This window comes from Lycium barbarum, chromosome 10 (assembly GCF_019175385.1).
Source record: "Lycium barbarum isolate Lr01 chromosome 10, ASM1917538v2, whole genome shotgun sequence".
In the NCBI taxonomy this organism is placed as follows: Eukaryota; Viridiplantae; Streptophyta; class Magnoliopsida; order Solanales; family Solanaceae; genus Lycium; species Lycium barbarum.
The window spans coordinates 108,798,212-108,870,300 of NC_083346.1; the positions used below are offsets into that span (position 1 = coordinate 108,798,212).

The 72,089-nt window shown below is 35.0% G+C and overlaps 3 protein-coding genes and 4 long non-coding RNA genes across 10 annotated transcripts in view; 5 read left to right on the top strand and 2 right to left on the bottom strand.

Annotated features, from left to right (window-relative positions):
* The window catches only part of LOC132614479 (kirola-like), a 5,041-nt gene extending 2,614 nt beyond the window's left edge, over positions 1-2,427 (top strand). The window contains exon 2 of the mRNA XM_060328939.1: positions 1,950-2,427. Within this exon, the coding sequence (XP_060184922.1) occupies positions 1,950-2,203 (254 nt within the window). The 3' untranslated portion in view covers positions 2,204-2,427. The remainder of the gene's footprint in view (positions 1-1,949) is intronic.
* Positions 2,428-22,156: 19,729 nt separating this feature from the next.
* On the top strand, positions 22,157-22,879 carry LOC132613289 (uncharacterized). The gene has a single exon (XM_060327312.1). It carries the CDS (start codon positions 22,157-22,159, stop codon positions 22,877-22,879), a length of 723 nt encoding a protein of 240 aa, XP_060183295.1.
* A 623-nt stretch (positions 22,880-23,502) lies between these two features.
* Positions 23,503-23,945, top strand: LOC132615170 (uncharacterized). The gene is made up of 2 exons (XR_009572600.1): positions 23,503-23,610; positions 23,692-23,945. It is a non-coding gene; the product is annotated as an uncharacterized LOC132615170 (long non-coding RNA).
* Positions 23,946-24,079: 134 nt separating this feature from the next.
* Positions 24,080-24,772, bottom strand: LOC132615171 (uncharacterized). Its single transcript, XR_009572601.1, has 2 exons — positions 24,505-24,772; positions 24,080-24,421 (listed from the first exon to the last, which is right to left on the bottom strand). It is a non-coding gene; the product is annotated as an uncharacterized LOC132615171 (long non-coding RNA).
* A 10,107-nt stretch (positions 24,773-34,879) lies between these two features.
* LOC132615975 (uncharacterized) lies at positions 34,880-38,147 on the bottom strand. 4 transcript variants are annotated; one of them, XR_009572919.1, is made up of 4 exons: positions 37,920-38,147; positions 37,054-37,363; positions 35,996-36,521; positions 34,880-35,882 (listed from the first exon to the last, which is right to left on the bottom strand). It is a non-coding gene; the product is annotated as an uncharacterized LOC132615975 (long non-coding RNA). The 4 variants fall into 4 exon arrangements; XR_009572918.1 differs by having other exon boundaries at positions 34,880-35,910; XR_009572917.1 differs by having other exon boundaries at positions 34,880-36,261; positions 36,370-36,521; positions 37,920-38,144.
* A 20,430-nt stretch (positions 38,148-58,577) lies between these two features.
* On the top strand, positions 58,578-61,977 carry LOC132615767 (uncharacterized). The gene is made up of 3 exons (XR_009572824.1): positions 58,578-59,396; positions 60,813-60,887; positions 61,682-61,977. It is a non-coding gene; the product is annotated as an uncharacterized LOC132615767 (long non-coding RNA).
* Positions 61,978-71,267: 9,290 nt separating this feature from the next.
* Positions 71,268-72,089, top strand: part of LOC132614421 (kirola-like) — a 1,827-nt gene continuing 1,005 nt past the window's right edge. Inside the window, exon 1 of the mRNA XM_060328875.1 lies at positions 71,268-71,507. Within this exon, the coding sequence (XP_060184858.1) occupies positions 71,321-71,507 (187 nt within the window). The 5' untranslated portion in view covers positions 71,268-71,320. The remainder of the gene's footprint in view (positions 71,508-72,089) is intronic.

Consider the following 72,089-nt stretch of genomic DNA (forward strand, 5'->3'; position numbering starts at 1 on the left):
GAAAATGATTTGAAAATGAGTAATTAATGTGAAGGGTAAAATTAATAATAAGAAGAAAAACTTCTTTCTCTTGATATGTTAACTTGGACAAGTAAAAGTGAACGGAGAGAGTGACTTTTATCCCCGTTTTCTTATTTGTCAATACTTTAAACGTGAAGAGAGGACGAACAATAGCAATGTAATTTGTACCAAAAGTTATATAAATTGTACACTTTAACCAATGACTTTTTTATCCCACTTGGACATACGTCGTAGTATGGAGTATTTATTCTCTTCTCATGTATACACGTATGCACTTCAATTTTAATTCTCCTACACATATTTATTCCCTCCGTGCACTTTTACTTGTCCACTTTCGACTTTTCACGTTCTTTAAAATTAATAAATGAAATATATATTTTATCATAATATCCGTATTTATTGGTGTATAGCCTCATGAATAGCCTTAAAAAATGATTTGAAAATGAGTAATTGATGTGAAGGGTGAAATAAGAAGAAGAAAAATTTCTTTCTCTTATCCTCGTTTTCCTTCTTTGTCAATACTTTTCTTATTTTGCTCTCCTTTATATTCTCTGATTATTGTTTCTTTACATTTATAAAATTTATTACTTTATATTTTCATTTAGGAATTAAAATTTGGTGATTTCCGATAGAACATATATCTTTCTAATTGGTATTTCTTTGTAACAATTCTTTTTATCTATAATTGTTAATATAAAAAATTATAATGTAACTAATTTACCCCTTATTAACATTTTTTTAAATTAATTTAATAAAAATATTTTATTAGTTTTGCTTTTAAAAAATCAATATACAACAATGGTTCTTATGTTTAGACCTGAACAGTTAGTTAATTGCGATGATATTAACCTATCGGTATACATATAAGATATTAAAGAACTTAAAAGAAAATATCTAGAATCAAAAATTAATTTTCCCTCATGTTCTTACTAGTTTTCTTTTTCACATCGATGAACAACTTTCATTGTCATGACAATGAGAAAAAAATCCGACTCTTTCCATCTCAAAGGCTTAATTCCATCATATGTTTTTAATTTTAAAACTTCATTTTTTAATTATAACTAAAATTATAGTACGTAAAATACATTTGTATATGTTGCTATATAATAACAATTAGAATGTTATTAAAAGTTATTTACAAAATACAAACCTTAAAGACTGGTTGATTAAAGTGAATAAATATGTTTGCACGGGCATATTTTGCTAGTATTTAAAATTCTGTTTTGGTAGACAAATATCACATCATCAACCTCAACAGTTGTAAATAGTGAAATGAATATATAAATCATATAAAATATATTTTTGCACCCACCCCCACCCCACCCCAACCCACAACCACTCCGACCCCCACCCAACTCCTACCTAAACCAGCCCCACCCCCACTCCCACGCAACCTTCCCACACTTCATCACATATTCATATATTGTTTGTCTAGATTATATATAAAATGTTGTTTGAACAATATTTTCTGTTTATTTACTAAACACCAAAACATAAGTAATAAATTCACTTATTTTCCAGGAAAACATTTTCGTACTAAACACACCCTAAAGGGGGAAAATAACTTCTCTCATTTGTGGGCGAATCTTACCTTTTAACTTCATATTACTTGGTCCAAAGGTTGATGCACTTTACAGTTTCAACGGGTTCAATTGAATCCTTTAATACAAATTTTGTTAATTTTTTAATTTCACACACGCACACACACATTTTATCTTTGAGATTTTTAAATATAAATCTATTTAGGAAAAAATATAGAAACCCCAGCTTCATATAATTTTTGAAGAAAATGAAATTGAAAATCAAAGCAAATTCAAAATAAATGAGATGAAAATATGTTATTGTGAATGTTTATATCTTTTATGCGTGATTGGAAAGCTGAACTAGCCTAGTAATGTCTCTTGTATTCTTAACTTTATTGGCTGTAGATGGAAAAGATAAGACTTGTAAGCAAGTGATTGAAGCCGTCGATCCTCAGACGAAAACAATCACTTGGAAAGTGATTGGAGGGGATCTGTTAGAGTTGTACAATTCTTTCACTATTATCACATCCTGTAACCATCAATGGACTACATGGACATTTGTGTACGAGAAGAAAACTGAAGACATACCCGAGCCTCTCGTCCTCTTGGGTTTTCTCCTTCATGTGACCAAAGATATAGAAGGTCACCTTCTCAAGTAATAGAAGATCGATGCTATCCAATAAACGCAGATATATATGTATGTTTACACAAATATATATGTGTTTGTTTGTGTGGTGACTAATCGACGATATGGCTAAATGGTTCTGCCTAGCGTGTGAAATAAATAACGTTGTTTTTTAATAATACATTATATGTGCCCCTTCCTTAAATGGATGTATTTTCCAATGGTACCAATATATATAAGACATTATGGATTTTTCAAGTTTGAAGTTTACCTTTAACAAAACAAAATAATTATCCGTGTGCTATTCTCAATTTCTCATTCTTTTCTATTTTTTTGGTTTTTGTTTTTGGGGTTTCACTAGTGATAACATGGGGTCTAACATTTAGTAAATTCGATTTGCATTAGCCGAGAAAACAATGTCTTATGTTATCCATTTCCATCACCATTTTTTGAAAATCAAAATTTTTACTATTGATGTTTGTGATTTCTGAGACTCAAAATTTACTTATGTTACCTTTCTTGTAAAATCGTTAATTTGTATTGTTTAAAAAGGAAACGAAAAATAGAAGGAGACATTATTGGAAATACATTTATTTTCGATAAGCAACTAAGTCGGAAAACCGTCTAAAAACAAAGAATAACGACAACTTACAGGAGAATAACGACAAATTACAGGAGGGAAAGAGACCATCTAAACACGCGCATTGCAAGAATTTCATTAGCAAACAATCAAATCTTCCAACTAGTAGAGGCGAATCATAGTAGTTAAGTTGATTGACTACTTAAACTTTCATCTTGTTTGTGAGGGTTCAATTCCATACCTTGTAATCCGTTTCCCCATTTCCCTTACCCCTACCCCAATTTAGAATTTTTTTTTTTAAAGAAAACTTCCTACTAGTAATTTTCGAAGTCTAGTTAACACAGACGTCCAAAGAAAATTCCGGTAGCTTACTATGAGATTTGAATTTCTAGGATAATACCATGGAATTTTCGATAGGCATCTGAAGAATTTATTTCCATCCATCGAGTACATAATCTAGGAATTTTTGGATAGTTCTTCGATATTTTCGGTAGTTGAAATCTCTTAGCGTCCCGTCACCAATAAATGAGTGATTTGGGCAAGTGAGAAGTAGTCACTCGATCAATAAAAATGGTGAGTGGCCTAGTGGAGTATTATCCACATGGCACTAATAAAGGGGGAGTGCACAAGCGGAGGTAAAATTTTTAGTTTGTGTTATAAAATATATGAGTATATGTATGTCCATTCTATATTGCAATTATATATGAGTATATGTATGTCCATCTTATATTACATGGAGTGTAAGAAGTTTTTCTCCTATAAATAGGAGAGTGTTTTATTCTATTATGAACACACCAAAACAAGAAGTGAGATATAAAGTTTCTCTCCTTTCTCTAAAGTTTTTCTTCTTTGCAATTATTTAGTTTCATAATACGTTATCAACACGAGTCTCTAATATCATTTCGGTTCTTCTAAGTTGAGTTTCACTCCTTAGTCTGTTTTCACTATGTCGAATTTGTCAAAGCTTGAGTTCGTGACACTTGATATCTCTCGAAAAAATTACCTCTCATGGGTGCTAGATACTAAGATTCACCTACACGCTAAAGGTCTTGGTGCTACTATTACTCAGGGTAATGCAGCATCGAGTCAGAACAAAGCAAAGACTATGATTTTCCTTCGTCATCATCTGGATGAAGGATTGAAGGTTGAATATCTGATGGTGAAAATTCCACTTGAATTGTGGACTGTTTAAAGGAAAGATATGACCACCTTAAGGTAGCGGTATTGCCAAGGGCTCGTTATGAGTGGATTTAGTTACGGTTATAGGATTTTAAAACTGTATGTGATTATAACTCTGCTATATACAAAATTACTTCCCAATTGAAATTATGTGGGGAATATGTAAAAGTTGAGGATATGTTGGAAAAGACTCTGACGACTTTTCATGCCTCAAACTTGGTATTACAACAACAATACCGTGAAAGGGGATTTAAAAATCATGCTGATTTGATCTCATGCCTCCTTGTGGTTGAGTAACATAATGCCCTTTTATTGAAAAATCATGAAGCCCGCCCCTGGAACTGCTCTATTCCCGGAAGCGAACGTGGTAGCAACAAATGACCAGTCTCAAAGAAGACAAAATAATAATCGGGGCCATAATAATGCGCGTGCGTGTGGCAAGGGCAAGGGATGATATAATAATCGTCGTGGTGGTGGTCATCATAAAAGAGAGAACAATATGGGTTCTCAAAACAATCCTTCAAGAGATAATTGCCATCGTTGTAGTATGAAAGGCCACTGGAAAAATGAATGTCGGGCGCCTGAGCATTTTTCTAGGCTTTATCAAAATTCCTTCAAAAGAAAGGCAAATAGAGATGGCGGCTCTTCTGCTAATGCCCAAGTGGAGTCACACTTGACTCTAAATAATGATAAGGCTAAAGCTAATTTGGCCTTGAAAGATGATGATTTTGATCCCCTTTATGATATCACTCATATGGAACTGAAGACTTCTTTGGAGATCAAAATTGAGATTTGATCATTTTACTGGGGAAATTAATTATGTTGTTATTTTTATGAGTTTTTAATTATCGAGTTTTTAATTATCAAGTTCTTCCTTATGTTGTTTTATTTTTAAGAAGTACTTAAATTTTCTGTTGTTAGTTTCCATGTTTCTTATGACGTAGTTTACTTTTATGAAGATAAATAAAATTTCTCAATCTTCAATGGGATCAAAGATGAGTAACGGAGATATGTGCCTTCTGGATAGTGCTACAACTCACACTATACTAAGAGAAAAGAAATATTTCTCTCATTCGGTTATGAAAAAAGCCTATGTTAATACAATATCTGGTAGTACAAAACTAATTGAGGGCTCTGGAAGAGCGGCCTTATTACTACCTAGAGGAACAATATTGGCCATTAATAATGAACTATATTGTAGTAAGTCTCAAAGAAACTTGTTAAGTTTTCAAGGTTATTCGCCAAAATGACTATCATGTTGAGACTGATAATAAAGGAAAGGTTGAATACCTTTATATATTGCTACAATAAAAGCAGGGAAAAAGTTTGTCACGACCTAGTTCTGCCTAAGTCGTGCGAGCACTTACCTTCACACCTAGGTAAGCGAACCCTCAACCCAACAAGGAATAAATAAATGAAACTAAGCAACGGAATGGAATAATTACGTAAGTCTCATATATATATATAAGAGCATAGTGCGGAATAATAACAATACCGCCAGGGTCTGATCTGCGTAATACAAGAGCATTTAAAGAAAGAGAAATAATACAATCCGGAATACTAATACATAAGTGTTTATGTCTCTGGATAAAATTGGACAGAAAGATAGGAAGTCTTCAAGGCGGCGAACGGCCATGCTCACCCTGGAAACTCAAGAATAGAGCTGAAGTGACTATCAGCCACACGTCACAGAAGTGGATCCGACCTGATACTCTGCATTTATAAAAGAATGCAGCAAGTGCAGGTCAGTACAAACAACAGTATTGGTAGGCATTATCAGCCGACTAAGCATAGTTAACACAATTCAGATAATAAACCAAATAAGCAAATAAACCAACAAGTACATGACAATACAATTAATTCCAAATGTCTATCATCACCTACGTAAAGCATCTAATACCCAAAATGTGCCAAATTTGTATATATATCCGATCCAATCCATGTCACAATACAACACCAAACATCTCAATCATGTCATAATGCAATGCAATGCAATGATGGTATGCATGCAATGCAATGCCATGCAAATGAGGTGTACACATGTACTCCAGCAAGAAAAATCGACGTCTCGGTAGCACAACCCAGCATGACTCGTGAAGTCTAAGTGCCATCCATCCCGGATCTTTGCCCAACAGACAGATGGGACCCCGAATCTTTGCCCACAGGGGGTTCTCACCGGCACCACCCTGGGGGACCTGCGGAGTCCATGCACTAACAACGATTCCGAAAATCTCATCGGATATCGGCCATGCAATCCATAATTCCGGGATGAACATCGAACATCGGACTCTCACGTCACTCAAGTAAAAGAGATCTCTCAAATATCAATTTCACTCAATCAATGATTCCGGGATGAACATCGGATATCGAACTCTAACGTCACTTAAGTAAAACTAAGCCCAGCTCATCAAGTGTTTCATCAATGTCATCAATATCTCAACAATGTATCATGAAGATGAGAGTACGTGTAATGTATGAATCACATCAATAATCATGCTCAATATCACAAATACCGACAGTGGGTATACCAATAATATAACCGAATCACAAGTACCAACAGTGGGTACGACAACAATATATCCAAGTACAAATACCAACAGTGGTATGCCAACTATATTATAATCAAGACGATAAACAGAATCCAATATCTATCAACAACTCGCATTGTCAAGCCAACACAGTAAAACAGTCAAACAGAACACAACGGGGTAGCTAGTCCCAGCACACAATAGGGTCCAACCTAAGGCAATATCCAACCCTAATTCATACCCGAAGGTATACATGCTGTCTCCAACAATATAATCTAAATATGTGCTTCGCTATACGAAGTCTCACCAAGGGTAAGCCATAACCTACCTGGATGGCCGAACCGCAGCACCAATAACTCACTTCTTTGCCTTGCCTTTCCGCTGAACCTCAGAACCAAAGTAGTTTAAGCATAATCGAATTCTAGATTAGAAATCTTGAAGAATGATACTAATATTGCTACTATTCAAATTAGGGCAATTCTAGCACTAGAAATTGGGGAAACGTGCCTACAAGGGAAAAATGGGAAATTCGGAAGCAAAATGCCAAATTAAGTACTAGGTGATCATAACCCAACCACTAATTACTGATTTAACTCAAAGATTAGCCTAATTTCTTATTTCAAGCAAAACCCCCAAATTGGGTATAAACCCTAATTCTTTGATTCCGAAATTCAACGCTAAAAGTGGAAGATATATGATTAATAAGCTTAGATTTATCAAAATCTAACATAAACATCATCAATTACGTCATACATGAGCCTAAGGAAAAGTTCATCAAGACCCTCATTCAAATTCCATCACTAAGGGATTATTAAAGGGAATGGAGAAATCTAAGATGATTGTCATTAAGGAAGAGTAAAAGATTAGGCAAGATTTACCACCAAGAATGTCTCCCAAATATCTCCAAGAACTGTTCCCCAAAGCTCTTATTTTTAAATGGGGAATAATGAAGGTCTAAGAGCTTATTTAAATCATATTTAATGAGACACCTGGCCTTTCACCGCCGCGACGGTAGCAGGGCTGCTACAGCGCCTTCAAGACCGCCTTGGCAGGATGGCCAGCAATACACATGGCCGCCCCAGCGGCCAACACACCGTAACAATGGTGCCGCTAGGATGACACTGGTGCCGCTATTCCTGGTACCAGGTACCAGAATCCCCCGATTTTTTTTCTTACTTTTCAATCGAAATCCCGAGTCATTCCCGATGCCATCTGCTCACAAACCATGCACACAAACCCACATAAAAATATGCTACGAACGCGCTCGTGGCCTCGGATTCCAATGGAGGCCTCGTTGACCAAGTCAACTCCCGATGCCTTAATTTCAATTCCCAACCCGAGTCCCGAAATGCATTCGGGTGCATTAGGAACCTATCCAATTATATCCCCTAGTTCTAAATGACCATTCAGACCTCTCAGAATCAACGAAATTCCAAAAAAGGTTCGTTTACCCAAAAGTCAATTTTGGGTCAATCATTTTTCACCTTATGCCTATATTTTACAAAAGTTGCCTGGATCTGGTCTAGACACCTCGAGAAGTATGCCAACAGTCCCCTCGGGTCAAAAGTGAACTAATCAATGCTCGGGAATGGGCGAAAATGTCGAAAAGATTATAATGAGGTCGTTACAAAGTTTGTGCATAGAAAACTATCTGCACTTTCTTCAGGGTTGTATCATACAAGTATTTGTGTTGTTAAAACACATGCCATAGTGAACAAAAATTTACTGATTCTAATGATTTTATCATTTGGCATGATGGGCTGGGCCATCCTGGTTCTAATATGATACGCCAAATAATTGAGAATTCAAATGGCCATACTTTGAAGAACCAAAAGATTCTTCAATCAAGGAAATTCTCTTGTGCTGCTTGTTCTTAAGGAAAATTGGTTATTAAACCGTCAGCAGCAAAGGTTGGGATTGAATCCCCTGCATTTCTGAAACATGTACAGGGTGATATATATGGGCCAATTCATCCTCCATGTCGACCATTTAACTATTATATGGTCTTGATAGATGCATCTACAAGATGGTCACATGTGTGCTTATTATCAACTTGTATTATGGTTTTTGCGAGATTGTTGACTCAAATAATAACGTTAAGAGACAATTTCCAGATTATGCAATAAAGATAGTTCGTCTTAATAATGCTGGTGAGTTTACATCTCAGGCTTGTAATCATTATTGTATGGCCACTGGAATAACAATTGAATATCCGGTTGCTAGATGCATTTACTAACCTTTCAAGGGTTGCTAAATCTCATATTCCAGCTGCAAATGCTCAAGTTTGAGTTGATGTCCCGGTAGGACAAATGGTTAATGGAAATGAGTCTAGGCCACGTTTGAAACGTGGTAGACCAATCGGTTCCAAGGATAAAAATCCTTGAAAAATAAAAGGAGTAAATGATCATAATATAGAGGTAATTACTCAAGAAGAGCCCCGAGACATAACAAATAATAAGGCCACAAAGGAGGTCCAAGTACCTGAAAATATTGAAAATGAAGAGATCTCAATAAGTTATGTCGCGACGGGAAAAGGTTGGAACCAAAATGATGTTGTGGTCGATAATATTTTTGCTTATAACGTTGCTCTTGAAATAATGCAACAAAATGAGGATATTGAGCTAAAATCTGTTGATGAATGTAGACAGAAAAATGATTGGCCAAAATGGAAGGATGCAATTCAAGCAGAATTGGCTTCACTTGAAAAACGTGAAGTTTTCAGATCAGTAGTCCGAACAATTGAAAATGTCAAGCCAGTGGGGGTACAAATGGGTGTTTGTGCGAAAACAAAATAAAAAAGGTGAAGTCATAAGATATAAAGCACGACTTGTGGCACAAGGGTTTTCGCAAAGGCCTGACATTGATTATGGGGAGACATATTCTCCCGTGGTGGATGCAATTACCTTCAGTTATTTTATAAATCTGGCAGTTCATGAAAAACTTGATATGCATCTGATGGATGTTGTCATGACTTATTTATATGGCTCACTAGACAACGATATTTTTGTGAAAATCACTGAAGGATTCAAAACTGCCTGAAGCATATAAAAATTCTCGGGAAGCTTGTTCAATAAAGCTTCATAAATATTTATATGGATTAAAACAATTAGGGCGCATGTGGTATAATCGCCTGAGTGAATACCTATTAAAAGAAGGATACAAAAATGATCCAATCTGCCCTTGTGTCTGTATGAAAAGTCTGGATCAGAATTTGTCATAATAGCTGTATATGTTGATGATTTGAACATCATTGGAACTCCTGAAGAGCTTCCAAAGGCAATAGAGTGTTTGAAAAAGGAATTTGAAATGAAGGATCTCAGAAAGACAAAATTTTGTCTTGGTCTACAGGTAGAACATTTTACTATTGGAATATTTTTCCATCAATCAACATATCCTGAAATGCCATATCTTAGTGCAATTGGGACATTAATATATCTTGTCAATAATTCTAGACCAGATATAGCTTTTTTTGTAAGCTTATTAGCAAGATTTAGTTCTTCCCAACGAGAAGACACAGGAACGGTGTTAAGCATATATTCAGATACCTCAAAGGAACCATTGGCATGAGATTGTTTTATTCAAATGAGTCCAACTCACAACTAATTGGTTATGCAGATGCAGAATATTTGTCTAAGGTCGATCCCAGATAGGTTTTTTATTTACATTTGGAGGTACAACCATGTCATGGAGTTCAACGAAAAAAACTATGGTTGCTACTTCTTCAAATCATGTAGAGATAATAGCCATTCATGAAGCAAGTCATGAATGTGTTTGGTTGAGGTCAATAACTCAACACATCTAGAAGACAAGTGATCTTACTTTTGAAGGGGATATTCCAACAACATTTTACAAAGACAATGCTGCATGCATAGCTCAACTAAGAGGAGGATATATTAAAGGAGACAGAACAAAACACATTTCACCAAAATTCTTTTTTACTCGTGATCTTCAAAAGAAGGGTGAAATAGATGTTCAACAAGTTCGCTGAAGTGATAATTTAGCAGATATGTTCACTAAGGCATTGCCAGCTTCAACATTTAAGAAGCTGATATACAAGATTGGAATGCATCGTCTCCGAGACATTAAGTGATGTTTTCATCAGGGGGAGGATAATACATGTTGTACTCTTTTTTCCCTTAGCCGAGGTTTTGTACCATTGGGTTTTCCTCGCAAGGTTTTCAATGAGGCAGATATTAATGCGTATTCCCGGATATGTGTACTATTTTTCCTTCACTAGGATTTTTCCCATGTGGTTTTTCCTAGTAAGGTTTTAACGAGGCATATTATCTGTTAATGGACATCCAAACGAGAGTGTTATAAAATATATGAGTATATGTATGTCCATTCTATATTTTAAATATATATGAGTATATGTATGTCCACCTTATATTACATGGAGTGCAAGAATTTTTTCTCCTATAAATAGGAGAGTGTTTTCTTCTATTATGAACACACCAAAACAAGAAGTGAAATATAAAGTTTTTCTCCTTTCTCTAAAGCTTTCTTCTTTGCAATTATTTAGTTTTATAACAATTTGTAGATTTTGGATTGCAATTTCTTTTTATTTTTTGGCACGGATTGTCCTTCTTTTGGGGTGTTCAATTTTTGCCCCTCAAATTATTGGTCTTTAATTTTTGCCCATCGCTTAAAAAGGTGCCTGAAAATATCCCGAGGTTCTGGGTTCGAACCCCTGCTCAGTCAAAAAAATAAATAATTTCTCAAGGCAATACTTTTGCAAAAAGTATGCCTTATGCGGCAGACTTTACCTTAAGGCATAACTAAAAGTTTGCCGGAGACTTTGCCTTAAGGCATAACTAAATGTTTGCCTTATAAGGCAAAGTCTGTCGTCTCCCACAGACTTTTAGTTATGCCTTAAGGCAACGTGGGCAATTAGCAGAATTGCCCTTCTTTTGGGGTGGTCTTTAACTTTTGCCCCTCAAATTGGTGGTCTTTAATTTTTTTTCCCTTCGCCTAAAGCCCATGGGTTCCGGGTTCGAACCCCCACTCAGTCAAAAAAATTTAAAAAATTCGCAAGGCAGAGTTTGGATTTCACTCTGCCCCGTCCGGCAGACTTTTAGTTACGCTTAACTAAAAGTCTGCCGGAGGGGGCAGACTTTGCCTTGAGGCATAATTTTTACTTTTTTTTACTTTTCAAGGCATAAGTTCCACCTTATGAGGCATACTTTTAGTTATGTCTTAACTTAAAGTGTGCCCCATAAGACATAACTAAAAGTATGTCCCATAAGGCGGAACTTTTCCTTAAGGCATAACTAAAAGTTTGCCTTATAAGGCAAAGTCTATGCCTTAAGGAAAAGTGCTGCCTTATGGGACATACTTTTGATTATGCCTTAACTAAAAGTATGCCCCATAAGGCATAACTAAACTATGCCTTAAGGAAAAGTTTTGCCTTATGGGGTAGACTTTTTGTTATGCCAGATCCGGCATAACTTTAGTTTTTCCTTAAGGCGTGTATGCTGGATCCGGCATACACGCCCCCCAGCCTCGCCTTGCGAAATTATTTTTTTATTTCATGTCTGAGCGGGGGTTCAAACTCAGAACCTCAGGTATTCACCCACCTTTTCAAGCGAAGGACAAAACTTTAAGACCATAAATATGAGGGGCAAATTTTAAAGACCACAGCTATGAGGGGAAAAATTTAAAGACCACCCGAAAAGAAGGGCGATCCGCGCAAAAATATGAGGCAAAGTCTGCCGTCTCCGGCAGACTATTATGGCATAACTAAAAGTTTGTCTTACAAAACAAAGTCTGTCGTCTCCCGCATAGGTTCTATGTAACTTCGCGCGAGTAGGCATAGGTTCATAGAAACTTATGCCTTGCAAAATTGTTATTATTTTTTACTCTACTGGGTTTCGAACCCAGAACCTCGGGGTATTTTTGGCCACCATATTGCGAAAGGGTCATCAAGTAGTCGTTGTAGAGACTCCATTTAGCTAAAGCATCCACGACTTGATTTGCTTCTCTATAGCAATGTCAAACTTCAAAATGTAAGTTTGTAGCAAAATCTTGGATCTGTTTTATGCACTCCTCCATCTGCCAAGGCACATTGAAGTTGCCTTTCATCATTTCTACCACAATTTGTGAATCACACTCTAGGATAATATTGTCATGACCATTACGAATGGCCCAATCCATACCAATTAAGGCAGCTTTGGCTTCAAACATATTGCTAGAGTAATGACCAAAAGACTATGCAAATTCCGTAATAAGATTACTTATGTGATTTGTACAAATGCCACCAATACCAGATTGACCAGATGAAGTTTTGCTCCCATCGGTGTTGATTTTGATCCAATTCTCGGGAGATTCATACCATTTAACTACAATACACTCAATCTTGGGGCGGAGCAACATGATCTGATGACATATATCCTGCCAACTGTCTTCCATTGCAAATCACAATTGGCCTTAGAAATCACCCATCTCAGATGAGAAAGAATTTGATAATGAATTCCTTTCACATGGCATTTTTTCCCATATATAACTGAGCATCTGGATTTCCATATTCCCCAACATATGACCACAGGAGTGATCCGAAGAATAGTCTGATGCAAAGAGTTCTTAGGCTTAATACCCCACCATCTTTGAATCATGCATCTAATAGGAATATCCTCCCAAGTAATACCCAAAGGACTACCAAAGAAATTCCAAGTAATTTCAGCAATTTGTCCACCATTAAAGGTGTGATGAAGAGTATCTCTATGATAATTAATACAACAGAAACACCTAGTGTCAAAATCCAGTTTAAATTTAGCATGGATGATCTCATCAAAGGGCAACTTTCTTTTCAAAATTCTCCACATCAAAAAGGACATTTTAATGGGCAGCTAATACCGTATGTTCTTACAAAGAATAGAGGACTGACTCTCTTTTGCGTTTGATTCTTTTCCAAGCACTAGATGTGGAAACATTCCAGCGCTATTCAACATCCCAATAGGATAATCACGAACGTTCTGATTTCCAATTTGAATGCCTTGGATATGTTCAGCAAGATATTCAAGCAACTGCAATTGATCGATCTCCCATCTACAATGCAAAATACGATCACTAACCAGTTGATCATAATTGATATCCTGTCTATGTATAGTTTGAGCAACAACTCCCATTTCGAACCTATTATCCCACCATAAATTACAATTGACCCTGTTGATCTTCCATAGAAGTTGATCTTCAACTAAGTCTCTTATTTAATTAAATGTCTCCAAGAAAGAGATTGAGAGGGCTGGATAGTGATAGCTACCAGGTGAATAGAGCAGTATTTGGCCATTAGAAAAGCATCCCATAAGGAATTGCAAGTTCTAAATCTCCACCATCTCTTCATTGCTAAACTTTTACTAACATCAAGGATTCTTCTAAATCCCAAACCTCCTTCTTCCTTAGGGTAGCACAAGTTATCCCAAGAGCTCCAATGATATTTTTGTTTCCCTCATTAGATCCCAAAATAATCTAGCCATGTAGTTTTTAAGATCATAAAGAATATCCTTAGGAGGTTCTAAGGCAGATAAAAGATAGATAGATTGAGATTGTACAACATGTTTAATCAAAGTGGCCCTGCCCTCTATCGAGATTGTACAACTTCAGTTGCATCCTTGATCCTCTAAATAAAATATCTCTTAAGGTTGTTTGCAATGTTTTCATATTTTTCTATTGAATCTGGAGTCCTTCGAAAAAGTTCTATGAGGTTTGTACCTGATATAACTGTCTTCCTATCGTCATTCTATGAAATATCAAGATTTTTTTTTTTTTTTTTATAATTTGAGTTTTTCCGTCATTTTATAACTTTTTGTCAGAGCATGTATGGATGTTATGGAAGTTTACAATTTTCTTTTACTTTTGGAAGTTAAAAAGCTTGTCCTTCAAGTGCTTTAATATAAACTAAATAATTAAATGTGAACCCACATAAAGTTTGATCCTACAACTTGAGTTTTCTGGAGTTCTCAATGCCACTTCTTCATTTTGGTTGCTTTATCCCCGATTGACTAATTCAACTGTAAATTTACATCGGTCATGTAGTGAAAGACTTTTGTTGATATCATGATATGCATGCCTTTTTTTAATACTTTATTTTTGTCGGGAAAATTTTCTTATATAGTTCTTGGACATCATTTTGGAGATTCAGATTAACTTTATAATCTAGGATTATATTTGTAAATGTTTATTCTACTTCAATTCGGAAAAGATTACAACAACAACATACTCAGTATAATCCTACGAGTGGGGTCTGCGGAGGGTAAGATGTACACATAACTTACCTCAACCTTTATGGGGGTAGAGAGGCTATTTCTGATAGACCCTCGGCTCAAAAGAAACAAAGTCAATGCAGGATTGCAAGAGAATTAAGACAACAATATTTTGAAAATTAAGAAATAAAAATATTTTCTATTTTATTATGTGAAGAATTTTACCGTTATCTAATTGAAAATCAATGATGGGGTTGTCACACCCCTTTTTTTCCGCCCCGCGCTATAAACGCACAAAGGTTTTTAATTATTAGTGGGTTTTTGCAACTGAAGTGACGGTTTAGAAAAGAGATTATTTTATTTTATAGAGTCGCAACTTAGAATTGAGTTTTGATGTTCCAGATCACCTTATGAATCCTTAATCAAAAGAAAATGACTCTTTTATTATGGTTCGCAAAAAATAGAAGACCAGGTAAGAAATCTTGTTGACCAGGGAGAAGGTGTTAGGCATTTCCGAGTCCCGTGGTTCCAGTACGGTCACTTTATCGACTTATGCTTAGCTTAAACCAATTTTGGATATATTATATTCCCAAGTCTTGATTTGCCCGTACTTTTTATTGTTGAACTTTTATTAGTCTTAATCCGGATGTGTAACCGCATTCCAGATCTTTTAAGGGTCTCAAAATAAGATGCGTAACCGCATTCTTAATCGAAACAAGATTAATTATTAAACGAGATTGGCCAAGGTGTGTAACTGCATCCTTGAGTTGTTTAAAACGTCTCGAAATAAGATGCGTAACCTCATTCCTAATCGAAACAAACATTTTAAAACGTGTCTAAAGCTCGTTTAGCGTTAAAAACAATTATTTGTCTCTAAAATCTGAAACTTATTATTATTTGGTTAAACTTTCAATCTTTTAACAGCGGGTTTTGAAATGTGTTTGCAACCATCTTGCCCCTCACAATTGATTTTTTTCGCTATTTTCTTTTATACTTGACAACGATATTTGAAATAATTAGTCTCGCGTTTCGCTCATCTCGCACTAGTTATTAGTTAGGCCTTAAACATTTATCTAGGCCAAAGAAACTATCGTCATAACCCCGAAGAGTTCAATAAAAATGAATAATTCAACCCCACATTTGTTTTGGGCTGGATTCATATTGACAATGAGCAATCAGATCACGTTATTAACTGAACACATCCAAGATGCATTTTTGACCTTTTGATTATGAAAATAAACTACCTTGTCAATTAAAAACGTAAAAATATATCAAAAACCATTTCACTAAAAACGTCCAATTAAACAAGAAGCCAAATAGCTAGTAAATAGGAATGGTCAAACTACTATATTTTCCTTACTTAATTGAAGCAAGGTCAGTTACCTTAGTAGCTTAAAACTTAGTATTTCAACAAAAGGTTAACAAGTAGTTGAGACAACAAACAAAGCAAAATACTCAGAAGGAAAAAGAAGACATTTGATGAGATAACAATTGAAATGGAAAAGATTGCACCTTTAAGATAGAAACCTCCTTGCTTTTATTAAAGAACCTTGAGTTGTTCAACAAGGTGAAAATACAACCAAATCCGGCATTGAACATCTATAGGAAATAACCATAACCGAAGAACCTCAACACCTAGTAACGTCACTTGACCTCCATCAAAAAAGACACTGTCTTGGGGTTTTTTACATGGTGGACAAGGTAAAAAAATGAAGTTATTTTGGCTGGGTTTAATGGTCGTTTCGTGATTGAAATCTGGTGTTTGGAGGTGGTTAATGGGTAGTTTTCCGTCACTGGTTTGAGGTAGAAGGACAGAGACAATGATCTGTTTCTTTATATTTTTTTTTTTGTGGCTCACGGATAGGATGGACTGGTTTTTTTGGTGGTATTTTCGTGTGGTTTTAATGGTGTTCATGGCTGAAATGGTGGGGTTAATGGCTTTTCATAAATTACTAGACAATGAAAGATGAAAAACAAATATCAGATCCTTTTCTTCTCATCTGCGGCGGATAGGCTTTTGTAGTAGTAGTCTCTTATCTTTTATTCTAGGTCTAGGTTTCTATTTATAGCGTGTCATTTTTAGCTAACCTTTCTCAAAATGTTTTTGTAAGATGAGATATTCTTTTGGCAAAAGTTATAGATAGCCCTCCTAAACTTGTGCACATATTCCTCATGACTATCTAAACCTAAGCTTATTCCAATTTGACATCTAAACTACTTTGGATTTGTACCACATAAGCACCTTTAGGCACGTGTATATACTCCCCGCTTCTGTGTAATTTCATTTCATTTAACGTCTCCCACATGAAAATTAAAATCCACGTGTTATTGTTTAAAAAAAATGGTGACACCTAAACTAAAGACCCTACCACTAAAACCTAAATCTCAAACGTTAAGTTTACCACCTTCTCTCTCCTCAACCCCTCTCTCTTTTCTGACGGCGATATCGTCGACGGTGGTTAACGACGTCGATTAAAATTGTTTGTTGAAGAATATTTTACCTGTAAGTGTCTTAAACCTTTTTATCTCTCTAGATTAGCTCTTAACCGTTTCAGAATGGTTGTTTAAGCTTGTTAGGGTTTTAGTTTTTGAGATTAATTTAATTATTTTGGGGTTTGTTTTTTAGAATATTCCGTCCCTTTCCGTTACTATATTTGTTAAGCTTTATTGTAGTCGTTTGTCGGTGGTGAGTGTGATTAGAGAGTTAGGGTTTTCAATTTCCAGATTTGGGGTTATGTGTTTGAGAATATTCCCTGCCCCATTTCTGTAAAATATGCTTTAAAAGTGTGCCCTTTATAGTCTTTTTGCTGAAACTAACTCATTTTGTGATTTGTTTTCCAGGTTTACCTTACTAATTGACCATGGAGGAGATCATATTTACACACATTCACTACGGTGGGAACTTTGTAGAAAATCCTGACCCTAATTACCATTTGACTTTAGCGCCAGTCATCAGGTATATCGAGAAAGACTACTATTCCCTAATGGAATTGCTTTATTATACTAGAGAATTGGATTATTTAACAGTTGATGTTTTTTTTATCAAGATGCAAATAGTAGACAATTCAATGTTATTCAGTCTGACCAACATCTACTGGACCTAATAAAAGACTTAAAAAATGAGGACCCCTTTCATGTATATGTCCTTCATTCATTGGATACTGCCTTGGTTGAAACTGATGGGCCTGTTGGTCTCTCAACAAGCCCAGAAGTTTCTTCTAGTCAAATTAGGTCATCAAAAAGGGTTGGGGCTACTGATAACTTAGATGAAGAGGGTGTTGGGGCTGCTGCCGATAACCTAGACCAGAACGGTGTTTGGGTTGATGCTCATAACCTATATCAGGAGGGTGTTGGGGTTGCTCTTGAGTTTGTATATGGGGCTGCTAGGAATAACTTAGATGAAGAAGCATCTAATCTAGTAGATGTTGATGTAGAGGGTAATATATCTAATTTTGTGAGTAGTGATTCAGATCTAGGAGAAATACCACCAGAGGATGGGTAAGATGTAGATGAGGAGTTTAGAGCTATTAGACAAGAAAGAAGAAGTAAAAAAATAAAGAAAAAAAGGCTACTGCAACTCAAGAAATTTCAATTGGAGAGGCTGATGGTAAGGGATGTCAAGTGGGCCGGGCCATTTAAATATGGGCCAAAAGGGGCCGGGTCGGGGCCGAGCCGGGCCGTAAGTTAAGGGGCCGGGCTTGGAGAGGGAAAGGGTGTCCGGCCCATCCCACCTTGGATAGGGGCTACACCTCGGGCTAATTGGGCCCGTTAGTGGGCCGGGCCCGGTTTTAGTTAGTGGGCCGAGCCGGATTTTAATTATTTTTAAAAAAAATTCTAATACTAAAATTTATTAAGTTTGATACTTTAAAATCTGGTTGTTGTCAACTTTATTTTAACCATCAAGTTCCTTAAATTATACTTTGGCCCTATTTTCAATCTATAAATACCATACCATTCATTCTTCTCCATATTATCTCACAATTCCCTACTCTCCTCTTTCTCTAAATTTCCTACTCATCTAAATGGGAACTAAATGGGAACAATGCACATGAGTTTTGATACTAAACCAAAGTTCTTAATTTAATTATCTCATCTGATCCTAAGTCCTAATGTCATGTGCAGATTGTCACCTCTCCATCATCGGCGGAGACATTTCAATACGCTAAAAAATATTTAATTATTATTATATATAAAATATTTGAAACTAATAAGATTTTATTAATATTATATATATATATATATATATATATATATAACTAATAGTTTATATTATTATATACTGTATAACCTATTGAAATATTTTTGAGCTTGTGTAAGCCAACAACAAGATAGTACCTTAAAAGGGGTGTTTGATTTATTTCACACATCAGCAATTTCAGAGGCTTGTCATTTCACTGATTTTTTCAGCCTATTATAATGTCTTGTTGCTTTTGGGCACTGATCAATGTTTGTCCCTCCTTGCAGAAATTTACCTTGGAGTTGTTGCTTGTGTAGGATTAGTTTTACACAATTACATTTATAGTTCTATTTTGAATGCGTACATATTATTATTCTTGTAAATAAAATTATAACACAAATTTGAAAAGAAATTCAAAGGCTCGGTGAGCCTTTAGTTTTATTAATCGATAATTGCAAAGTCGAATTTAAACTTTAAAGCTTACAAACTTACAGCCACTTTTCTTTGATTTCGTAAACTTAAACTAGAAAAAGAAAATTCAATTTGACAACTCTTCAAATTTAAATCTACATATTTTCCACCATTTTATTCAATTCTTCCATATTAACATTAGGAGGAATTGGCTCAAAATTTTCATAATCGACATCTCCATACATTGGAGATGTTTGTACCGATGGATCTCCAAGTGACATTATATCTTCAAGTTGTTGGTCTTCTCTTGGATCTTGTTCTCTTTCTTGATTTCTTTGCTCTGATCTAATCCAATCTCTGAAACATACTAGAACATTCATTGCGTTGCTGCCCAATGAGTGTCGGTTGTCTCCGAGCTGCTGCCTTCCTTGGCTAAATGCACTTTTTAATGCAACAGTTGACATTGGAACATTTAGCACATCTGTTGCCATTGTTGAAAGAACGGGAAATTGTCTTCTGTTGTTCCTCCACCAATCTAGTGCATTAACTCCATCTTCGAAAGGCTCCAATGGTTGTCTCAAAAAAAAAATTGAAGCTCATCAAAGTTTGTATTACTTTGTTGAGGTGCTAGTTGAGACCAAATAGATAATCTAGGAACACCCATGATAGGCACACTTTGTGCCTGTCTTTTAGAAGATGAACTTTCGTTAGAAGGACCACATGGGATAGAAGTCGGTGTAGCATTATCAAGTAATGTAGAATAATGGTTATATAATTGCTGTGCGTAATAATTTGCATCACACATAGACTTAAGAAGGGATGGTTCCTCAGTAGTTTTAATGTCTAAAGAAGTATATATAATACGGGTCAATTCTGACATATTAATATATTTAATACACGGATTTAATATAGCACCAACTAAGTAAATAGGAGGAATAGGAAAGAAATACTTTTTGAATTTAATTATCATTGTAGTAACAACATCTGTGTAACCTTCTTTAAACTTATATTTTTTAAGCAAATAAGAGATATCAGCTAGATAAGCTAAAATGTTACAAACAGTAGGATAATAAGCACCGAAACATTCCAGAGTAGCGAAATAAATTTTTTCTAAAAAATCTACAACATTCTTAATTTTGATCCAATCAAAATCACTTAACATTAACCCGGGATATCCAGTAGCAAATTGGTTAAAAGTTACAGTTATAGGAACTATATATTCAACACAAGTTTTTATGAAATCATAAGTAGAATTCGACCTAGTGTCTATTTCTTCAGGCATAAATCTTGGTCTAAGATTATTTTGCCTGCATTTATTTTTAAATTCAGCAAGTCGCTTCCTATTATTATTTCCTTGAATAAAACCAAATGCGTGTCTAATTTTCTCAATCACGGGCTCAAAGAAAGAAAGACCACCTTGAACAATTAAATTGTAAATATGACAAGCACACCAGACATGAAATATTTCAGGTAAAAGTGGAGACAACTCAGATTTTAAACTGTCGATGGCAGATGTGTTGTTAGAAGCATTATCAAAGGCCATACATAAAACTTTGCTTGTAAGACCATAATATTTTGCAATGACGGTAACAGTATCAGATATGAATTGTGCAGTATGTCTATGGTCTTCGTCATATTCTCGGAGATAATAAAATAACAACATGATCGTAAATTGATGAATTGAATACTTGAAGCCTTCCACTTGATCTTGTTAATTGCAAGTTTGCAAAAACAATTAAAGTAGAATACTAAAATTATAGAAATTGCTAAAAATTAAGAGGGAAAGTGAGATAAAATGAGAGGATTGTAGTAAAAAATGATGAAATGTATGAGGTATTTATAGGTGAAAAATGGGTTAAACTGTAATTTTTTAAACTTAAAGGTCAAAAATAATTTTAAGGGGTTGAGGGGCCTTTTTTGGGCCAACGGCTGAATTACAAAAAACAGCCGTTGGCAACAGTCACTAGTGCCCACTTTATTAATTCTGTGGGGCCCACCTACCCATTAATTGAAAAAAAAACAAAGGAAGAGCTAATTAGTTTGAAAAAAAAAACAAAGGAAGAGCTAACTAGTTTTCAACCGTTGGAAAAGGTCCCTGCCCACTTTATTAATTCTCTGGGGCTCAGCTGACAATAATATTTTTTTTAAAAAAAGGAGAGCTAATTAGTTTTCATATAATAGCAATTAAATATTAACAGATCCGACTCCTCTTCATTTTCATTGTCTCCATTTTCCCCAAGTTCTTACCTTAATAAGAGACACATTACATGAGTTAAAATTAATGGTTAAGTTTTAATTAACTAAAGTAAGATTCTAACTATGGTTTGAATAATTAATAAATATTTCATATATTTGCTTCTAAAATTTTAAGAATCCCACAATTATAGCTACAACTATTTTATTAGGATACAATGTTTTTAAAATACTTATTATTAATAATAAATGTAGTACTTATTTTTTTTTTTTAATTTGAAGTGGGTCGGGCCGGGCCGGTGCCCTGGTGGGCCATCACCCGGGCTGCTGGTGGGTCGGGCTGGTTGGCTGTCCACCTTGTCCGGCCCAGCCCCCTAATTAAACCCACCTAGCCTAGCCTCTTACACCTCTTAGTGGGCTTGGGCCGGGCCAGTGGTGGGTCGGGTTTACCGGGCCTGGTTCGAGCTGGCCCGGCCCACTTGACACCCTTAGCTGATGGTATAGATGGAGGGTTTGAGGATATTGGAAAAAATAAGACTAAAAACTTTGCCGGGAAATTGGGTGGGGATGAGGAATATATTGATAGCTCTGACTGTTGGAGTGAAGATAGTGAGGAACAGCTTGATGTAGATGCTGTAAGGGGGGTAGATTCACCTTCTAGAAGAAAAAGCAAAAAAGTAGGTATGATGAAGATTGAGAGGTGGCTGTTTTTGAGCTTGGGATGATCTTTGATGGTGTAACACAATCTAGAAAGGCTCTAGCAGACTATGCTGTAGAATATAAGAGGCAGTTGAAGGTAAGACCAAATGATAACCATAGGGTGAGGGCTAAGTGTAAAAATACCAAGTGTAAGTGGCTGTTGACAGCTAAGCTTGATAGGGACACAAGTGATTTTAAGGTGATTATCTATCATCCCATTCACAAGTGTATTCATTTGAACAAAAGGAAGATGTGCACTTCTAAGCTAATAGCAAGGAAGTTTAAGGACAAAATTGTTTCTCAACCTTACATAAGGATATGGGAAATTCAGGAATTGGTAAAGGACAAGATTGGTCTTTATGTTGGTAGAACTATTTGCCACAGGGCAAAACAGAGGGTTATAATAGAAAATATAAGTGACTGGAATCTGGAATTTCCCAGATTATGTGACTATGCTGACATGATCAAGCAAACCAATCCAGGAAGTAGTTGTTGGGTTAAAATTGATAAGGAGACTGAACCAGGGAATTTTTTTTTTGTATACTTCTACGTGTGCCTCCAAGCCTTTAAGCAAGGCTGGTTGGATGGTTGCAGAAAAATAATAGGATTTGATGGTTGTTTTCTCAAAGGAGCTTGTAAGGGTGAGCTATTGGTAGCTGTGGAAAAGAATGAGAACAACCAAATGTATCCTATTGCCTGGGCAGTGGTGGATAAAAGACTAAACATAGCTGGAATTGGTTCATAAAGTACTTGATTGCTGATCTGAATTTGGGAAATGGTGAAGGGTTGACTATAATGTTAGATATGCAAAAGGTACCATTTCTCATCCATTTACTTAAAATTTCAATTTATTATTAACTATTTCAGTATGTTGAATTGTTTTTTTTTCTTACTTTACACATTTTTTATAGGGACTTATTCCTGTCTTGTTGGAGTTGCTGTCAAATGCTGAGATAAGGAGATGTGCTAGACATGTTTGGAGTAATTGGCACAAAGAGTGGAGAGGAGAAGAAAGAAAGAAGGAAGCAGTTTTGGAGATGCTCTAAGGCTAGCTTTGAAGTCAAGTTTAAAGAGGAGATGGATAAAATGACATTTGCAATAGTACTCTTTGATTTGTGCCAATAGTACTCTTGAATTTGTGCCAATGAGTCAAATATGGACATATTTGATTTAGGTTTGTGAGTGAATATAGGCAGTTGTGCCAATTGAGTCAAAAATCACAATAAATGGGTCAAAATACTCAACCACCAACTAATTGTCAAGGATGAAACGGTTGGAGTCAAATACAATAAAATTAGGCCATAAATTAATGACCACATCGGCTGAATTGAATTCACTTCATCTTCTGTCTCAACCATCTATAAAACCCGTTCACTTCATCCCATTCACTTCTTAAAACACATTCATTCAACCTCAAAAATGTTGGCATACTTTCAGCAGAAATTAACACGTTCATACATAGAAAGTGATTATTTCGTATGTTTTAATTTAGCATCCCCATTTCATTTACTTTTATTATTGCAATAGTTTGTAGTAATTTTTCATTTTTTTTTACAGGTGCTTCCTAATAACATTCTTGACATTATACCAACCACTAAAACCTATGCCTTTGTTGCTTATGGTGATAGATGTTACCCTATGACCTATAAAATTTGAAAACACGCGTGCCTCTGTCTCGGGTGGAAAGACTTTGTGGAATCCGAGCTATTGACGGAGGGAGATGCACTTTGTATTTGGGTCTGTGAGTGTAAGTGTGTGAAGGGCATAGGGTTCAATGTTGAAAAAAAGCAAGAGATCATAATTATTGATTAGGTCTCTATTTTCTTTGCTATGTATGATGCTCGTTTTCCTTTTAATTAATAGTTTCTATGTTTCTTTGTGGATTTATATTTGTAGTTTCTTTTCTTGTCATATTTGCAACTAATTCACAATGCCAAACACAAGGCCAACTAATTCACAAAATCTAATATCCAAAACACTACTACATTGGGGTAACTACTACAGTAGCAACATAACAGTACGATACAATTAGACAATACCAATGAAATTTTTTGCAACTAATAAACATAAAAGAACAATCACAAGCCTATTGAATTTGGCTTTTGACAGTCCCTCTTTTGCTTTGTTTCCTCCAATTTTTGTTTCAATGAATCAATCTTGCCTCCAAGTTCCTTCATTTTGTGTTTCAATATATCCCTTTTTTCTTCAACCTCTTTAAGCTTCTCCTTCAGAAGCTCAACCTCTGGAGAAGAATCAATCCATTTAAAATAACCACGTCCACCTTATCCTACATAAAACGAAAAAAAGATTATGAACACAAACAAAAAAAAAACCAAGGCCAAAAATCAAATTTTGAAAGTAGCTTCTCACTTTTGACATCTTGGAACCAATAAAATCTACGACCTGGGTTGTTAATTGTCCTCGAAGTTCTTACATTACAAGAATTACCGCAATTAGAAATAACATTTTCATCCATAATCCCTGAATTTTGTGACATTGCTATAAAGAAGAGAGAACCGAGAGAGAAAGAAGAGAGAATCGACAGAGCAACAAGAGAGAATCGAGAGAGAAAGAAGATAGATTCGACAGAGCAAGAGGACAGAAAGAAGAGAGAGAAACGGGGGAGAAAGAAGAGAGAATTTGGGGATTAAAAGGTTTTAGATTTGGGGGTAAAATATTAACCAACATTAATATTAACATTGGAAGTTGCCATCTAAGCAACAAATTACTCCTTCACGCGCCCAGTTTGAGTGCAGCGCAGACGAGGTGCCATGTAGGCAAAAGGTGCTTATGTGGTACAAATCCAGAGTAGTTTAGGTGTTAAATTGGAACAAGCTTAGGTTTAGGTAGTCATGAGGAATATGTGAAAAAATTTAGGGGGCTATCTATGACTTTTGCCTAATCTTTTCTCAAAAAATGGAATATGCCATGGCTATAGATAGGGTGGAATTTTGTCATGTGATGGGCTATCACTGATTTGATTTTCTTTGATTAAGTAATATCACCAAGATAAAATATTAATCAACTACTTTTAAATAAAAAAAATAAGAAAATTTAAATCATTACACTAAGGAAAAATTAAAAGGTAATTAACTAAAAACTAGATTAAAAGAAACCTATTTTTTTTTGCTATTTTTCTTTCGTTAAAACACAAAACTTGTGCAAATAGTGACAAATTTTGTTCTTTTTTTTCCGTAAATAAACATACTAAATAAAATAGAATAAAATCGACACATCAAAATTAATATTAAAATAAATATTTAGACACTAGAAGGTGAAGCACCCCGGGATGGGTCAAAAATCACGTGTCTACAAGGGTTACTACAATCTTATATATATGACCTATATTATCCATTAAAGAAGCACATGGTGTTAATCTATTTTATTAGATAAAATGAGATTATGAAAGAAAAAAAGATTATTTCCCACTTTGTTATTAGTTAAAGGGATTTTAAAGAAAAGAAAAAAGAAAAAGGTTCTTTAAAAATAATATTTTTATTAGGAAAAGAATATCTTTGAAATGAAAAGAAAGAATATGTTTATTAGATTTTTTTTTACCCAATAAAGTAACAATAGGCGCATTTTTAGACCAAGCTATTAACAACAGGAGCAATTTTGGACCAAACTATTAACGAAGGACATTTTTATTTAATTTCACATAATTTAAGGCCATTTTTGAGCCTTTTTAGTTTTTTAATTTATGGACTTTAGGTAAATTGTAGAAAGACATGTCGTTTTTTCCTACTTTGATGGGCTTGCTCTTTTCATTTTTAAGTAATTTATTCTCCCACTTTCTTTTCCTATAGATGTGAGAAAGTTAGCATTTTTCTTTGCTGATAATCTTTTTTTTTTTTTTTTTGGGAAAAAAACAATAACGTTACCATATGTCAATAACTGATGATATGTCTTTTCATTCTCTCATTTCTTTTATAAACATTATAGCAATAATATTCAATTTATGTTTTTCAAGGTTGTGCAAAGCGGACAAGTACACAAGAATTAATTAATTGGAGGTTTTTTCCCGCCGAAAAAACTGGAGATACACTTTTGATTAAAATGGAGGTAATTGATTCAACGACATGACTATATTAGATACGTTTTTCTGCTACTCATTTTTATTTTTAATAAAATATCTATAGAAAGTATATAAGTGTTGTATCACCAAAACAATCTACTAATAAGAAAAGATGAAGATCATTTTTACGTAAAAACAATTTTGAGTTAATGGTGTAATGGATTTGAATGATGTAATATATATATATATATATATATATATATATATATATATATATATATATATATATATATATATATATTGAACAAAAAAACATCATGTAGAAACAACACATTATCTATGAAGCCGGTTAGGAATTCAAAAATGAGATATTTATTAATTCAAATTGTTTATAAGTTCAAAAATTCGAAAATTCATGAAGAATTTTATCTGATAATTTAAGAAAATTATTTTAATGAAGTTTACTAAAACTGCGGGAAGCGATGGACGAATTTACTAGTCGAGAGATCAACTCAACAAATTCAACAACTGTCATCAGTAACTATGGAATTGATCGTGCTGTTGAAGTTTAGTGCCTTCTATTGTTGCTTATCATCTTGAATCTTGTTAATGTATAGCTTTCTTCTTCTGTCTATAATAACATTATGAAAGTACGCAATATTAGAGTTGCCAACCTTCAATTAGGCAGTGTCTAGTTTGCACTTAAAAATACTTATCAACTATTTTCAATCACTTAATTCGAAGTTTTCTCTTCTGAGTAGACTCTTCTGGAGTTTACTCTTCTGGAGTTTTCTCTTCTAGAGTTTGACCATCTTTCACTTAATTCGAAGTTTTCTCTTCTGAGTAGACTCTTCTGGAGTTTACTCTTCTGGAGTTTTCTCTTCTAGAGTTTGACCATCTTTATCCTACGATGATTTTTATCCTTTGAAACATTAATTCACTATTTCAATTACATAAAATGAGTCCCTTATGAGGTGTAAACTTTATCTTCTGCCATTTTTAAATATAAGTTGAGTGGTCCCCCCTTAAATGGAGACAGGGGAAGGGAAAATGGAGTAAGAGATTACAAGATGGGGGAATTGAACCCTCACCAGCCAACTAAGTGAGCTAATAAGACTCTCCATAAGTTGAGCGGTTCAAATTTCATAGTGAAGGGCAAGATTAACTTGGCAAGACCTAATTATACACGTAATGGGCTAATTACAGTACTAATCTTCCTTGATATGTCGTGGTCGTCTTGGATTATGTTTTATCTAATATTTATTTATAATACCTTTTTGTACAGATAATTGAAATCTATATAAAGACTATAACTTTTAACCATTTCATCGCCACTTTCTTTTCAAAACTTTTTGTCACACAGAAGAAGAAAAATATTGCTGATCCCTTCAATTGAGTTGAAGTGTGAAAACCACTTGATTTATGACATTTTTTACAGTAAAAATAATCAAATATCGAAAATATGCCCTGATAATTAAGATCAAGCATATTGAGGTTCATAGAGGTGAACCCATAAAGGTTGGTTCGCTGTTTGCTGGAAATATAACGACAGTAATGCATATTTTCCCCCTCTCTCTATATATGAACTACTTGCATCAATGTTTTTTTTTTTTTTTCACATTTAGGTGTATTTGGTATGTGAGAAGTCTTTTTTGAGGAGAATGTTTTCCATATAAAAGTTGTTTTATACTTTGATGGTGTTTGGTTAACAGAGGGAAAACATTTTACATTAGAAAAGGGAAAATAACTTTTCTTATTTAGGAGCAAAAGTCATTTTTCTTATAATTAATTATCTTTAACTTTTCACTTCATATTACTTATTATAAAGGCTAATACATTTTATAAGATTCACTGGGTTCAATTGCACCCAATATTTTTATACGGAGCATAAATATATATGTGAAAAATTAGTAAAAGTTTAACAAGTAATCAAATTCTAAACCCATATTTGCAGAAGTGCAATATGTTTAGTGGTGAAATTTTACAACCCATTAAGAGACCGTTTGGCTTAACTTATAAGTTGCTGAAAGCAGCTTATAGCTTTTTTGAGTATTTGACTGGCCAGATTATAAACTATTTTGTGCTTAAAATAAGCCCAAAATATAAGTTGGCCCATTTGGCTTAGCTTAAAAAAAGCTCTAAATATAAATCCTGGTGGATATGCCTCTGTTTGCTCCAATTAACATGTGGACATTGTTAATATCCTGGTGGATATGCCTCTGTTTGCTCCAATTAACACGTGGACATTGTTAATCTTAGTACTCAAAAAAAATAATTATCAAAGCATTCGCCGATTTTCTGAAATAATGATTTAACTTTAATATATACTTTCATAAAATAATTTTCACTCACCAATCAAACACCGTAAAATTTATGGGATTTCCTATTAGTTCCCATATTTTCCACTATGCCAAATGTTCTTTTGAGATTTTTAAAGTTAGTTCTATCGAAGAAAAATGTAGAAAGTCCAATCTTCGGGAGCTTCAGATAATTTTTGGAGAAAATGAAAATGGAAAACAAAGGAAAAACTAAAGAAATGAGATGAAAATATGTTATTGTGTGAATGTTTATATCTTTTACGAGGGTTTGGAAAGTTGAACTAGCCTAGTGATAACATCTTTTGTATTTCAAACTTTATTAATCGTAGATGGAAAATATAAGATTGCAAAGGAAGTGGTTGAAGTCGTAGATCCTAAGAAGAAATCATCACCTGGCATGATTGGTGTGGAGAATTGTTAGAGCTTTGCAATTCCTTCACTATTATTACCACGTGTGATCACCAATGGGCTACATGGAACTTTGTGTACCAGAAGAAAACTGAAGACATAGCAGAGCCGCTCGTTTTCCTACGTTTTATACTTGATGTGACCGAAGACATAGACGGTCAGTTGACATTCATAAAGAGCATCTAATAAATTATGAGTTCAATCCATTATATTTAGCAGAAAGACGGATATTCCTTATTCATTATCAGACAATCACTTATTCACAAACTTCGTGTGGGGAAAATCATTTTCATTTCCCATCTCATGAAAAAATCTTTTCGCTCCGCTCAAGTACTAGACATCAATGCTATGCTATGCAATGGCTCATAGACATATTTATACGTATGCAATGCCAATTTTATGTTTACACATATATATATGTGTGTTTGTGTGATACTATTCATGGATATTGGCTAGCTAGTTCTAGCTAGTGTGAAATAAATAAATGTGTTGAAGAATAAAATATTATTCCAATCCTTCTGATGTTCTATTTCCAATGGTCAATATATGTAAGATATTATGAATTTTAAATTCACCCATAACAGGAACGATATTTAGCAGTACTGAGCTATTCTCATTCTTTTGCTATCAAATCTTTTTTGGGTTTCTCTAGTTCTATTAGACAGAGACTAACATTTATAAAGCGTTCCTTCTGTAGTATTGATTAATAGCCGATCAAATTGTGTATTGTGTAATCCATTTCCAGTTTTCCACCACCATATTTAGAAAATTAATTTGAATTTTTTACTTGTGATGTTTTTGAATATCTAAGATTCAGCAGTTACTTATGTTCATAGGCGGATTCTGAATTTGAAGTTTGCGGGTTCCTACACGACTTCAAATTATATATATATGATAGTAACTCGGTCAAATATATCTATAAATATTTAGTAAATATTTCAATAAATTTATAAAATTTGAGCAAAAGCTACTGGTTTTCCATGAACTCACACCCAATGTGTTGGATCCGCATGTTACATTTCTTGTGAAACTGTTAAATTGGTGTTTACTTAAAAAGAAAAGAAAAATAGATGGAGACACTATCACAAAATACGCTGATTTTCGATAGGCAACTGCGCCAGACATCAGAAAACAAAGAATATTGAAGAAATACCATCAGAACTTGCGGTGGATATTTTTTAATGTCTAGTCAATACTTACGTCCAAAATATTTCTGACAACTTATACCCACATTTGCTCGTATGAAAAATTGGGAACATTTGGGTAATTAATAATATCCCACTGTTTTAATTTATTTGTTTGGTTTTGACTTGACGGGGAATTTAAAAAAATAAAGAAGCCTTTCTGATATCGTGATATTAACTAAGGATGTAGATTCCTTTTAATCTTGTGATATTACACATGTCATGTGGAAAGTAAAAATTAAAGAGTTGTTAAATAATGACATTTTTTTAAACTGATTAAAAAGAAAAGTAAGACAAATGAAATTGAAACAGACGGAGTATGAAATTTCCGATAGGCATCCGTGGATATTTATTCCCCTCCGTTGTATGTATTATGGATACCTTAAGATGTTCAATATTATTGACGGATCCAACGTTCAGATTCAATTGAATCTAGCACTTTCGATGAGTCCATAATTTTAAATATATAATGAATTCTATGTTGAAAATCTTAAAAATTTAAATTCTAAACACTACAAATAAATGGGTAATTTGTGGAGATTGAAAGTTGCAATGGGGGTGGAGGTGGGGTGGGAGGTTAGCCTCCGCTAATTGCTTAAGGAGGCTAAGAGCCTGTGTTGGATGGGCTTAAAAAAAGCAGCTTATAAGCCAAAAAAAAAAATTAGGGTAGCTTAACTTATTTTTTTTTGGCTTATAAGTTTTTTTCAGCTTATAAGCTACTTTAGATAAGCTAAGTCAAACAGGCCCAATTATTTTTTTGGGCTTATTTTAAGCACAAAATGACTTTAAGTTGGTCAGCCAAACACTCAAAAAAGCTAAAAACAGCTTATAAGCTGTTTTCAGCACCTTATAAGCCAATCCAAACGGACTCTAAAACTTATGCGAATTGCAACTTTTAACCTCCACAAATTACCTATTTTTTTGTACTGAAATACGCCTCTGATTAGTATCCTAGTTATGCGTTGTAGATGCGCATGCAAATTATGGTAAGAGGGTAGATCACTTATAAGTGACACATGACATGTGCCTATGATTGAGAAAACTGAACCCATAATTTTGTTCCATGACAGTGAAGAGTCATAGAAAGCAAAGGGTTAATTTTGAGAAGGACATGTAATGGAGTGTCAAGATCGAGCTAATGAATGTGTTATTAGCAACAAAATTGTTGTTTGTGCACGATAAATGTAGAACGAAATAGAATGAAGTTTTTTTTTTTCTTCCGGAAACCATCCACCTAGGCTTTCATCCCGTGATGGTGGGGGATTTGGCCTTGACCCCTACCTCGTTATATAGCATAAAGAAATAATTACAAAAAAGGAGGGGGACATAAAACTACACCTCCCGAAAACACTATACACAGAAGACAAGTACATGACTTGAAACTTAGTCAACCCAAGGTTCTCATCTTGTGCCTGGTTCCCATAAGGGGTGGCATCCCTGTTTCCAGCAAAAATCAGATAGCCGCACTGGGAACTGGCGCGAAGAATAGAAATAGGCAACAGGGGCCAGAACAGAGAGACTATACAGTGCCCTCCCATAAGCATCTATATAGAGGTTTGATTCCGCAAGAAAAATCTTTAGAAGTCTTATGTAGCGCAGGAACCTGTGACTTATCCATTATGTAGGGACCAAAAGCCTTCCGAGGGAGCTCGCTAGGTTGTAAAATGATCATATCATGGACAACGTGGCTTCATTTGGCTAAAGCATCTGAAATTTGATTTGCTTCACGATAGCAATGTTGGAAATTGTATTGTTGCTGATGCTTCAATTGTTGGATCTCACTGATGATCTCTTCTAAATGCCAAAATAGAATGAAGTAATTTGCAGGTAATGACGGGATTCCCCGTGATTAGTGGCCTCCTTCGCTAAATCTGAATAAGTTTTCGCCTTTTGAGCAATGTTGATGGCCTCAGAAGAATAAAAGGTGAAAGACAAACAACCCACGGCTATCATTTTCGCTAATTCTTCACGATCCTTCATTTTATTATATGATCCACTTAATTTACCGGTCTTTAGGTTCAGTCTTGTTTGGGTTAATCCCCCGGTGGCACCCTGAGCTTCTGCTATCTCTTCTTTCCAATTTGGATGATTGTTATCCAAATGTCTAGTCAATTGACCCGTCCCCCCTTTACTACCCCCAGTGCTATGCTTATAAGGTATCTCACAAATTTTACATGCAACATAATCTGGATTATTTTCTAATCGGGCAAAATAATTCCACACTAAGCTAGTTTTTTTTCCGGACGCTAGTTTATTTTCATGCTCCTTCAGGCAGTGGAGGACGACCCTGAGCCTGAGTTCGAGACTGAGAAATATCATTAGCGGGACTTGTGGGTGTATTATTGTCATTATCATCATCGTCTACTTGTATCTCAACTTCATTCTCATCTTTTATACCGTACGTTTCTTGTAATTCTATATAATTCATATCATGTGCACCCACACCTATATCGCCTATTTCACTAGGTGATGCTTGCGGAGTACGAGTATAATTTCTAGCACTAGTACTACCCCTACCACTACCACTACCGGATTTTTTCTTACCGCTACTACTATCACCGGAACATAAAGCTTTACCGATTCTTTTTAGTGGTTCCATTATGCAAATTAAAATAACAAAAATTAAAATTAAAATGCAAGAATTAAAGTACTAAATAAAAGTAAGAGATGGAACGAAGGTACCAAATTCTCGGAGATAACGAAATAACAACGTGATCGTAAATTGATGAATTGAATACTTGAAGCCTTCCACTTAATCTTGTTAATTGCAAGTTTGCAAAAACAATTAAAGTAGAATACTAAAATTATAGAAATTGTTGAAAATTAAGAGGGAAAGTGGGATAAAATGAGAGGATTGTAGTAAAAAATGGGTTAAAGTGTAATTTTTAAACTTAAAGGTCAAAAATAATTTTAAGGGGTTGAGGGGCCTTTTTTGGGACAACGGCTGAATTACAAAAAACAGCCTTTGGCAACGGTCACTAGTGCCCACTTTATTAATTCTGTGGGGCTCACCTGCCCATTAATTGAAAAAAAAAACAAAGGAAGAGCTAACTAGTTTTCAACTGTTGGAAAAAGTCCCTGCCCACTTTATTAATTCTCTGGGGCTCAGCTGACCATTAATTTTTTATTTTTTCTTAAAAAAGGAGAGCTAATTAGTTTTCATTTAGTAGCAATTAAATATTAATGGATCCGACTCCTCTTCATTTTCATTGTCTCCATTTTCCCCAAGCTCTTACTTGAATAAGAGACACATTACATGAGTTAAAATTAATAGTTAAGTTTTAATTAACTAAAGTAAGATTCTAACTATGGTTTGAATAATTAATAAATATTTCATATATTTGCTTCCAAAATTTTAAGAATCCCACAATTATAGCTACAGCTATTTTATTGGGATACAATGTTTTTAAAATACTTATTATTAGTAATAAATGTAGTACTTATTTTTTTTTATTTGAAGTGGGCCGGGCCGGGCCGATGCCCCGGTGGGCCATCACCCGGGCTGCTGGTGGGCCGGGCTGGTGGGCTGTCCACCTTGTCCGACCCAGCCCCCTAATAAAACCCACCTAGCCCAGCCCCTTACACCTCTTAGTGGGCTTGGGCCGGGCCAGTGGTGGGCTGAGTTTACCGGGTCGGGTCCGGGCTGGCCCGACCCACTTGACACCCTTGCCATATATTTATAGATTTAGAAGGATGACATTTCAGAATAGTTATGCTCTTTCACGAACGTACAGTGGTGTTTGCTCAATTTGAGACCTCCAAATATTAAAAACTGATTCAATAATATCTCTAATTAGGTGCCGTCTATTTTCCTTTTGGGAAAGAAAAATCATTATATTAAGTAATCGAACTGGATCTTGGAAACATGAACGAACTACATCCAATTTCTTTTTTTTCCAATCAACCCTCTTATCGAGCGGCTCTTTTATTCATATTTCAAACGAGTCCTATCTACCCAGCTACTCAGTAATCAGTTAATTAAGCTTGTCTGCTAGATTTAGCACAAGATGTAATGCATATGACCCCATAACAAAACTTGTATGTGTGTACGTCAAATAATAATAATAATAATAATAATAATAATAATAATAATAAATAAAAAAAAAAAAGTAGCAGGAGACAAAATCACCATCGTGCAAATCTTTATGGATATGCAAATTATTTTTTCTGTTACATAATTGACTTGTTTGATAAAGATGATTTCTTTACATGACAGTAATGATATGCAATTGTCTTCTTATAATAGTAAAATTATTGTTCTCAACTTCGTGATCCTTGAAATAATTAAGAACCTCGTAGTTGTAAATCTCAATCTTGACTATAAAATGAATATAATTTAATTATTAGCTTATCCACATCATAATTTAATTAGCACAAGTAGGTAAAAAATCACTGTGTAAGTCAAATTTATAACCTACTACTAAAACCTAGTTACTTCTTCCGTCCCAATTTATGTGACACAATTGAAATTTCGAGTGTCAGCCATGTTTTTCCTTGACCGAAATTTCTTTATATACCATTTAAATATTTTAAGTTGTTAATTATTCTGATTTATAGTACTTTTTATATAGTTTCCAAATACGAAAAAAGCTCCATATATGCCCGCGGACTATGCGAAATTGCACGCATTTACCCGTCGTTTAAAGGTCAGTCCGCCCATGCCCCTAACGTTATGTTTTGCGTCAACCATGCCCTTGAGTTAACGGAAAACTGACAAAAATATTGGAGGGCAAATTTGTGTAGTTCCGCATAGTATAGGGGCATATTTGATCCACTGAAATTCCTAAATATTATGGCACAATAACAACAATATGGCGCAAAATATCACTGCATTCGAAAACATAAAAAACATTTACAATTCATGCCTCCACCATTACATTACATCTAAATTATACAACTAAAAGATCAAATGCAATTACAACCATCCTTTAAAGATTATTTTCACAAACAAGAGTACCGTTTTACCTTTTCAAAAGATTTGTTTTACTAATGATAATATCTTTTTTTGTCAATTTGTTGATGAACTGGATAATTCTTTCTGGACATTTTTCGTCTTCCCAGTCCCAATATCTACACGATAATGCATGCAACAACTTCTTATTGTACCAATAGTTCTTAGATTGTTTTTGTAGTGCACTTTATGCTAGCCAATGATTTTTTGGTACTGCATTTTGAAACTCCAAGAATACACAAGAAGAAGAACTGAAATTCGTCATTGTGCACCTCGATTCCTTTACCACAAGGATACTTTATTTAGAAGATCTTTTGAGCGAGTACTCTTGCGATGTTTGTGGGAGGATGAAGCAGTCCAAGCTTTGCAAGAAGCAGATTTAGGAGTATGTGGATCACATCAATCTGGACCAAAGCTCCACTTTCACATAAAAAGGATGGGATATTATTGGCCAATGATGGTCAAAGATTGCTTGGATTATGCTTGAAGATGCAAGGCTTGTCAGTTTCATGCGAATTTTATACATTAGCCGCCCGAAGCATTAAACCCCACCATCGCATCTTGGCCATTTGATGCTTGGGGGTTGGACGTCGTTGGTCTGTTGCCGAAATCTTCTGGTGGACACTTATACATCTTGGTTGCAACCGATTACTTCTCAAAATGGGCCGAAGCTGTTGCTCTTAAATAAGTGAAGAAGGAGAATGTTGCGAACTTCATCCGAGTAAATATCATCTACCGCTTCGGCATTCCTCATTGCATAATAACGAACAATGGGAAGCCATTTGATAACAAATTGATGAACATGATTTGTGATCTCTTCGGTTTCAAGCAGCGTAAATCTTCTATGTATCATGCTATGGCTAACGGTCTAGCTGAAGCGTTCAATAAGACTTTGTGTAACTTGTTGAAAAAGGTTGTCTCCAAGTCAAAACGAGATTGGCATAAACGAATGGAAAAAGCTTTGTGGGCATATAAGACGACTTACCGTTCACCAACGCAAGAAACCCCATACTCGCTTGCTTATGGAGTTGAAGCAGTTCTACCACTTGAGCGCCAAATACCTTCTTTACGACTTGCTATTCAAGAAGGGCTATCTGAAAAGAAAATGCTCGATTGCATCTTGCAAAGTTAGAAGCACTTGATGAGAAAAGGCTGGAGGCTCAACAAAATCTTGAATGTTATCAAGCTCGTCTATCTCGTGCCTTCAATAAAAAGGTTCGCTTAAGGTCCTTCCAAGTGGGAGATCAAGTCCTTGTAGTAAGAAGAATCATTATCGTTTCCCATAAGTCTGGGGGCAAATTCACCTCAAAATGGGATGGACCATATGTCGTACAAGAAGCATATTCAAGTGGCACTTACAAGTTTGTTGATGCGGATGGCCTGAGGATCGGTCCTATCAACGCAAAGTTCTTGAAGAAGTACTATCCTTGAAGCAAGATGATGCTCCTTGACGTACGACCATAAACTGCATATTACTCCTGGCCCGCAAGAGTATAAACTGTGCACGGCTCCTAAAAAATCAGTCCATTAGGTTGAAAACCTCGCGAGAGGTAGCGTAGGCAAAAGTGAGGACATCAATAAATATCCGCTAGGTTGAAAACCTCGTGAGAGGCGGCCTAGGCAAAATTTGAGACACAAAAAAAAAATCCCCCTAGGTCGAAAACCTCATGAGAGGCGGCCTAGGAAAAAATTAGGACACAAAAAAAAAACTCATTTTCTGAAATACGAAATGACTTGATCCTTTTCACCGAGGTATGTAGGCCGCTTAGAGTTTCATTCTAAGCTCAGTGTCATGAGTTAAAAAAAAATCATTCTATGTGTTGTTCAAGTGAAGTATGATGAAATGAACTCTGCCTGATCACGTACATGCAGATCATATATACAAGCATCATTTCATTTAAATTTGGACCTTCACTAAATTCTGATGGTTCAATGGGGGCAAATTTCTATTTCCATGGGTTTCTTCAACGGGATAACTGTAATCTCTTAACAAGTTGAAGTCTTAAAATTCAGCAAGTCTTCAAGTTGAAGTTTCAATTATACCAAGTCTGGGGGCTGAAATTCTCAAATCTACCAAGTCTGCAATTTAAAGTCTTCAATTCCTCTGAATCTTCAAGTTGATGTTTCAAATCTACCAAGTCTGCGGGCTGAAAGTATCAAATCTGCCAAGTCTGCAATTTGAAGTCTTCACTCCTCCAAATCTTTAAGGTGAAGTTTTAAATCCATCACATCAGCATGCTAAGGTCCTCAAATCCGCCAAGACGGCAGGTTGAAGTCTCAAATCAACCATGTCGTCAAGTTGAAGTCTATAAATCCTCCAAATCTTCAAGATGAAGTTTCAAATTCACCAAATCTGCAAGTTGAAGTCTTTACATCCTCCAAGTCCGCAAGATGAAGTCTCAAATCTACTATATCCGCAAATTAAAGTCTTCAAATCCTTGAAGGCTTCTCGACCTTACCAGTCTTAAGGCGGGGACTAATATCCATCCCTTTGTGTCATAAGATTACCTTACGTTTCTTAGGGCGGGGATGGGTATCCATCCTTTTGCGCCATAAGATTACCCTACCGTTCTTAAGACGGGGACAAGTATCCATCCCTATGCGCCGTACGATTACCTTACCTTTCTTAAGGAGGGGATGAATATCCATCCCTTTGCGCCGTAAGATTACCTTACCTTTCTTAAGGCAGGGACAAGTATGCATCCCTTTGCGCCGTAAGATTACCTTACCGTTCTTCAGGCGGGGACGAGAATCCATCCCTTTGCGCCATAAGATTACCTTACCGTTCTTATGGCGGGGACGAGTGTCCATCCCTTTGCGTCGTAAGCTTACCTTATCGTTGTTAAGGCGCGGACAAGTGTCCATCCCTCCATAAGATTACTTTACCTTTTTTAAGGCGCGAAGCTTACCTTATCGCTCTTAAGGCGCGGACGAGTATCCATCCCTTTGCGCCTTTACACCTTCTTCATTTATGAATTGTTCCCTTCAACAAGAACTTGTCATTTTGATCTACAAAAAAAAAGGGATAAGAAATAAGGCACCGAAAGAAAACGCTAAAAAAATAATTACCTCTCAAAAGATGAACAGCGGAGCAAAGTTGGTATTCGCAAATTGGAGAGCACGTCCTTTTATAGAGCTGTACGGGAGGTCATTTAAGCACGTCCTTTATAGAGCTGTATAGGAGGTCATTTCCTTCTCCGAGTTAAAATCAAATTGGTAGAGTTATTGTCCTAGTTGAAAACGAAACCGTAGGGCGGTGGAAGTCTTCTAATCCATTTGGAGTTGGACAATTTATAGTATACTAGTATAGTTTGACATCATCGAGAAAAGAATGATGTTTGACATCCATGGCAAATAAAAAAATGATGCAACTCCAAAGTAGCTTCTTGAGAAGCAAAGCCCAATACGTAAATTGTATGGCGAATTGCCCTTCTTTTGGGGTGGTCTTTAAATTTTGCCCCTTATATTTGAAATATTTAAATTTTGTCCTTCGCTAAATCTCATGGGTTTCAGGTTCGAACCCCCACACAGTCAAAATTTTTAAAAATATTCGCAAGGCAGAGTTTAAATTTCGCTATGCCCCCATCGGCATACACTTGTGAAGGAATTAGCAAAGTTATGCCGGATCCGGCATACTTATGCCTTATGGGCAGACTTGGCATAAGTATGCCGGTTCCGGCATAACTTTGATAATTCCTTCACAAGTTTATGCCGGATCCGGCATAAAAGTTTGCTCATTAAAAGTATGCCCCCATCGGCATAAACTTGTTAAGGAATTACCAAACTTATGCCGATGAGGGCATACTTATGCCTTATGGGCAAACTTTGTCTTGAAGCATATATATGTATTTTTTTTTTAACTTTTCAAGGTAAACCTTTAGTAATGCCTTAACTAAGAGTGTGCCCATAAAACATAACTAAAAGTATGTCTCATAAGGCATAAGTTTTCCTTAAGGCATAACTAAAAGTTTGCCTTATAAGGCAAAGTTTAAATTTTGTATGCCCCCTCCGGCAGACTTTTAGTTATGTTTAACTAAAAGTCTGCTGGAAGGGGCAGACTTTGCCTTGAGGAGTAGACTTTTAGTTATGCCGGATCCGGCATAACTTTATTTTTTTTTTTAAAGATTGTATGCTGGATCCGGCATACACTCCCCCAGACCTGCCTTGCGAAATTATTTTTTTATTTTATGCCTGAACGGGGGTTCGAACCAAGAACTTCATGTATTCGCCCATCTTTCCAAGCAAAGGGCAAAATTTAAAGACCACAAATATGAAAGGCAAAATTTAAAGACCACAAATTTGAGGGGCAAAATTTAAAGACCGCCCCAAACGAAGGGCAATCCGCGCAAAAAAATGAATTGTATGAGACAATTTTAAACCTGCGAAATTAACAAGACATGGTGTATGAAATTTATTAAAATCATGGTTTCTCAAGGATACCATACAGAGGAAGCATGTCCAAATAAATTCATACTTCAAGTCTAGTCTTTATAGCATGTACTCGACAAGTTTTGAAGTAGGGGGCATTTGTGGACAATGAAATTTTATTGAATTTAAATCCGCAAGAAATTTGGATTATATTAAATTCAAGATATATTAGTCCAAATAAATACTATGGATTAATATAATTAGATTAATTATTTAAATCCAATAAATATGGATTTAATTAAAATGGTCCAATTTTACTGGGCTAGTTAATTAATTTGGGCTACAAATGATGAGCCCACTTTGCTAAGCTCAAGATGTCATCTAATCCTAGAGGCCCAAATCGGCACCATGTGTCAAATGACATGGCATGCCAAGTCAAACGAAGGAGCCAATAGGATCATGCTATGTGTCAAAATGATGCAGCATGCCTAGTCAATCAAAAGCCAATGAAGATGCGCCACGTGTACAAGTGACATGTTCTGGCCAATCAAATATCGACATGTCAGCTTAAATCTGATTGGTCGAAAGAAGTCAGTCCTTATACAACTCCTCCATCCTACAACTATAAATAAGGGTCTTATAATTAAGAAAAAATGACAGAAATTCTAACAAGAAGCCAGAAGGAGCTCGTGTATCAAATGCTGCAGATTTCTCAACAAGCTAAAAAACATTTAAGCACTCAAGTCTTTCTCTAGAAGTTCTAGAGATCAAGATGAAGATTCAAGATCAAGCTTCAAGCCTTGAATCCAAGTACAAGTTCAAGATCAAGACCACCACATTCAAGATCAAACTCAAAGTCCCTTGAATTCATTATTGAAAAGGCGAATCAGAGGATTCCTAGAGATTGTAACACTCATATTCTGAAATCAAATAATACGATTGTTGCGATATTTTCCTATCTTAATTATTATATTCTCGACGCGAATTTTATTGTCTACACTCCTGCTGTTCTAAAAACTCTTCTTCTTGGTACATTTCCTGTACTGGTGTCTACTGTGTATTGGTCACCAGTGGTTCTTTGGAATGGGCTAGAACTAGATACACTAGATTCCATTAATTCTTTTTGACTTATTATTGAATCTAGTTCTATTTCTTTATCACTTTCTTGTATGTCTTCTAATATTTTATCAAATTCGTCTAATTTCTTTTGGGACATACTTTCTACTCTATATCCCCAATTATCGGTTCTAACTTCACATATTTTAAAATGGTTTATTGCTTCTTCTAATGTCAAATTTCCTCATTTACATTTAAAATTTTTATTTGTGTCTTTTTTATGGATTTCTCTTGCTCTTTCTATGGATATATCGACTTCAAAATCTTCTTGTATTATCTCTATATTCATTAGGTTTGACTCAGTAGTGTCATTTTTGTCTAAAGTACTTTCTTCTTCTATATCTCTGTTTGTTGTATAACTATAATTAGTAAATCTTATAGACTTCTCTCCTCTAGAATTAGTGTACATTAGATGAGATTCTGGCTGCAAAATCTTTTTCTTATTAAAATCTTCTAAATGTCATTCTAATCATGCATATTCTTCAGGATTTATTTTTATGGGTTTGATTAATTTTATTCCTCTGTTTTCTATTACTTCCACTACATCTTCTACCTTAATTATTTTCCATTACTTCCACTACATCTTCTACCTTAATTTTGAATTTTGTATTACTATTATTGGTCATTTTTTCTAGAAATCCTACGCACATTAATAGATTATTACCATCGCTCATTTCTTCGTATCCTTTTGTCTGCATTCCTATTTTAATAAATTTTCCAAATTCTGCTAAATTTATTATGAAGTCTGGGCTAATGTAAAAAAAATTCCTCCATTATTTGTCATATCTACTTCTGTTATTCCTATCATTGACTTCTTCATGTCTGACCGTCTATCATCATAGATTACTATTAATACTTTAGTTCCAAGATTTTTTCTAGTTAATCCTGTTACTATTAATCCCATATGCATTAAACTTCTTGGAGTATTATTTATTCGTTTTACTGCCTCTGGATTTATTAAGTTTATAGTTGTAACTTTAGTTCCTATGGCTGATAATTGTTCCTCTCTATAATGTCTGTATAATTGTGTTGTACTTGAGAACTGTCCTATATTGTATAAAGTCTTTGGATTTAGTAGTCTTAATTGATTTTGTTGGAATATTTGTATATCTCTATCTATGTCTATTACTTCACTTAATTGTTGGTTATCTTCTTCTGGTCTTCTTCTACTTAAAATTCTTCATAGTAGATTATTACCTATTCTATTATATGAAAAATTTACTCTTGGTCTTTCTTGTCTTTCTAATCCTCCTTCGTTTCTCGATCTAATTGAAAAAAGGTCCATTTTTGTGGTTTTCTGGTATCATTCTAAAATTTCATAAAACGTTCAAAGAACTTAGTGGAAAATTTCAGAGAAAGTTCAAAGAACTCAGTGGAAAATATTTATATGGTTTTTATCAAATGTTAAAATAATCCTCCTCGGTACTTCCTCACTTCTCGATGTACTATTATCATGTAGTTATATTTCTATATTATTGTAAATTATCTAGATTCTGTCTAGTTATGAATCTTGCTACACTGTTCATCTCTCTCTTTTAACCTTTGTTCTTAATAATCTTCTTTTTTAACCACACCCCGGCCATGGCCAACATCGTCCTTTAGTATTTATTGGACATTAAAACGACCGCTTTATCACTTAGGAATTTACAGGTTAATCCATTGAGTTTATTAAGAAGTTAAGAGAACAACCATATACTAAGAGTAACAGATTCATAAAAACATTGATTTACATAAACATTGACATAATTTACATAGTAAGGAGAATAGTACGGAAAAACATAGTAATAAAACTTACACGATTTAACGACGGAGGGAGTTTTCCCTTTCGGGGAACCCCAAAAACTACTTCACACTAGGAGAATTATTGAAAACTAATACTATTTTACAATAGAAGATTATATTACAAGAATTTTGGTGAGGGAAAAGATTTCAGGCATTTGAAAGAGAAGGGGAATATGGAGTTTGTGGGTGAGTGTTTTTGATGATGTCTTTGCTTCTCCACAAATGGTCTTATTTAAAGGGGCCCGGCGGACTCCAACTTCGGACTTCAAAATATTAAAGAATCTTTCTGAGTTCAGCCGGGTGCTCTTTGGGCCCTATCATCACATGAAACTTTTAGAAGAAACTTTATATTATTGTCCTTTTGCTGATCTGTCCTTTGTTGTAGCTTACTTTATGAAAACTTGCTTTAGTTACTTTATCTATATTTTCTTCTAGCCGTTGCTTCCTCTTCCAACGAATCTTTCTTTTCTTCTTCTATTGTCTTTGGCTATCATAATTCAACGAATCTTTTCCTTTCTTCTTTTGTCTTTTAGCTATCATAATTCAACAAATCTTTTCTTTTCTTCTTTTGTCTTTGGCTATCATAATTACCTCTTTACTAATTTCTTCATGTGTCTAAATTATGTAGTGCCACGGAATCAAAAATCATTCCAGAATCTACATCATTTGGATCTTGCGAGTCTTGAAATGCACTGTTCTGAAAATTTACCATGTCTCCTTCAAGATTTGAACTATGGACTGGCGACATCCCTAGACTTAAAGATAATTCTGGACCAGGATTTTGGACTATATGTTTATCTTGTTCTTCTTTGTCTGAAAAAATCTTTCTAATGTTTGTTGTAAACACCTAATTTTTTACCAAACATAAGTTTTTACACCCTTTTGGCTTTTAAATATTTCTTTTAGGTGTAGATTAGATATTTTGATTTTTATGTCAATTTTAGTTAGCTTTAAAAATTGAAAACTTTAAAAATAGAGTCACATTTCAGAATAAATCTTGTTTTCATTTTTATTTTTAAGAGAAAAGAAATTTGCAAAAAAAAAAATGTGTGTTTTCTTCTAATTTAAGTTTGGATAAATAAGCTAGTGATTTTAGTATTTTACTTAGTTACGTTTTGTTTATTTATTTTTTGGACTAGCTATTTAACTAGTCTATATTTTCATTACTCTAAAAGTGATTAATTAGCATTTTTATCTTTTAAAGAAAGTATCCAAAAAAGTAAAGACAAATACTAACCTAAAAAAAAAAAAAACATCCAGCAACCTAAACTACCCCATCACCCTCACGTTCCCATCCTAAATTAACTACCCAAGACAAACCCCTTCCCCAACTCCCACTCCCTCAATCCCTTTTTTTATGCAACCAATACACATGCACACAACCATCTACACATACACACACCTATATAAATGCATATACACGCACAGAAACAGATAGATAGACAACCACAAACACAGAAAAACAACGTAGGAAAGAGGGAATGGAACAACAAAAAGCAAAAGAAAGGAGTAGAAAAAAAAAGCAATAGAGAAAAAAAAAGCAACAACGAGTAAAAAAAAAAAAACACAGAAGACCAACATAGAGCAAAGAAAAAAAAAACGCACAGAATATAAAGAAAACAGAGAGCAAAATAACTTGAAGAAATCCATGTTCATCTTCATGTCGACTGGTCCGTTTGAGGTTTAACGTTGGGGTCTCTGGTCGTCGGTTCCATTCAAAGTCACCGGCGGGTTTTCCCGGTAAACGCCGTGTTTGCTTTCATATTTAGCCGGTATGTTTCCTCTTTATTAATGCACTCCATTGATATCTATTCCTTAATCTTCCTTTAGTTTCATGTTCCTGGGTTATTCAATTATGATACTCAAAATATGGAAACTTCCTGTACGTTGGTACATTTCCTTGCATATATGTCTGTAATTTCTACGTTGTTTGTTGTTGGTGATATATATATTCTATTTAGTCCATATCATGATTTAGTTAGCATTGTGAATATTTTTCGCCCCTCCCCATTGTGTTAAATCATTCATTTGACACATGAATTTGATTTGGTATTTAAGGTCTCCGTGCGTTTGTTTTAGTCATTGTTTACTTATAATTCTACTCTCATTACAATATTTAAATGCAAAGATTTATTTGTTTACTTGAGATGTTTTGCAAGAATGATTTTTTTTTTATATATTGAAGTTGCAGTATTCAATTTGTTGGGTATTAGTTCACTACTGATAATTAAAAGTAGAGTTAATGTTATATGTTCATCCCTGCTTGTTCTGAATGTGCTTGTTCTGGAGGTCTTATTTTTATTATTAAAGTGTTAGAAGAGATGAAGATCTTACATCAAATGCTTTGTTGTGGTGGTTTGTATCAATACTGGAAAAATCTAGTTTTTTTCATGTATTTAATCTATATTATATGGACATACCTTTATTCTTCTCAAAGCTTTAGTTTTATGAAATCTTTTTAATATCTTTGGTATCTACGGAGGTTGGAAAAATTTATTACTTGATACCATGTTTCAGTAATTACACGAAAACTAGTAAAAGTGATTTCGTAGGCCTATAATTAAGGTCCGATTAATTTATTGATTGATTAGCGGAGAAATACTTTAGCTATAAATTTTCTATTTATCGAGATTGAGGTCGCAACTATGCGCCTTAGTAAAATGTAAACAATAGTAAGCAAATCACAGGCATAGCTAATAAATACATTTTATCCAAAAAATAAATTTTAGGCAGCTATAAGTCGATAAAGCGACCGTGCTAGAACCACGGGACTTGGGGAATGCCTAATACCTTCTCCCCGGTCAACAAAATTCCTTACCCGGTTTTTTGTTTCGCAGACCTATAAATAGAGTCATTTCCTTTTGATTAGGGACAATAAGGTGACTTGGAACACCAAAACTCAATTCCAAGTGGCGACTCTGTAATAAATAGATAATCCCTTTTCAAAACGTCACTTTAATTGGAAAATCCCTTCTAATAAATATAAACTTAAATTTATTTATTTTTCGTGGAAAAAAAAAGGGTGTGACATTTGTTTAACTATATTTTCTATTTCCCCTTTTTTTTCCATCTTGGCAAGTATACTTTTCTTTGTAGATGTAGCTCCTTGTGTTAGTGTCTTTGGTAGTCTTCGCATTGTCTGGAGAGATGAACACGCATCATTTTCACTTTTTGGCAAAGTGACAACCATCAACGGATTTGATAAGTCTTTACTGGTTACCGTTTGAACTAGACTAGCTATATCATTATCCAACACAGTGGATCTAACTGCATTCATTGGGGAATGCACACCCGTCTCATCCATTTTAGTCTGAGATTGTGCTAACTCGAACTTGACTGCTTGTAATCTGTGTTCTAACATCTTTACTTGCTCCAATAACTTAAATTTTTCTTGGATCAATGTCTCATTTTTCTGGTTTAGTCTTTTAAAGGCTTCGGTCATAGAGGAACGGTGATCACAAAAAATTACTTTGTCTGTGGCTTTTTGAATGGTATACTGGGGAATTTTGCCTGGGTTGTCACGACCCATTTTGCTTAGGCCGCGTGGGCACCTACCTTTCTCACCTCGGTAGGTAAACCCTTAACTCAACATTCACAACTAATAGAAAATTGCGGAAAAAGTAAAATAATGTAAGTCTCATAATATGATATAAAATAAACAAGTGCGGAAGTAAATGAAATCCACCCAGTATCTGGTATGGTCATACAAGAGCATCTAAATCCAAATACTAAAATTCTAAATAATGATACATAAGTAGTCTCCAATCATGTCTCAGAATGGAAAGCGAGACATAAGTAATAAGAGAGTCTTCAAGGCCAGCGGACGCCATGCTCACCCTGGAAACTATAGTGGAAGCTGAAGAGTCGATTAGCCACGGGTCAGAGAAGTAGATCCGACCTGGGACTCTACATTCATAAAAGAATGCAGCAAATGTAAGTCAGTACAAACAGCAGTACTGATAAGCATCATCGGCCGACTAAGCATAGTTAACACAATTCAGAAGATAAGGAAGATAAGCAAATAAATCAACCAAGCATGAGATAATATAATCGTAACCGAGTATCCATCATCCCCTATGTAAGCATCTAAACCCCAATATAATAAGTCTGAGTATATCCGATCCGAACCAATCACCACAAGAGAATCATCACAGTCCAATCATCAATAACACAATCATCATAATACAGTCATCACAATATCTCACTCAAGTCATAATGCAATGCAGTGCAATAATGGTATGAATGTGATGCCATGCCATGCAAATGAGGTGTACACATGTACTCCGGACAGAAATATCAACGTCTCGATAGCACAACCTAGCGTGACTCGTGAAGTCTAAGTACCACCCGTTCCGGATCTTTGCCCAACAGACAGACGGGACCCTGGCTAATTGCTCACAGGGGGAGTCTCAGTGGCACCACCCTAGGGGACCTGCGGAGTCCATGCACTAACAACGATTCCGGGATAACATCGGAATCGACCATGCAACAATGATGCCTGAATATAACCATCGGACATCGACCTCCTCACAATCACTCAAAAGAGTTTGTCGAATATCAGTTTCATAAATCAACGATTCTGGAATAGAACCTCGGACATCGGCCTTTTTACAATCATTCAAGTAAAAGAGTTTATCAAATATCAGTTTCGCTCAATCAACGATACCGGATCATCTCCGGGTATCGGCCATGCATGATAAATATGAGAGAATGCGTGCAATGTATATGTCAATCACCAACAGTCCAGTTCAATATCACAAATACCACAACGGATATGCCAACAACATATCATATTACAATACCAACAGTAGGTATGCCAACATATATCAATAACTCAAGTACCAACAGTGGGTACGCCAACAATATATCAGTAATCTCAAGTACCAACAGTGGGTATGCCAACAATATATCTAAGTACAAATACCAATAACGGATATGTCAATCCTATCTGAATTAGGACAACAAGCAGAATTCGATATCTACCAACTACACATGGCATCAAACCAACAGAATTGAACAATCAAACGCACACAACGGGGTGGCTAGTCCCAACACGTATCAGGGCCCAACCTAAGGCAATATATATCCCAAATTCACACCCGAAGCTTCACATGTTGTCTCCAACATTATAATATAAATATGTGATTCGCTATACGAAGTCTTACCAAAGGTAAACCATAACCTACCTGGATTGCCGAACCGCAACACCAACTAGTCACTCTTTTGCCTTGCCTTTCCTCTAAAGCTCAGAACCAAAGTAGTCTAAGCATAATTGAATTATATATTAAAAATCATCAAGAATGATACTAATATTGCTATGATATCAATTAGGTCCATTTTAACCCTAGAAATGGGGGAAACGGGCCCACAAGGGCAAAACGGAAAATTCGCGGGCAAAATATCAAATTAAGTACTAGCTGATCATAACCCAATCATTAATTGTTGATTTAACTCAAGAATTGGCCCAAATCTAATTTCAAGTAAAAACCCCAAATTGGATATAAACCCTAAGTCTCCAAATCCGAAATTCGATGTTAGAAGTGGAAGATACATGATTACTAAGCTTAGACTCATCAAATTTTAGCACCAACATCATCAGTTTATAATGTATGACCCTAAGCAAAAGTTTCCCAAAACCCCCCTCCAAATTCCATCTCTAAGGGAATGTTAAAGTGAAGGGAAGAATCTAAAATGATTGTGATTAAGGAAAAGAAAAGGATTGGGCAAAGTTTACCTCCAAGAATTTCTTCAATTTATCTGCAAGAACAGTTTCTCTAAGCTCCAATATCGAGATATGAAATAATGAGGGTCTAAGACTTATTTAAGACACATTTAATGAAATATCACTGCTCGTCACCGCCACAACGGTTGAAGTGCTGCTACGGTGGCTGGGATACGGCCGCAGCGGTATGGTCCCTACAACACACCACCGCCCCAGCGGTCATCACACCGGCACAGCGATGCGGCTGGGGCTGCTTTGGTGCCGCCATTGCAGTCACCAGACACCAGAATCCCTCTATTTTTTCTAAGTGTTCAACCGAATTTTCGGGTTATTCTCGATGCCATTTGCTCACAACCCAACCACCTAAACCTATAATAAAATACGCTGCGAACGCGCTCGTGGTCTCGAAATTCCCAAAGGAGGTCTTGTTGACCGACCTAACCCCCGATGCCTTAATTCCCATTTCCCATTCAATGTCTGAATGCATTGGGAACCGAATTTGATGCACAAACAGGTTCTAAACGACCTTCGAACCTCTCAAAATTGATGGAATTCCCAAAAAGACCCTTTGCCCAAAAGTCAAATTCGTGTCAACCACTTTCACTTTAAAGCCTGTATTTTCACCAAAGTTGCCCGAATCCGGTCTAGACACCTCGGGAAGCATGTCAACGGTCTACTCAAGTCAAAAGGGAACTAATCAATGCTCGAAAATGGGCGAAAACGCTAAAAGGACTATAACGACCAAACGAGTCGTTACATGAGTTTTGTCTGAGTGCTGGAAAAATATAGTAACTTGGACCCAATATTCCTCTAGCATAGTCTAATACCTCAGTAAAATCATTAATCCTTTAAAAAGAGTTTTTTGTATATCTTTAATAGAGTATAAATTCTATCCAAATGTGAAAAATACTATTAGTCTTTCCATGAATTACCACATAATTTTTAAATTTTTTGTCTTGATTTTTGTCTGTGAAATATTGGCAAAGTGCGTTTAGAGTTGCTACAAAATGTTTATTATCTCTCTTATTGTGTGATATCCATAAATTGTCTATCAAACATGTCTGTTGTCGATCTATTATACATTCTGGTAGTGGGCTACAGGTCATATTTGATGGTGGAAAAAATATTAAATTATGTTTTGTTCCGAATTGTATTCTACTTAAAGCTTTATTTTTGCTTGGGTCTAAAATGAAGATTACCTAATACTGTCTGTCGGTAAGTGTCTGGGGTTGAGGCTTGTATGCCTTTTCCCTTATCTGCTGTCTGTGAACCTGTTGGTCTCATGCTGTCAAATGAGAAACCATGTTATTAGTTAATAGTAATCTTTAATCTACTTAATTGGTCTGCTAGATTATTGTCTTTTCCTTTTATATGTTCAAATTTTAAGTTATAAATAGAAATAGTATCTATAAAGTTTGAGAAAGGGACATAAAAGATCCCTTAACTATGAGAGTAGGTTCAAAATAGTCCCTCAACTACGCACTTAACAGTTTTGGTCCTTTAAGTTTGCCACAAGTTAACAAAAATGGTCCCTTAACTATGAGGGTTGGTTAAAAATAGTTCCTTAAGTATGCACTTAACAGTTTTGGTCCTTTTAAGTTCGCCAAAAGTTGACACTTTTAGTCTTCGACAAAATATTCATCGAACTCTGCTTGTTAGATTTGACTAGAACTATGGAAAAAGGAAAAAAAAATAGCGAGAATTCACATTTAGAGGTACACATTATTAAATAAACGACCAAATACCTCAGGACAAAACCGATGGACGTCAGACGGTTATAGGAAAAAATCGAGGAAAAATCTATAGACTTGATAATGGTAGAAAATAGTGTCTCGGAACACAAAGACCTACGTACTCTATCGATTAAAACCGAGGGAGTCCATCGGCTAAGTAAAATACACCCAACTTAAGAAAGAAATTTGAAATAGTAGAAACTACAAAAGTTCTCACTACTAAAAACAAGCGAAAAAATGATGGGCAGAAACCGATGGATAAAATCGAGGGACAGTATTTTGTGATTTTTTTTTACGAAAACTAACGGACATCGGCCGGTTATTTTTGAGGAAAAATGCGTGTTTTTTTTTTTAAAAAAGGAATCGCTACAATGGAAGTATTTATTTTTATAACGGGTTTTTAGTAAAAACAAGTCTAGTGTATTTTCCTTAGCCGATTGACTCCCTCAGTTTTAATCGATAGAGTTCGCCAATTTTTGTATTCCGAGGCACTATTTTATGAAATTATCAAGTCTGTAGGTTTTTTCTCAATTTTTCCCTATAACCGTCTAACGTCCGTCAGTTTTGTCATGAGGTATTTGGCTGTTTCTTTAATAATTTGTACCTCTAAATATGAGTTCTTACTATTTTTTTTTCATAGTTCTCGTCAAATCTAACAAACAGAGTTCGATGAATATTTTGTCATAGGATAAAAGTGTTAACTTTTGGTGAACTTAAAGGACCAAAACTGTTAAGTGCATACTTAAGGGACTATTTTTAACCAATCTTCATAGTTAAGGGACCATTTTTGGTAACTTGTGGCAAACTTAAAGGACCAAAACCGTTAAGTGCATAGTTAAGGGACCATTTTTGGTAACTTGTGGCAAACTTAAAGGACCAAAACCGTTAAGTGCATAGTTAAGGGACCATTTTTGGTAACTTGAGGCAAACTTAAAGGATCAAAACCGTTAACTGCATAGTTAAGAGACTATTTTGAACCTAATCTCATAGTTAAGGGACCATTTATGTGCTTCTCTCTATAAAGTTTAGCCATCTCCTTCTACTACTATTTTTATCATTTATCTTTTGATAGAATTTAACTATGGCTTCACAGTCTGTTCTAACTAATATTTCTGGTTTGTTTAAGATATATAGTCTAAAACTATTTAATCCGTATATTATAGCTAGAATTTCTACATCTATACTACTCATGTTACCTTTTGCTTTATACTTACCACTTTGATAAGCACATATTTTTTCTTCACTTTTATTACTATATTTATTTGGTCTTGCTTTTAATACTGCTCCCCATCCTTCAAAACTACCATTTGTTTCTATGATTAAATAGTCTGTTTTTAACGGCATATTTAGGTCAGGAATATTTTTTTTTTCTTTAATTTTTTGTACTAGTTTAATGTCTTCTGTATTAAAATGTTTTTGACTATTAGATCCTGTTTTTGAATACAATGACCCTGCTATCTTTCCTAAGTCTTTTATAAAGTTTCTAGCATAATTTACTATTTTCTAGGAGTTTTTGTAATTCTTTAACATTATCTCACTTTTCTGGCATTTCTAAAGCTTTCTTTAGCTATATGGGGTTGTAATTTTATATTACCATCCCCTAGTACTAGCCCTAAGAAATTTATATAATTTTTATATAATTACATCTTTTTCTTACTAATTATTATTCCATTTTCTACAAATAGTCTGAATACCGTTTGTAAATGTCTTATATGTTCTTTAATATCTTTACTAAATACTGATATGTCATCTACACATACTAATACAAACCTTTTGCATTCTCCAAATATACTATCAATTTTTTGTTGAAAAATTGGTGGAGCTGTCTTCAATCCAAATGGCATTACTAACCATTCAATGTGTCCTTCACGACAGGTGAATGCAGTCCATTCTATACTTTCTTCATGCACTCTTACCTGCCAGTATCCTGATTTACAATCAAATTTACTAAATATTTTCTTGCCTTGTATCCTCTTTATTAATTTTGTTTTCCGGTAATTTATACCCACTTGTTCTAGTGTTATCATCAAGTCTTTTATAATTTATTACCATTCTAGCTTTTCCTCTTATTATTTCACTATGATTTCTTACCACAAAGGCTGCAGATTTAGGTTTAGAGGTGGATCTTCTTATTACTCCTTGATAACGTCCAAATCCACTCCTCAAAGAGAATGTGTACAAGCTCATATGCAATATAATTTACCCAACTATGAGTCGGGATCGATCCCACAGGGAACAACAAACTAGGTGATTTAAACAAATAAGAAAATATCACTTTCTACGCTAAGCCAAATACTTGATAATATTTTGGTTTTTGAGAAAATTATACCTAATGCGAAAATATAAACTAATCTAGAAAGCGGGTAAAATGATCAATGACCACAAGTATGGATACAAAGGAAATTACGCTCAAGTAACGATCCAATGTATTTCACGATTTTATAACTAAGAGTGAGTTATGCTAATTATATAATGGTTTCTAAAATCTCATTGAAAGTCTTCCAACCAAATCAATGAATTTCACTCTAAGCTTTTTCAATCCTTAGAGTGTGATATCAAGCACAACCAATTGAATCTCAAGTAACTTTCCTATTCCTAGCTCAAGTTATTAATTGAGGTTTAAAGCCCCAAATTCTTGTTAATTAATCTTTTTCAACCTCAATTTTCCTCTTCCGAGCTCAAATCTAAGTAAATAGGCGGGTCGTAGGGTTAGCTAATCCCTTAAGAAACATAAAAGAACAAGATTAACTAAAACAACATTAACCCACTTCATTAGCAATAAAAATCATTCAATACATAAGCAAAACAAGAGTTTCATCCAACACTTTAATCAGAATATTTTCATAAACAAGATTCAAGTGAAGAAAATAAATACTACACACTTAGATATTCAATGCATAACAAGGAATTGAAGAATGAGTAAAAGAGCAAGAATATTCTCAACCCAATCTTCAAATCTTCAATTCCCAAGTGTAGTGTAAAACCCTATCTCCCAAACTTGTGTAAAAATGGCCAAAGATGAGTTTTACAAAACCCTAAAAGAGTATTTATAACATTCCAAAACGAGAACAAATTGTGGACAAAAATATCCTGCCTACACAACATGCTACTCGCATCTGGTGTCGCATGTGCAACATGCCAGTCGCATGTTGCACCAAACTATAGCATGTTGTGCAAACATCTCTGTTAGCACATGCTGCTCGCATGCACAACATGCTACTCGCATGTGCTGCTAACATGTGCCACATTTCAGCTATTTTTGCTCCATTTTGCTCTCCGAACATCTTATCCTACAAAACGACATAAATACACAAAAAGTAACACCAAAAGTGCTTGAGAGTCACAAAAGCTTAAGGAATTAGCATCGAACATCCTGTAATTTCACGGCACGTCAACACCCCCAACTTAAAGTCTTTGCTTGTCCCCAAGCAAATCAAAACCAAAATCTCAATGAGGATCCATCAATACAAGCTTAGGAAGTGCTACTATCATTTTCAAAGCACATTGTTTCATCTAAGCACAACTCTCATGACTTTGGTTGGTACCAACATCTTGGCTACAAGCATGTGACCTTTAACCAAATAACTCGCTCATTTCAAAATACAATTTCAAGAATGCAATAGAGATTCAAAACAATCAAGCAATAACACTCAAGCCTCAATAAGTTACTCAAAACCACTAGCCTAATATATATGCTCATTTGACTTAACTTGAAATTTTTTTCAGCATCGCCAATCTATCATAATCCACATGCCCTCACAAGAAAGAAAGTCCCAAAATCACTATATTCACAACAACAACACAAGGGACATATACACAAAGTCACTCACACTCAACAAAGAAATTCTAGTGCTAACAAATATCACACCATAAGCTTGCCCTTATTTTCAATCATCACTAACACAAGAACACTCAGTTGGAGATCAAATAGGGACTTTTTAAGCTTGTAATGTAGGATAAGTATTTGGGATACAAGTGACTACGCCCTCCTTGAACACAATACAATATCTTTTGTCCACTTTCCTCTTCATTTCAAAATATCACTCCTTCCTTTGCATATTAGTTTCCCCAATTATTCCAACTTCTTTTTGTGCAACCATTTTCTTGATTTCTAATTTTTTTTTTCAATTCTTTTTTTTTTCACAAAGATACATTTTTTTGCACAAAAAGTTTGCAACCTTTTTGTATTTTTCACATTTTCTTCATTTCTTTTGACTTTCCCACAACATCAATCTTCACCACTTCTCAAGCAACACTAACACCCCCAACTTAGGCTTTTGGCCTCAAATTCACAATTTAACGTTCAAGGGAGGAAAGGTTCAAATGAGAGAATTTCATCAAGAAAGGTAAAGGCTTGTAATGTGGCAATCAAAGAAAAGGTCATAGGCTCAAATGGGGTTACTAGTGATATTATTTATGCAATGATAGGCTAGAAAGGCTAAAGAGGCTTTTACAAAATTCACAAAGATAGCCCAAGGACATCTCTCAAACCAACATAATCAAAATTAGCATTGAAAGACTAACCGGACAAGTTCTAGATGATAAAAGTAAGTACAAAAATTATTCAACAAACACTCACCACATGGCATATGAACTAGTCAAGATGGAACAATTTCACTTCCTAAGCAAGAACAACTATAGCAATAGCTCATAATCCAAACTAAACCCAACTAGTAGGTAAAGAGTCACCAAATGAGCCAAAAAGTTGTCACAAAGGTCATTCTTTCCTATGCACCTGGCTTTTTAACTTTCACAAAAATTTGGAAGGGTATTCGCATTTCAACATTTCACATGCAAGAGACTAACTCTATTAGTACCAAACAAGCCAAGAGTTTCCATATTTTTCCTCAAGGGAGCACCTACACCTAAACTACAAGACTAATTAAAGAAGCTAAGAAACAAAATAAATTAATAAAAGTGACTAATCCACAACATGCGAACAAAACAAAATATTCAAAAATTTGAGTAAGTTTCATTTGCAACAACGTCTATGCACAGCTACACCAACAGTCACAAAACAAACCCGGCAAGGGCACACAATATCCATATATAAGACAAAAGCCCGGCAAGGAACAATTTATGCATAACCAAAATAAAATGTTCTACCACATGCCACCCCCAACTACAAACATTGCAGTGTCCTTACTGCACATAATCAAAACAAAACATAAAATAGTTTGAGGGTAGATTTTTTTTTTTTTAATACTGTCAGCACCTACAAGATGCAGGCATGACCTGCGAACCGCAGGTGATGTTTGCGCTTCACACTATACCTATAACCAGGTTTCAGTAGTAGCTGTTATTTTGGGGCCGCTCCGACACTTCAACCTGCTCAAAACAACTCCAAAAATTCTGAAACTTTGTGGATTAGTCAAAAAATAATCAACTAAGCTATTCTAGAAAAGAAAATTTCAAAAGCGACTTAAAATTTTAAAAACGATGGGTTGCCTCCCACCAAGCGCTTAATTTAATGTCGAGACACGACGGTTATCTTTACCACTTTTCTCGCCATTTGGAGCTTATGAATTGGGCACCTAACTTTGACTTTCAAATGAGGAATGTCATTTTGCCTTCTTACTCTTTCGAATTGCAAAATGTAAGGCACTTGTCTTTCTTCTTCACCATCTAACATAGATGTATGTGGCTCAATTCCCATATCACCATACACATCTAATGTTGAAAAATGCTTTTAGTGAGACTTCCACCTCCCAATTTGCAAATTTTTTCGCATATTGACATGCTCATTTCCCCCCAAACTAGAGTCAACTTCCACCATTTTTCTCAAGACAACAGTTGACTCTAATTTTTTTCTTCTTTGGCATCTCTAATGAAAATGGATTCAGTTGGAGGATGTTCAATTCTTGATTCCTCCTCTTCATGATTGGCCTCCAACATGGACATGCTCCTCTCATATTGAGTATTTGAGAATTCTTCTTGATTTTGTTCAAATGCCCATGGAGGATTTTTGTCTTCAATCATCAAGCCATTTTTGGAGACTAGTTTTCAAGTACTCCTCTAAGGCTTTTTGCTTTTCATTTCCGTCTTCAAGTAGGCATTCCATCATGAGTTTGAACTCTCCATTTTGACCATTCTCAACTTCTTCCACTTCTCTTTCCCTATCATTATCACAACAAAAAGTAGAATCATCACAGTGGGGGTTCGGGGAAGGGACGGACAAATAATCACAATTAGCCCAATGGCCATTTTGACCGCCACATCTATCACATATGCTCCACTCATGGGTTTGAGATTGTCCGCACAATTCTCCCCCGGGAGACTTTAATCAAGTTTGCCAATAGTGGGGTCCTCCACAATAAGGACAAGGGTCATCAAAATATAAAAAACTACAATCCGACCCATTCTCATGGAATGATGCCATTTTTTTTATAAAAATAAATTATAGCAAAGAAACAACTACACAAATATTCTCAAGTTTGGAACAAAGCAAGTTAGCTTATTTCCCAAACTAGTCTAAATACGCCAAATTGTTCCCCGGCAACGGCGCCAAAATTGATAACATTCAAATTCACTCCTCAAAGAGAAAGTGTACACAGTAGTATGCAATATAATTTACCCAACTATGAGTCGGGTCAATCCCAAAGGGAACAATATACTAGGCGATTTAAACAAGTAAGAAATTATCACTTTCTACGCTAAGCCAAACACTTGATAATATTTTGGTTTTTGAGAAAATTATACCTAATGCAAAAATATAAACTAATCTAGAAAGCCGGTAAAATGATCAATGGTCACAAGTATGGATACAAAGGAAATTTCGCTCAAGTAACGATCCAATGTATTTCATGATTTTATAACTAAGAGTGAGTTTATGCTAATTAGATAATGGTTTCTAAAATCTCATTGAAAGTCTTCCAACCAAATCAATGAATTTCACTCTAAGCTTTTCCAAGCCTTAGAGTGTGATATCAAGCACAACCAATTGAATCTCAAGTAACTTTCCTATTCCTAGCTCAAGTTATTAGATGAGGTTTAAAGCCCCAAATTCTTTTTAGTTAATCTTTTCTAACCTCAAGTTTTCTCTTCCGAATTCAAATCGAAGTAAATGGGCGGTTCTTAGGGTTAGCTAATCCCTTAAGAAACATGAAAGAACAAGATTAACTAAAACAAGATTAACTCACTTCATTAGCAATAAAAATCATTCAATACATAGGCAAAACAAGAGTTTCATCCAATACTTTAATCATAGAATATCTTCATAAACAAGATTCAAGTGAAGAAAATAAATACTGCACACTTAGATATTCAATACATAACAAGGAATTGAAGAATGAGTAAAAGAGGAAGAATATTCTCAACCCAATTTTCAAATCTTCAATCCCTAAGTGTGGTGTAAAATCCTATCTCCCAAAATTGTGTAAAAATGGCCAAAGATGAGTTTTACAAAATCCTAAAAGAGTATTTATAACATTCCAAAATGGAAACAAATTGTGGACAAAAATACCCTGCGTGCACAACATGCTACTCGCATCTGGTGTCGCATGTGCAACATGCCAGTCACATGTTGCACCAATCTATAGCATGTTGTGCAAACATCTCTGTCAGCACATGCTGCTCGCATGCACAACATGCTACTCGCATGCACAACATGCTACTCGCATGTGCTGCTAGCATGCGCCGCATTCAGCTATTTTACTCCATTTTACTCCTTTTGCTCTGTTATGCTCTCCAGATATCTTATCCTACAAAACGACATAAATACACAAAAAGTAACAGCAAAAGTGCTTGAAGAGTCACAAAGGCTTAACGAATTAGCATCGAATATCCCGTAATTTCACGGCACATCACTCCTAAGTTCAGTAATTCTTTTATTTGGATTTTAAAGTCTTCTAAGTCGTGGTAGTAGTTTCTATTGAGGCTATTTTAATTACATATTCAGGATTTATTATATCTAATCTACATACAGTCTTATTATTTTCCCAATATTTTAAAGGTTTTTCTCCTATAATTTCTATCTCATCTAGTATTTTTATTATATTATCTAGATCCTTTTGATTTTTTATTATTCTTATTCTTTCTATTCCTGTTTTAAAATTATAGAATTTTGATTCTATATCTATTAGAGTATAATTTTTTTCTATTAGATCTTCATCTTCTAGTATTTCTTCCTCTTTTAGAATTAAATTCTTTGTTTCTATCTTTCTTTTACAACATGTATTATTTTTTTGACAGTCTTCACAACAACTATCTTCTTTCTTTTGCAGGTTTATTTGGTCTGTTGTCTGGATTTTCTTATGTCGGATTCTAGTTTCAGTCCTAAGAGCTTGTACTAGTGTATGAGTAATATTCTTTAAGAAGATTACTCCATCTCTTGTAATCATACAACTTCCATTATTATGTAACATAAAGTTTAATCCTATGACAAAATCTACATTTATATTCAAGTCTCTTACCCATATTTTATCCATTTTATAGCTAGGTTTATAAAATTCTGAACATGTATTTATAAAGCTAATGTATGCTTTATTAACATAGTGTCTATATATGTTATCAGTTCCATCCATTTGCATTGCTGCAACTGGTTTTTCTAGGATTTTTATTAGATTTGGTGGAACTACCCTTTTATTTATTATACACTTTGTGTATCCTAAATCCACTGAAGCTAAAGTCTCTATTTCATAATAATCATCAATTTTAATTCTTGCAAGTATCTTTATTGTTCCTAATTTTTTATTCTCATTACCTACCAATGCATCATGATCTTCTATGCTCATTAGTTCTTTTGGAAAATCTTCTGGTATTGTTTTTAATGGTCTATTTATTGGTTGTATATTAGATAGACTTATTTCTTCATCTTCACTATTCTCCTTTCTTTGTTTTCCTTTTTCTAATTTATATAGTCTAGTCTCTAATTCATTTATTCTTGTTTCTAATGTGATTATCCTTAGGTTGATAGTATAATCTTCTATTTTCTTATGTTTTTCTTCTTTGTTTATTTTTGTTTCTAATTCTTTTTCTATACACATTATACAACCTTCTATATAACAGTATTACATTTAGCTCTTTTTTCTCTAATAGGGCACCATTTACAAAAGAAACATGCTGTAACGATCTGTTTGGTCATTTAACACTTTAAAACTACGAAAAGGGTATGAGACTATATTGTATTTAATTATATGATTTGAATACATGTTATAGTTTATATGAGATGATAAATAGAGCGAAGTAATCTGAGGACTAATGATATATTACATCTGGTGAAAGGGCAATTGATGTCTTAGGAAGACATTTGATATGTAAAAGAAAAAATAAATGGAGAAGGCCACTTTCATTATGATGCCAGGAATGAGTGGCATTTGTAATGAAAAAAAAAATAAAAAAAATAAAGTAGGCCAGCCCACCATTCCTTGTTTTATGCATTCCTTGTTTTATGCATCCTTGTTTTGTGATCCTTGTTTTGTGCATTTAGTCATCATAACCTTGTGTTGCGCACGTTATATTCCAAAAGAAGGAGGAAAAAAGTAGAAGGAAAAATCTTGTTTTGTGCAAGATATATTACGAAAGAAATAGGAAAAAACAGAAGGAAAATTATTCACTTATTTCTAACCTAGAGGGGAGAAAAAGGACGAACAGAAGGGGCTTTGTCAATTAATGTTGTAGGAGCAGTGAAGCTTTATTTTATTTCCACCAAATACAAAGGCAATCAGGTATGGTACAATTAGTTTTATACACTCCTACAAGAGAATATGTTGCAGGAAGTTTAGTTTAGTATGATAGTTATGGCAATCTATGACTCACATTTTCTTGCTTTTCTTGAATACACCGTAGCAATTTCCAGCTTTCTACAAGCTTTGAAAAGTGGCCCATGATTTAGTCATTATAAAAACTGGTTCTTTATTTAGCTTGATAAGGATATGCTAGAAGACAATATCATTATAGAGCCCAAGTGAAGCATACATGAACTTAGAGAAAATCATCACATCTGTAATGATGGTCACGTTTCCTTCCCAGCCATTAAATGCTTTAGTGGTTTATTTAGAAATTTTTGTACACTAAGAATTGATAAGGATTTAATAAATTAATAATCAAGGTAGTTGTTAGGAATATGAAAATGAAGTTAAAATATAATTAAAGGTCCATTTCTTTTACTTGGGTTTAGTTCATATTATATATTCGAATTGTTTAATATCGTGTGAAATATAACTGATTATTGATGTTGGATTTCTTGGATGATATATATGTACGTTAGAATTCCATCTTTGTGCACATGAGATGCAATTTGATTTCAGTTAGACCAATCTCACGTTTTGGTTATTAAAATTAGGTGAAAGTTAGTGGATGTCATAATGATGTCCTCACCTATGCTATAAATAGGTATTATGATACAAGTGATTATAAAAATAAAATAATACATATGGCTACTTATTAAAAGCCTCTGGTTTTTATAGAATTGAGAATGACGGTACAGAGAATTAACAAGTTTTGTCTTGTTCTCTTTTCCTCATTGTTATCTTTAAAAAAAAAATGAAATGATTACTTCACACATTTTTGTATGCTTTTGTAGGGAATTTTCAGATTTTCTTTTGCTTTAGAAAATGTCCTTTATGTTTGTCTTGCCAGTATTTAAATCCTTACATATTGAGTCTTATGTTTAATTCTGTTCGTGTTCTTTTGTTGAAGGTCCTCGGTTTCATTATTTCACTTCCATTTTTGAATTTTGTCTTTGTATTATTAGTTTGCCACTTTAATTTTAAATAAATAAGGTATTGTAATTGAATATTTTGGTAGTGAATAATATGAATACCTTTGGAATCATGGTATTTGAATTACGAAAAGATAGATTTTTGTCCGAAGTTAAAGATATTGGAGTAATTAAAGGTTTCGAGTCCTAGTCCTAAGAAAGGAGAATTAATGATTGAATAGTATATTTATGGATGAAATTGACCAATTTTAATAATATATGATCCTTAGATAATGGGCGAAATTATTTTTCAAATAAAATTTCAATCTTGCCCTTGTGGGCCCAAGGCCACTTTTGGGGTGCGTTTTTAGGTTTCGAATATAAATATAGCAATATGGGTGTCCTTAGATTCGTATTCTAACGTAGATCACATATTTTATAGTTTTTGATCGTTCAGAGGCTCTACGCAAAGGGAAGACATTAGTTTGATTGTTCGTGGCACCCGCTCGGCATTGAGGTATGTTACGGTCTACTTTAGTTAGACTCTGATTAGAGAATCGCATGTAGTTGTAGAAAGTGAAGGGGATAGCATATAGGCCTTTGGGCATGAAGTGGAGGTGGATTCCAATTAGGTTGGCTCTGTCAGCTGTTATGTGGACTTGTCGCCATATGTGTTATTTTCTGTGATTATCACCTGTTTGTATCTATGTCACATACTAGCTCACTCATCATATGAAAAGGAATGGTAACATTAATATGACTTGTATTTGTTGATTGTATATTAGTATTATTGTTGAGACTGATATCATGCATGACATGCCTTTCATATTATTCTTGTGATGACGGTGAGTTAAGTGATTGAGAGACTCCGAGGTTTTTGCCGGAGATTGAGAGTGACAGAGAGACTCCGAGGTCTTTGCCGGAGATTGAGAGTGATTGAAAGCCTCCGAGGTTTCTGCCGGAGAGCACGAGTGGTACATGGACTTCGCAGGTCCCCCATGGGTCATGGCTTGAGGTACTGCCCTTAGCATGTGTGTACGAGAGTGGAGTGAGAGAGGTGACTATTGTATTGCATTGCATTCATCCACTCATATATTTGACTGATCATTTGGTGAGTTATATCTGTCTTGATTGATTTCATGATTCCTTTATACCTTACTTGTATATGATACGTGACCATACCTGTTTGCTCTATGTGCTACCTGTTGGTTTCAACTTCTTCATGCGTTATCTAATCATTGTCGGCCTATGATGCTTACCGGTACAAGTGTTGTACTGATACTACTCTTGCTGCACTATTGTTGAGTGCAGAGTACGATCCAGGTTCCAGTTATACACCCCGTGGCTGATACGCGAGGGTGACATCTTTCAGTCATTCAGGGTGAGCTACTTGGTCATCCGTGGCCCCTGAAGGACCTCCTCTATTTATTTCTGTTTTTGTATTCTACAGACAATATGTAGCCTTCTGGCATTTTCAGACTTCTATTCCGTAATATGTTAGCGCACGTGTATCCTTTGACCAGATTTTTGGGGTTGTTGTCACGACCCAACCCCATAGGCCGCGACTAGTGTCCGACATGGACACCCGTACATACTTGCTAACCAAATTTCACTTGCGTTTACATATTATGCATCTCGTGCATACAAAATCATATACATATTATTTAAACTGTTACTTATATTATAGCACATAAATCGATCAGGTCAACGTAGTATAGGGAAAAGCCAGACACGAACCAAATAACCATCAACGAACAAACACGACCCATGACCCACATACATGGCTACAGGCCTCTAATACACATACAGACAACATAATCATATGACGGGACAGGGCCCCGCCGTACCCAAAATAGTCATAAACATAAAGATATGTACATTAGAAGGATCTGTACCAAAACTGTGGACTCCGGATCAAAGGAGCGCTTCAAACAGCAGAATGTGTACCCTAGACTGGCAGATCACCTCTATAAACGTCAGTACCTGCGGGCATGAAACGCAGCCCCCGAAGAAAGGGGGTCAGTACGGAATATGTACTGAGTATGTAAGGCATGGAATACAGAAAACAAAAGCATAACCGAAACAACGGTACCAGAGTAAGTACACTATCCAGAATACCAGAGTGTTTACCTTCCAGACACAAGTCAAATATATTGATGTCGGGTGCCAGAAGAAATAGCGTAAATACGTGAATCATCCAATGTGTCAAAGAGCTTACTTACCGAACACAGATTATGCATGTCAGAATCATGTGCCATATATGCGTATATCAAATGACGTTCCCCGGCCCTCCATTAAGGGACGCGGTAAATGGAATCATGTATGTTAATATTATGTATCAAATGTGCATGTAACGTGCCCCGGCCCTTGGTAAGGGACGCGGTGAATCATATAACATGTATGCATATAACGTGCCCCGACCCTTAGTAAGGGGTGCGGTAAATCATATATCATGTATGCATATAACGTGCCCCAACCCTTAGTAAGGGGTGCGGTAAATCATATAACATGTATCATATATGCATATAACGTGCCCCGGCCCTCTTTTGCGGAACGCGGTAAATGAAGTCATCATATGCCATCCTGGCCACCGCCCCGTCATCATATCATAAATATAATGTGCCCCGGTCCGCAAGTGAGAGGGACGCGGTGAACAATGCAGAGGAGTACACACGAGAACATATCCTGGCCTGGGCTCAGTGAAATCCAAACGGAGGCTTGCACGAACAGAATAATGTGAAACCATATACACATAATCAAGACCCGATGAATACATATACTTACTGACATCAAAAAGCTCAGAAACAAGTTTCGGGTCGATCCGACTTAGTCTGAAAAAATTACGAACGTTTGAAGTACAGAACGTTCTATAAGCGTTTTAGAAGCTATTTTTGGATAATCGAAGTGATAGTCATATCAGATATCTCTCGGATGTCATATAAATCAAATCAATTATAACTTGGATTCATACGTACATATCATAGCATATCAAGACATTAATTATATCACTTATCTCTTAATGCCAACTAAGGAACATATCAAATAGGTCTTTGGATATTATGCCGACCTCATAGTTCATATATGTATACATACAACAGATTTATACACGCATACTCGTAGAACATCGTACATGGTATTGCTGCGGGACGTGCAGCCCGACCCATGAACGTATTACATCATAATTACCGAGGAACATTCGGCCCGATCCAAGATTATATACAAACATTGAAAACATTAATACTTACAAAATCATTTTAAGGACATGAATTCTCATACTTAGTTCATTACTCAATTATGCAATATCTTAACCATACTACGTATGTTCGTATCCATAGACCAATAGGGATCGTAGACAAACTCGGAACCTACTAAATAGAACCTTTGAAGTACGGGGCCTTCTAACAACATTTCGTAAGCCGTATTTGGAAATTCAAGTAACAAACATATTAGGTAACTTTCCAATACCATTATGGACCAAACTGAATAGAGACTCTAGAACCACGTATACATATCGAATTATTTATCAAAGACTTACGTCATGTCAATTTACTTTTCGAACAACGTTCGGAAATATATCAACTAAATTCTTCGGACATCATTATATATACATATTGTCACACCCCAATATCCCTAGGGTGTGATGGGCACCCGACCCTTGCCTAGGGTCGAGCGAACCCTCAGACTCTTGCTGCACATAAAATCACATCAAACTTTTTAAATCAAACAAGGTAAAATACATAGTAAATGTTTTTGAAATATTCTTTCTCGTAGCTTCCAAGCCGAACAAATCTATGATCATACAAAATTCAGTACATAACACAAACCGACACATCGGCTGACGGAGCCGCTTACAAATTGACAACCAATACCCACGACGTTGTCTGCAAAGTCTCTAACGTAATCCCGAAAGCATAACATACAAACTCTGACTCGGCAGCACTCCTGGAACAAATGGAGCTTTCCATCTGCACTGGAATATCTTCTATATTGTCTTCAACTCACCTGGGAGTACCTGCGCGACATGAAACGCAGCCCCCGAAGAAGAGGGGGTCAGTACGGAAAATGTACTGAGTATGTAAAGCGGAAATATAACAAATATAATCATAGTCCGAACCAGAAGTGCAGAGATATAGCGGACAGAATCACCATACGGACCAGGGCACAGAATATGGCTGACATAATCGTGATCAGAGTCAGAGGTACAGAAGTGTAACAGACTGAATCATAGTCTGAATCAGATTTCCGGAAGTGTAACAGACGGAGTCATAATCCAGATCAGGCATACAGAAGCGTAACAGACAGAATCATGCATGCAGAGTCATAAGCATATACAGATACAGATAGCATATATATCAGGTCCCGGAAGACAAATACGGCAATTAGAATGCCAAGCTGCTTTGCTTTCTTTTGAAAAACATTTCCGTCTCATACACACAGAAAATCAAACACACAATTACCGCGGCCAAAAGTCCAGCGGTCACTATCACACATACCGCGGCCAAGTTTAACATCTTAAACCCGACATACCGCGGTCAGGGGTCCAGCGGTCAATGTCGCAGATACCGCGGTCAGGGGTCCAGCGGTCAATGTCGGACATACCGCGGTCAGGGGTCCAGCGGTCGATATCACATAGTGCGCACAATAATATAACCGGCCCGGGACTTGGCAAAAGAGGTAATAACAGAATGCCAAGTTTATTACTTTCCAAACATAAATCACACATGCCAGGATCATGCATCACACAAGATTCATATATGCCAAAATCGTATATCAGAAAAATACCGAAGGTACGTAGCTTATCCAGAATATCAGAATAAGATTTCCAGAAACGTTCCAGATGTCAAAAATATTTTATAAGACTCATAAAGGTAGTCATAACACTTATCGCATAGTAAACAGAATAATAACCAAAAGCTACCCGTGAATTCCGGACAGAAATGAGTTAGCTAAAGCCATACAGAAAGTATCAGGATTTGTGGGCCCGCCTTGGGCCGAACCGAGGTGGCGTACGTAAATTATAGATCATATGTCTTATGGAGTCATCCGTGAGAGTTTTAGGGCGTTCCGACTTCATTTGTGAAAGTTGGATACATATAGGTCATTTTGCCGACGAAATGTTAAGAAACCAATTCAATCCCATTAAATGAAATGGAGCCAATTTCAATCTCGGATTTGTAGGAACAGGGTCGTATCTAAGGCTCGCGGCCGAGCCTATTATGTTTAGAACATGCCAAAGAATGAAGGGCAAGACTTTACATACCTTAGCTGCGCCTTACGCTCGCTCAAATTCAATTTTCGTTTCGCCCAAAATCTACAAATGGTCATGTTTACCAATTGTCAATAGTAAGACTTTTAGCATTCAAATCTTTAATTCACCACTTGTCTACAAAAATTTGGGCAGCATTTCCCCTATAATTTCGCTGCCCCGAGAATATAACTCGGCTCAAAATATCAACAACCAAACAACCAACAATACCCACAACACCAACAATCATTATAAAACACAATATAGCATAACTAATCTTCTTTCCAACATAATGCAACAACTTTCAAACTAACTTCGCACTTCCAAACTAATATCAATGTTTTCATATCCATTTACTAATCAAGATCATTCCAATACAATTCGGAAGCATTTCATATCATTCTACAAAATATTTACAAAATATACAAAAATTTCACCAAAACCATAATTCATCCGAAACTTCTAATCTTCGACATAAATATTCATAACACATTTTCGTCCTCCAATTTCATTAACAATAATCATAATTTGCACCTTAACAATTTCATTTTCATAATTACATAAATCTACCATAAAATCACAAAACTTCCCATAACAACTTACCAAACCAACTTGCACTTTCAAATCAATATCACCATTTTCATATTCATGTACTAATTTAAGACCATTCAAACATAGGCCAAGAACATTCCAAGCAATCTATACAATATTCAACAATTCCATCAATTCCATATTCCACCCGAAATTCCTACATACACAACAAAACTACCACGACGCATTTTCTACTTTCAAATTCATAATCAACAACAACAATCCACACTTTAACAACTTCATTTCCATAATATCATAAAATCATATTAAAATGACATAATCTTCTACAATCAATTTCAATGCCAACGGACCAATTTATATCGCTGTTTTCCCGTTCTAATCCGTTAAAACTTTAAATAAACTTGTTAGCAATGAAAAGGAACCTTATCCATACCTTAAGCATTCAGCCACCACGTTATCACTCTCCTCCTTGGTTGATTTTTAGCTCAAATTGAAGACAACGCAGCGTACAACATTTTTCCCTTCATGGGCTTCGGGATTCGGGGCTCAGATTTCGATCAAAATTGGTTTTTTCTTCTCCAAAACTCTTTTTCTCTCTCTCCCCAGAATTTTCTGGATGTTCCTGGTGTTAAAATGAGGAGGAATGCCGAAATTGGCACTTATAAGGACATGGGTAATGGGCCTAACCCGGTTGGGTTCGGATTGGGCCTAGCCCACTGACCTTTCTGCCTTAAAACGTCCATATCTCCTTATTCCGACGTCACGTGGGAACCCATGACCTATGGTTGGAAAGCTAATTCAATTATCTACAACTTCTATTTCTTGGTATTTTTCCAAATTCCAAACTTATAATACCGGTTTTTCCCCTAGAAGTCAGATCACCCGAAAACGTTTTCTTAAAAATATTCGTTTGGAGGACTTGCACTTTGATTTGACCCAAGGGTCCTTCTTGAGTTGTGTTTAACTTCACATATGTGATTCATATGACTTTTCAGATGTCCCAAAAAAATCTCGATGTGTGGGCCCCACCTCAGCAAATAATCTGACGTTCAAAATACGGGATATAACACATATCAAACCATATGGAATACTTATGGGAGTCAAAGACGATGGTCATCCTCGTGGCTCTAGGAATAGAATTTTCTTTAGAGACATACATATACGTTATTTGTTCATTACAGAGATCATGCCGAAGGAAAGAAAGGTAAGCCTTACATACTTTGCCCGCTTTCTACGCAAATCCGAATTTAGGTCTTTGGCTCCACAAGATCTACAACAACATTAATGCGCACCAACATTAGGTATAAACACTTAGGATTTGGATTCCAACCAACACCTTTTTCTACAAAAATTTCGACAGCATTTCCCCTGTAAATGCTACCATCCCCGAGAATTCAACTCGGCTATATCATCAACAACAAATCTGAGAATTTAACTCGGCCAAAATATCAACAACAATACCAACGATTGTTCCAATAATACCAACAATCAATTTAAGAGATATTCTAACATTAGTAACCTTCTTCTTCACATAATTCATCAACACTCAATTCAACTACATACATTTTCAAGTCAATTCCAATGCTCACATATTCATTGCTTATTCAAGATCATTCAAACACAATTCAAGAACATTTCAAACAATCTACAAAATATTCAAATAATCTCACCCACACCATATTCAACCCGAAATCTCCATAAGTGCAACAAAACTACAACGTCACATTTTCTTCTTCCAAATTCATCCATAACAACAACAATTCCACTTTAGCAACTCCGCTTCCATAATTACATGAAACTATAATAAATTCACATAATTTTCCTACAACAACTTACAACTAATTTTCATGCAAATCTTGAACCATTATGCTTTCACATCACAAGGCCACAACAACATAATTAACACACTAAATAAAATTTATTCACCTTCCTCTACCAATCAACACTACACGGCCAACACACACACATCCACAACACACAAATTTCATACTTTCCATTCATTTCCACATACTACAACATACATGTAAGTCTTCCAAAGCATAAAAAGGAATAGAATTCTCACCTTTGCTAAAATCTTCCACTTGCCACAAAAATGATTTTCATGCCAAAATAATTATACCACGTTGAAGAGGGTCTTGAGCTTAGTAAGAATACAAGAAAATTACAATTTTTTGATCAAAGTTGGAAGCCCTCAATTTTTTTTTTTTTAAATGGCCGAATGGCCTTCTTGCTCTTCTTCTTTCTCTTTTTTTTTTTTTTTTTTTTTGTGCTCTTAGTCTTTTGAAGGTTCTAAAATGAAGACAATTAGGGACCCTCCATCTATTTATTTTATTGAATTAATTGGCTCATGGGCTTGGGCCCATGGCCGGCCACCCCATGAATTTTGGGCCTTTTTGTTGTTGTTTTTTTTTTTCATTTATTTTGAGCCCAATTAGATATAAGTCTCATTTTGTAATTCCCGAAACTAATTTTCAAAACTTTCCATTTTGCCCTTGACCTTCCTCCATAGTTTCACATCAACATTTTTCATGAGCAACATATATATATTAATTAAAGTCAAAATATGACCTTATTTCTCACAAGTCACAATTATTTCAAATTTTTCCGAATATGCAAAATTTCGGGATATAACAGTTGTCGTGACATTTCTAGTTATGATAAGTATTTAAGACTTGATAACTTATTCTTAATTAATTTTCCGCTTATTTAACTTGTTATTAGTAATGTGGTTCGCCTACTCGGAGGAATAGTGTAGGTGCCACCACGACTCGCGAATTGGGTCGTGACACATGCATTACTATCTAATCCTTCATTTCTTTCGAATTCATGATTGCAGTCTTTAGAAATATTTGCTTGCTAAATTACCATCTTGAATTGATTCTAAATCTAATCTTTCTAATCCTATTTCATTAATTAGTTCTTCTGCTTCTGAATCTGTTTTAATTTTTTTCTTCAGTGTCTACATTTACTATGGAAGATATACTTTCACTATCAGACATGCATTCGTCTACATTTATCAAAGTTTCTTGAAAATCGTCAATTAACTGTGAATTTCTGGTCTTATTATTTATTCTTTTTGGACATGTATTTGCTAGATATTCTATACTTCCACAAGTAAAACATTCTAGTCTATTTTTATAATTTCTCTCGGTCCTATATTTTCTTACATGTCTATTTCTATCTAAATAAGGTTTTCTGGCTGCTGACTTTCTAAGATAATATTTCTTTCTATTATATTGAGGATTATTTCTATTACATTGAGTTGTATACTTTCTATGCTTTTTCTTTTTATGATTATCTTTGTCATAACTCTGAGTAGGGTATACCACGCTTTTACAAAAATTCATTTCATTTTGTTTTAATTGTTTTTGTATTTGTATATGAGTACATTTTTCTTGTAGTGTATCCATTATATGTAATCTTCTATGTCCTATTGACCATTTTAGACTAGGGTTTTGTATTACTCTGTTTCTCTTATTCCATCTGTTTCTATTTCTCTTCCTAAGGCTCTTGGTAATTTATTAAATAATTTTTTACCTAACTCTTGATCAAAAGCATTTCCACTAATAGTACAATAACAAAAATAATCATTCAATTTTTTTAAATATGAAACCAACTACTTATACTTAATTGTTCTAATTTTATTAAAGCATTTCTTTGCAATACTAATAATCCACTATTTGGGTCTTCTCCTGTAATTAGAGTATGTATCTTGTTAGTAAAATTATATGAATTTGCTCTCATGAATACAAAGAGTTGGAATTCTATTGGGAAATTTTCTTTGTATGCTTCCCATAATGCTTTTGTTGATTCTCCTAAAAATGTCTCTAAATATTTATACATTAATCGAACTTGCGCTTGGAAACGTGAAGGAACTAACGTCCAAGTTGTTGCTTTTTTTTTTTTTTTATTTCAATGAAGATATTAAACAACTCTAACTGGGCTTTTAATCTTTTTGTTGATTACCCAACTACTCAGTAATCAGTTAATTAAGCTTGTTTGCCTCGGATTTAGCACAAGATATAATGCATATTACCCCATAACAAAATCTTGTATATGTGTCGCGTGTGTACAGAAAATATTATACAAAATAATGTAGCAGACTGGAGAGAAAATCACCATCGTGCAAATCTTTATGGATGTACATTATCTTTTGACTTTTGTGTTACATAACTGACTTGTTTGATAAAGATTATACTTTTACACAACAGTAATGATATGCCATTGTCTTCTTAAAAAAATAGTAAAATTAATGTTCATAACTTCGTGATCCTTGAATTAATTAAGAACCTCGTAGTTGTAAACCTCAATCTTGACTATCACTCAAATAATTCAGTGACAATAATTTCTATGATACTAAGGCATAATTGAAGATAATAAACACTTATTTATTATATATTTACTACTATTAAATTGTAATTAATCTTTTATAATTTAATTAAAATAATTGTATCTCTAAAGGTTGCCCTCTCAGTCTTTTATACTAACCATTTGAATTACATGTTTCATTCTCTTCCGATGTGGGACATTTGTTTTGCCAAAATTTGTGACGGAAAGATTCGTCACAATTTTGTCACTAATTGGTGCAACAGAATACTCTGTTACAAAATCAAACTATTTTAATTAAAACTTGTTTTGTAAAAAAAATTGGGAAAAAAATCCTTATTTTCGTCGCAATTTTGTGACGAAATCACAAGTCAGTCACAAATTTGTGACAAAATTGTATGTAATAGAGCCTTATTTTTGTCATATATTAATCATTATTCCCTTCACAAATTTGTAACTGAATTGTGATGATCATCATGTCTTTCACAAATTTTGTTCACATTGATGAATACTGTCATAAAATCATCACAAAGCCATCACAAAATTGTTATGAACTTGGCCGTCACTGTTTTGTATTTTTCTTGTAGTGATGGTAAGGACAATACTAACTCGGCAGGCCAAATCATACGCCTAATGGGCTAATTATAACCCTAATCTTCCATGATATGTCGTGGTTCTCGTGGATCACGTTTTATAATATTTATTTATGATATTTCTTAAATTTCACTTTTTGTACAACTGATTGAAATCTATATAAAGACTACAACTTTTAGCCATTTTATCACCACATTCTTTTCTAAACTTTTTGCTATACCAAAGAAGAAAATATGGGTGTGAAAGGCAAGTTAATTGCTTCAATAGAGGTGAAGTGTGGTGGGCATTTAATTCATGATATTTTTCACACCAATACTCATCATTTGCCCAACGTAACCCCTCGTAAGATCCAGCGTTTTGAGATTCATGAAGGTGAAACCATAAAGAATGGTTCGGTCGTTAGCTGGAATTATAACGACGGTAATATATATTTTCCCTCTTTCTACATATGTATCAACTTTTTACATTTAGATATGTTTGGTGATATGACGAAAATCAATTTCCAAGAGAAATTTTTCCATGAAAAAGTTATTTTGATGATATTTGATTTCCATTGAGGAATAGTTTTATATAGGGAAAATAACTTCTCTTATTTATCAGAGAAAGTCATTTTCCTAATAACTATTTTAATTTTTAACTTCATATTATTTGCTTCCAAAGATTAATGTGCTTATAAGTTTCCATGGGTTCAGTTGAACAAATATTTTTATATGGAACATACATAGTTTATAATCACTAAAATTTTAACGAGTAATCAAGTTCTAACTCATTTTTCCATAAGTGAAATTGGTTCAATGTTGAAACATAAAAGTGGCACCCATCAAGTTTAAATCCTGGATCTGTCTCTCCTTACTCCAACTACTGTTTAGACATTATTAATCTTTTAGCGCACCAATAAGGGTTGTGGTGTAGTGGTTGATAGTACTTCATCCTTAACCAAGAGGTCTCGAGCTTGAGCCCCTTGGGTACGGAGTCACCATTGGTTAGGGAGTGCTTTGCCCC

Coding starts and splice junctions, on each gene's coding strand:
- LOC132613289 (XM_060327312.1), top strand. CDS start 22,157: ATGATCTTTGATGGTGTAACACAATCTAGAAAGGCTCTAGCAGACTAT.